Source organism: Octopus bimaculoides, chromosome 1 (assembly GCF_046866305.1).
Source record: "Octopus bimaculoides isolate indiv1 chromosome 1, ASM4686630v1, whole genome shotgun sequence".
Taxonomy (NCBI): domain Eukaryota; kingdom Metazoa; phylum Mollusca; class Cephalopoda; order Octopoda; family Octopodidae; genus Octopus; species Octopus bimaculoides.
In genome coordinates, this window is record NC_142928.1 from 34,266,211 (window position 1) to 34,338,299 (window position 72,089).

Genomic DNA, 72,089 nt, shown 5'->3' on the forward strand with positions numbered 1-72,089 from the left:
AGGTGGTGAGCTAGCATCGACCAACAGTAGAGGGCCAGTATTGGAACTCAATCAAGGGAGTGAGTTAGCAGAGGAGGTAGGGTAAGCAGCATTGGTTCCAAAGGTGGGGCTAGAACGGAGTAAGTTAGATGTGGTCAGTTTGAATATAAAACAAGTAGAATATTTGGGCTGGATATAACTGGATTAAATGTTGATGGGTTGAAATATAAGTCCATGCATTAGTCTGTGTTTCTGAAGCAAAAGTTGAATTCTAGTTTTGAAGTTTTTATTTGTTTATTTCTTTGTAGATAATCATTGGCCATGATGGAGTTAGTGGTTTAAATTATGAACATACATCAGCGGAAGGCGTTGTTCTTGTGTCGCTTATAGATCATGCCCTTGATTTCTGGTATGTATGAGGAGTTTGGTTTCTTTTTTTTTCAATCCTTTTATTGGTTTCAGTCATTGGGCTTCAGCTGTGTTGAGGTGCCATTTTCAAGAGCTTAACCAATCATGTTGATGCCATTTCCTATTTCATTCTGGTTCTTATTTTATTGATCTCTTATTTTTTTGAACTGCTAAGTTATGGGATGTAGACAACAGCAGTTTTGTAGGCTGCTATAAACAAAACACACATACACTCACAAAATGGGCTTCTGCACAGTTCCTCAATCACCTCTAATGTGTCCATAGCTTACACTGGGTACGTCTTATGGAGTTTCTACCTACACCATTTCTACAGATCGAGCAGGGCCACCTACCTGAAGGGGTGTGTGATGTGATCGCCTTCCTAGTTACTAGAACTTTGGTCTTTGCAACATTGACTCTAAGGCCCTTCGATTCTAAACCTTGCTTCCACACCTGAAATTTCTTCTCTAGTTGTGGTAGTGATTCTGCTATGAGGGCTAGGTCATCAGCATAGAGGAGCTCCCAGTGGCATCCTGTCTTGAATTGCTCTGTTATTGCCTGCAGGACTATGATGAATAAGAGGGGGCTGAAATCTGGTCCTTGGTAGACCTCCACTTCTACCCGGAATTCTTCACTATACTCATTGCCAACCCTAACCTTACTAATAGCATCTCTGTATAGGGCCTGTACAGCCCTTATTAACCATTCATCAGTCCGCAGTTTCCACATCGCCCACCAGATAAGGGATCTGGGAACCCCGTTGTAGGCTTTCTCCAAGTCCACAAAAGCCAAGTATAGGAGTTTATCTTTGGCTAGTTGCCATACCAGGAATATTGCATCAGTGGTGCTTCTACCTGGCACAAAACCAAACTGCATCTCATCTAAGCAGACTCTCTCCCTAATTTGTTGGGCTATGACCCTCTCCGTGACTTTCATCACCTGATCCAGCAGTTTGATACCCCTGTAGTTATTTCTATCTGAAGCATCACTTTTACCCTTGTAGCAGTTGACTATGGTGCTGCTACGCCAGTCATTGGGTATGACTCCATCATGAACTACCTGTTTTACAATATGGGTGACTAGGCCATAGCCCACACCACCAGATGTTTTAAGCATCTCAGCAGTAATTCCTGATGGGCTGGGAGCTTTTCCTGGCTTCATACCCTTAATTGCTTTGTCTACCAGGGTACTGTCTATTCAGATAGCTGGTCCCTCTACTGGGTCAACATTTGGCAGGCTTTCATAAGGGCTTCTCCAAGCCTCTTTCTTTTCTGAATCATTAAATGCAAGTGCACCATCATCCATGCGGACACATTTCTCTCCTATGACATCACAATTTTCTCTCACACACTGTCTTGCAATCTGAAATACTTCAGTTCTTTGGTCCTCACGTCGCTAGACATTGGCAAACCTCTTCTTTTCTGCACCCGGAACGATGTGGTTGGGAAGCAAACTTCTTACCACATAGCTATGCTTGAAAATAAAAAAATAAAAAAACTGATTAAAAATACATATAAAAACAAAATGTAATGTCAGAAAAATTATGTTGTTTTGTTTTCTTATGTCATAATATTTTATAAAATTTCTTTTTATTTTAGTTTGCAAAACAAAAATGCTGTGCTTCCTGCTGCAGGAGTTCAAGAGCCTGTTAAATTGAAATTTAATATTCGGCATGATATCCAGTCAGCCATTGAAACCGCTAAAGAAAATATCGATTCGTAAGGAAATACAGCTTTGTTTTTCATTTCTTTTTTTTTTTTTTGACACTTTAATCATCCACCCCACTGCTATGTGAAGAAATTTAACTGTTTCTTAATTACTCAGTACACAGGACTGGCCTTCGTAGGATTTTCGAACGAGATTGTTGCCAGTGCCCCTGGACTGGCTCTTGTGCGGGTGGCACATAAAATACACCATTTTGAGCATGGCCGTTGCCAGTACTGCCTGACTGGCCTTCGTGCGGGTGACACGTAAAAGCACCCACTACACTCTCTGAGTGGTTGGCGTTAGGAAGGGCATCCAGCTGTAGAAACTCTGCCAAATCAGATTGGAGCCTGGTGTTGCCATCCGGTTTCACCAGTCCTCAGTTAAATCGTCCAACCCATGCTAGCATGGAAAGCGGACGTTAAACGATGATGATGATGATGATGACAGGTGTGTGTGGAAAAATTCCATTCTTCCCAAATTTTGGTGCCATTAATTCTGATATGTCTGATAACTTTTCCTCTATGCAGCTCTGTCTTTTTTTGCTTTATTCTGTATTCTCTGCATGCACTTTGGGCTTTCATCACTGTCTCTCTTTAAAGCATCAAGCTGTCAGAATAGTTTTACATTTCTTCTGTTTTCACATTCTGTGTTCAAATTCCACTGAGGTCAAGCACTAGGGTTGAAGTGATCGACTAACTTCCTTCACCAAAATTTCAGGCCTTAGTACAAGGAATTACTATCTTTCTTTACTGATTGCTGCTTTCTATCCCCATCTCTTACCCTTTTCTGATGAATTGTAAGGCATCTAGGTGCTGTATACAATAAGCTTATTATTATTATTATCAGTATTGTATATAGTACCCAGATGCGAGCTGGCAAAATCGTTAGCACACTGGCCGAAATGCTTAGTGGCATTTTGTCTGTACTTACATTCTGTGTTCAAATTCTACCAAGGTTGACTTCACCTTTCATCCTTTCAGGGTTGATAAATTAAGTACCAGTAATTGACTAGTCTCCTCCCATCAAATTTCAGGCCTTGTGCTTATAGTAGAAAGGATTATTATTATTATCATGGAGTACTTGTCATGAATGCAAATCTTCTGGTGGTATCTTGCTATGTGGTTAGAACAGAACGTTTTATTGCTGAAGATTTTCAAGTTGGATATCAGCCACATCTTATTTGTCTAGAAGCATTTTTTTCATGTTGAATCTAAAGGAAATGGCAAAGAATAGGGACAAATGCTGCAAGGCATCTGATCTGACATTCTTACAGGCAGTAAGCTGGCACAAACGTTAACACGTCAGGCGAAAAGCTTAGCAGTATTTCGTCTGCCACTACGTTCTGAGTTCAAATTCCGCCGAGGTCGACTTTGCCTTTCATCCTTTTGGGGTCGATAAATTAAGTACCAGCTATGCACTGGAGTCGATGTAATTGACGTAATCTCTTTGTCTGTCCTTGTTTGTCCCCTCTATGTTTAGCTCCTTGTGGGCAATAAAGAAATAAGAAACGTTAGCATGCTAGATGAAATGCTTAGCAGTATTTTGTCTGTCTTTACGTCGGTCGACTTTGCTTTTCATCCTTTCAGGGTCGATAAATTAAGTACCAGTTATATACTGGTGTCAATGTAATTGACTGGCCCCCTCCCCCAAAATTTTGGGCATTGTGCCTGGAATAGAAAAGATTCTTACAGTCTGCCAATCCACCATTTGGATTGATACTAAATGTTTTTGACCTATTCAAGAAGATGAAAGCAAGGTTGCCCTCACTGGAATTTGAATACAGAATACTGGGTTTCAAAAGAAATACTGTGAGGCGCTCTATCTGATGCCAATCCCATCAGCAATAATTAAAGCAGTGATCAGTTTGTTTTATACAGATACATCATCATTTAATATCCGCTTTCCATGCTAGCATGGGTTGGACGATTTGACTGAGGACTGGTGAACTGGATGGCTGCACCGGGCTCCATTCTGATCTGGCAGAGTTTCTACAGCTGGATGCCCTTCCTAACGCCAACCACTCCGAGAGTGTAGTGGGTGCTCTTACATGCCACCAGCATGAGGGCCAGTCAGGTAGTACTGGCAACGGCCACGCACAAAATGGTGTTTTTTACATGCCACCTACACAGGAGCCAGTCCAGCGGCTCTGGCAACGACCTCACTCGAATGATTTTCTAAGGTAAAACCATAAATTTCAAGTTAGGATGAAGTCAGTTAAATTGGTTCCAATACTTGTCTGGTATTTATGATGAAAGGCAAAGTTGACCTCAGCAGAATCTGAACACAAAAAGATAGAACTAAATACTACAGGGCATTTTTTTCTTTTGATGCTCTACTACTAATTCTACCACCTACCAATTTGTAAATATTCATACAAGTATCTAGATTTGAAGAACTATCCAACCCATCCTATTCAGAAAAGAGATATGACTATTGAAACCATCCTAGCATCATTCAAATCATGTCAGAATTCTCAAATTGTGCCAACAACATCCAAACCATGATTTCTTGTCTACATTATTTTATTTCTATTTATTTTACCCATTGTTTTACTTTATGGATTTGTATTCTTATGAAAAACAAAAAAATTCATAGATTGCAATATTAATTTAAAATCTGATTCTTTGTTTTAATTTAGCCTGATAAATGATGTTGATTTGACCATCACAGATTACACAATGTTTGGTAAAGATTTTGCAAAATCTATGAAGCTAAGTCCAGACGCACTTATTCAAATAGCATTGCAATTAGCTTATTACCGGTGAGTAATTTTTGTGTATTTGCTCAAGTTCATATATGTGCATTCTGCAATTTCAACGTAAACTTTGAGATAGACTGTGTACAAGCAAGTTGACAAATAAACATTAGTCAGTGTGAAAAGAGAAAAAAAAAAATAATGAATGTGTATAATATGATGCATATTATAGAAAGAATGGGCTGTAAATTCAACAGCAGTTCAGTAGGTGGAAGGCAGTGTTTGTTAGAAAAAAACTTGAGAAGTAGTTTGATTAGATCTTAAAATACAAGACTTCTTCAGATAAAATGGCATAACAAAATAACTGCTAGGAACTCACAGGTATATCATCATCATCGTCGTTTAACATCCGCTTTCCATGCTAGCATGGGTTGGACGATTTGACTGAGGACTGGTGGACCAGGAGGCGACACCAGGCTCCAATCTGATTTGGCAGAGTTTCTACAGCTGGATGCTCTTCCTAACGCCAACCACTCTAAGAGTGTAGGAATATATATATATATATATATATATATATATGTATATATATATATATGTATATATATATATGTATATATATATATATATATGTATATATATATATGTATATATATATATGTATATATATATATGTATATATATATATGTATATATATATATGTATATATATATATGTATATATATGTATATATATATATATATATATATATATATATATATATATATATATGTATATATATATATGTATATATATATATATGTATATATATATAAAAGCATCTGAAAAAACTCGTGGTGATCCACATTTGTCAAAAATTAGTGAAGAAAATGAATTCAGTTTTGAGCAGCTTTTCTCTGAAGAAGTGCTCTGCATGAAGCATTAGAATTCACAATTCCATCAGAGCATACACACTTATTCATGCCAAAACAGACAGTGAAGCCTTATACAGTTTTCTGCCAAGCCAGCTCCTGTTAAATCATCCAACGCATATCAACATGGAAAGCAGCTGTTAGATAATGATCATCATCATTATCATCATCGTTTAATATTCGTTTTCTATGCTGGCATGGGTTGGACGGTTTGACAGGAGCTGACCAGCTGAAGGGCTGTTCAGGCTCCATGTCCGTTTTGGCATGGTTTCTATGGCTGGATGCCCTTCCTAATGCCAACCACTTTACAGAGTGTACCAGGTGCTTTTTATGTGGTACCAGCACTTATGAGCCTACAAGATTAGGGATGGTCAGCTGGACTGGGTTGCAAGGACAACCACACTTCTACCTAGCTTGATGTGTCTTTTCAAGCATTGCAAACCACCAGGAGTCTTAGTCCTTTGTTATCTCCTCTGTGCGTTCCAATGTCTGTTGATTCTTTCTCACCACTTTGTTTCATATCTTCCTAGGTCTACCCCTTCCACATGTTCCCTTTACAATTAGAGATCGGCATCATATATATATATATATGAATACATATATATATATATATATATATATATATATATATATTAAACAAATAAAAAAGGGGGTTTGTATGATAGTGTATAGAGGAATATATTATTTAAAAGAGTTCCAACTCTGTCTGTTTTTTGTTTTATTTATATTCTTATAAAATTAATGTGGGATATAGAATATGGAATATATAATATAAATAGTAAAATGAAATGAAGTATTGAATGTCTTATTGAATATATGAAATATTGAGTATTAAATATATAAGGGCTAGTATACTTTCCTGCTTTATAGCAATCATCAAGGTCCCGTCTGACAGATGCACTGTATATATCTTTAGATTTTGATGTAATGTTGCTTGGTTATTATATATCATCCAGCAATCTTGTTTTCATTAGGGTATACTCTGAACCATGTGCCACATATGAAAGCGGGTCAACACGTCGTTTCAAATTAGGTCGAACTGACACAATACGTTCCTGTACTGTCCCTTCCTACTTGTTCACTCGTGCCATGGATGACACTGGGGTGCCAGTCATTGAAAAACTACAGTTCCTCCATCAAGCTATTCAAACTCACAAAAACCTTATAAATGATGTAAGTTCAACTTTGTTATCTGTTTAACGATTAAGTTTATATTGTTTTACATATCGTATAGGAAAGATTTAAATTTGAGATGCAAATAATTGTTTACCATTTTGTTGCTGTAGAAAATCTGCTTCAATAAACTCCATCTTCCCCATGGAAAAGTGGACATGAAAATAATGATGATATTTATATATATATATATATATATATATATATATATATATATATATATACACACACACACACGGTGGCCTAAGAATCTCTGGGGTCTAAAATTTTTTTTAGTTACATTTTTTTATTTGTAATTCACAAAATATGACTCTTCACTACTGATGTACATATATTTCCTGTGCACACATCTACAAAATGACTTTCTAAAATGAAATTCCATTATGCAGCTGAGGAGTACATTTTCATTGCACATTTTATGTAGTGTTCTCACTACATTAATAAATGAAGTTTGTACGAAACATACGTACTGCTATGACCTATTGAATTTTTGTTGCTTTACTTCAAATTTTATTCACCAAATCTCTTGATTTTGTTTTTGGTTTTTACCCTACCAAATTCTGGTGCCTCAAACATTTTAAGTACCACATTTAATCTTTTGATTAAATCTATATTATTATATATATATATATATATATATATATATATATATATATATATATATATATATATGCTGTATGTGGTGCTAAGTTATAAATTTTAAGCAGCATGAATGAATTAACACCTTTGTGACTTTTGGGCCACCCTGTATATGTGTATATATGTATATATATATATATATACACATACACAGTTGTTAATATATTTACAAGCATATGTTTACTAAACACAGATTTAGACTCACTGTACAAATAAACCATAGTTAAACCACAAAATTCTCTCTGTAGTATATTTCAGAGCTCATCTGTGCCATGTCATTTCATGCTTACTAACATTATACATCAAGTGGAGTACATTTGCTTTATTTCTCTCTAGCTTTTGCATGTCCTCTACATTCAGTACCCCTCTCTCACTACCATGCAGCATCCCACTTTTTACACAGTCTACTCTTTGGTCAAAGAGAGAATTCCCTTGTTGCTAGCACAGGCAATAGCTCCTTGTTTTTGTTCTGGTCACTATATTTTTAGAGTATTCTCCTCCACTGCTGATTAATTTGTGATGCAAACAGTAGCTATCAACTATCTTTACAGAACCTTCCAAATGTTGAAAAGAATTTATTGTATTACTGCTGTACGTCTGCCACATACACAAGTCTTTATTCATCATCTGCTTGTGTGTGATCCCAGTACACCTCTTGTGCACCCATAGTTCACACTGTTTACACCTTATGGAATTCTTGCCTACACCTTTTCAGTATATCAAACACGGCCCACTGTTATGAAGGCTGACTGTTGCTAAACAACATAAAGCTGATTATTCTAAAAAATAAAAAAAAAAAAAGTTCCATTTCCAACAATAATGACATCTCTATATTGTTGAAGTAATTTTTAAAAAAACCCTATTGCCCTTTCTATCACTAAACACTCAACAGAGTTGTAGAAGTTGAATCTTATCAGCCAGGGAAGCCGGGACATGAATGCTTCATTCAGTTTTTATTTATTTTCAAATGAAGACAAATCCTTGTCGAATCTCTGTGTAACTGAATTACTAAACAAATAGCATAACACTATCTTTTAGTGCCACAAGGAAGCTCTACATGTTTACTTGACCTGCAAGAAATAGTAGTCAAATTTCCTTCATATTGCATGCTACAGTTCTTTGCTGATGAGTATCACAGTTTAATGGTAATATGTCCTGAACTCATGTGCATGTGGTTAGTAGTCCAGTCCCCCTAGCCTCACAACTATTGTGTTTATAACGTATTCACTGTAAGGATGAAAGCTGTTGGCCAACTACAGAAGAGGAGTGGTACTTACTTTTATCCATGTTAAGAACCAAGTTATGTAACCAGTCTCATTTGTTTCCATTATCAACTACACAAAACTTCTATTCAGTCAGCACACCTAATAACAATCATATTTTATAGAATTTTCAAATGTCTATTGCCATTGTTTTACTCTCATTTGAAGGCTATAAGTGGTCAAGGAATTGACAGACATCTTCTTGGATTAAAGCTTATAGCTATTGAGAAAGGAATGAACATACCAAATCTGTTCATGGACACTGCTTATGTAACAAGTGTACATCACAAGATCTCAAGTAGCCAAGTAAGCTTTCCTGTATTTTTCATTGAATCTTTTCCATCATTTCTTTTTTATTTTTGTATATTTTCCATGGTAATACAGTAAAGGCCTTTTCATAACTTCTGTCAAGATGGTCTTAATGCTCACAGGTCAATACTAGATAAGACACTACCTATTTATTGTGGAATTAATATATGCACATGCCACTAATCGGATGTTCCCATGAACTTCTGTTTGACAGTCTGTCAGAATATGTTTGTCAGAAGAGGAAGATATGTGCCCATAGCCTTTGAAGTCCTTATCAGACTGGTGAGACTGATGTTTTGTGAATCAATGTTTTGCTGAAAAACATAAGCATAAAAGAAATTCCAGAGGATTGCAGTCCTGAGAAAATAAAACTTTATTGTGTGTTATCTTCCTAGGACTGCTGAGAAGAAAAACATGGGTTAGGTGCTTAATGTGGAGGCTTGGGAATTGACAGGTGGAGGAAAGGCAAGTGAGCCTATGTTTAGAGGGTGTGTAAGAATTGCACTGATTTTATCTTGCTTTAGAGATGCAAAGTTAATGGAAACAGAGATTAGAATAGTTTAATTTTCTTCCTCACTACTCTGGTTCAAAATCATTCTTGGATTGACATGATTTTAAGTGGAATGGTAATTAAACTAACAGTGGGTTCAACATCTTTCAATTATTCTTGGTATGATTGGTGGCAAAAAATTGGTAGAGTTGCTTTTTCAATTTTGATTTATTAATAAAGCTTTAAAAAAACTATTTCATATAAGAGAAATATTCCCTTACTAAATGTTTGTTATATATATATATTTTTATTTAATTCCCAGGTTTCAAGCAAATATAGCTGTTCTATGAACTTTGGTCCTACAGCACCAGATGGCTTTGGTATATGCTATAACTGCCAAAAATCTCATATTCTAATTGCTGTATCAGCACTCAATACAAGTCCAGATACATGTTCAAAGAAAATGACAAATTCAATCCATCAGAGCCTTACTGACATATATCACCTTTTACAGCAAGAATCTCCTGTCTCTAAACTTTGAACTACAGCGAACAAGAATCCTAAGCAGTAAAAATTGTCAATTACTTCAAAGATAAAAAAAAGCAAAATTTAAAAACAAAATCAATTTTTACATCTATCATTAGCGAAGATATTGTAGAACACACAGAGTATATAACTTCACTTAGACAATATCTAGGTATTCAACATTAACAATTCTATGAATATATTTCGGAATACTTTATCGCACGAGAAAAGTAATAAATATTAGTGTTAGATTTATTCTAAAACTCCTATTAGAGAACTTAAAAACCAGGAAATCAAAATGACTTTCTGTTTAATGTAATTTCAATATAAGATAATAAGATTAAATATTTATCACTTTATTAGTTTCAAGAGAATTCTTTACTTGTAGAAATTAGTGCCTTTTAGCCAGAACTACATATTATCAGTAGTTGGCTATAAACATGTCCACTTTTATTATTTCAAGTAATAACACTAAATGGTGAGTACCACAAAGTAGACAAATGCTTTCAGCAGCAAGCCAAACTTCTAATTTAGTTTCAGTTATCTGCTTGAAGCTGTTTTACTGCATTTATGCTGTTATTGGCTTTAAGAAAGCCTGAACATGCAAAGTAGTTGTATTCTCTTTTTATCAAACAAATACAACTCACAAATAAAATGTTATCAATAACTCCAGATTGAAAACAGAAAGCTTTTTTCTACACCTCTCACCACTTTTAAAAGATAATTTGCCATATTGCTGTAATGGATTAAAAAAAATCTTATTTCCATCAATATCCTGACATAACACTTAGTATTTGTTTTCCTTCTAAATAAACTCCATATGGTTCCTCAAAATATAATTCCATGCGAATTTCCATAGCAAAAAAGTATGCGTGTACACCTGCTTATACGCACAAGACTGGTGATAATATAATTGTCTTAATAACTGACATTTCTCTTAGATATTTATTCCTTCGTTAGACTAATAGCAATGTTATATTTGCTTCATTATTCTCTGAAAAACCAGAGGTTTTAAATCTGAGTGTTTAATCATAATTTTTTTAATGCATTTTACACTTAATGTCAGCTAAGGCCGTTTGCCCAGTTATTATTCAAAAATAGGTAAATTAAATCAACATTAAAGCAACAACAAGACTAAGATAAAGTTAGTTTCAATGCTAAAAAAATCTGCCATTTAACTAATTGGAAATTCAGACCAATATTAATTGTAAAAATCTGCTTATTTTTTTCAATATTTCATTTCATTTCATCATTTCATTTGGCAGTGCCAAACAAGGCATTGGGTTCCAGCATCAAAGAAAAGATGAATACTACACAATAAGTGAAAGAAAAAAATTTTCCATTTACTTTTATTTAAGACATTCAGATTCTCCTTTGCATACATTTGGTGAAGAAACAATTCAGTTTTCTTCAATTTCATAATTTATATTAAATGGAATTAAATAACCATATAAGGTTCTTTCTCATCAAAAAAAAAAAAAAAAAAATTTCCCATATTTTCCTTTATTTACTACAAAAAATTTTTTTTCCACCTGAAGAGTTGAAGAATAAAAGAATTAAAGAAAAAAAAAACAACTACTTATTGGTTGATATGTGTTCCTGTATTTCTTGAGCATTGGATGACCCAAAATATTGATTCCATTTCATGAAATGCAATATATATATATACCATACACACACATACATACATATATGTGAGTAAAAATAAATACAAAAAAAGGGGTTTTGTATGATTGTGAGGAATATATTATTTTGTTTAAAAGAGTTCCAACTCTGTCTGTTTTTTATGTTTTATTTATATTCTTGTAAAATTAATGTGGGATATAGAATATGGAATATACAATATATAATATAAAAATGGATGGTACAATGAAATAAAGTATTGAATGTCTTATTGAATATATGAAATACTGAGTGTTCAATATAAAGGATTAAATATATAAAGGCGAATACGTATTTTCTATACCTTGTGGTATTTCATCATGGCCGGTATGACAGACTTTAACAGACTGTTAAAGTCTGTCATACCGGCCACGATGAAATACCACAAGGTATAGAAAATACGTATTCGCCTTTATATATTTAATCCTTTATATTGAACACTCAATATTTCATATATTCAATAAGACATTCAATACTTTATTTCATTGTACCATCCATTTTTATATTATATATTGTATATTCCATATTCTATATCCCACATTAATTTTACAAGAATATAAATAAAACATAAAAAACAGACAGAGTTGGAACTCTTTCAAACAAAATAATATAAATATATATATATGTATACACACATATATATAATTCTCTTTTGTTGGTGCTGAAATAGGTGTTAAAAGGCAGCTAATGTCCTAGAAAAAATATAAACTTCATCTGTTCTGTGATATCTCAAAGAAAAAAAAATCTTTGAAGAAAAGAAAAAACAAATAACTGAATTCTTGATTTTGACTTTGTTTTTTTGGGGTGGGAAAGAAACTCAATATAACCAAACTTGTTTTAAATTTTGTTGTTTATAACTTTTTTTTTAATGTAAAATCAAATGAATAAATTTTAACATGTTACTGATATTTATTATTTCATGTGTGACTGAGTAGTAAATAAATGATTTGTTATATATTTAAGGCCATGAAATTGGTTTCAGTTGAAACAACTTAAAAATTAATATCTTTATTATTTACATTCATATTATGTTATTTATATCCATATATAATACATGTTTTGAGCAAGTGCTTGGATGAGGGGTGTACTGATAAAACAGATTGATCCTTTACATAAACGAAGAAGGCCAAGATAAATGGTAGATTTGATAGAGGGGAACCTAACTTAAAATGCTGTTACATCATTAAACTATACAATTAAAAAGAATGGTAAAAATGGATAAGGTAGTATTCTTAGAGGAACTATTGCTGTATAAATCTTAAATTATCCAATTTAAAGAAGGTTCTGGATGGAAGATAAAATGGAAAGAAAAGCAAACCAAGGCTTTTGAAATCTAAAAGTTATCTTTTAGTTATTAGAATTGAAACTCATAGATTTAATGAGTATTTTATGTCATCAGTTTAGATACTTTGTTCAGCCTCAACACACAGCCCAAATTAAAAGGGGGGAAACTTGATATAAAGAGGCTAGCCATGAATACATATAAACCAGCTGTTCTTATCTAACCAGCTAATGACCATAAGATATCATATGCTAATTAGAAAGAAATCTATCATGTTGCCAGTGAAGAGTACAGCTATAATGAAATTAAATATTACTGCAATAAAATATTGCCTGTATCAACGTAGGGAAGAGTAAAATGATAAGTATTATAGCTAAGTACAGACTCCTTATTTTATTTTTCGTGTATAGTCGAACTAACCTTAGTAGGCAGCAAAAGTCACAGAATTGTAAGAACATAGGACAAAATACTTTGTAGTATTTGTTCCAGGTAACTCTGAAGTTTAAATTCTGCGAAGGTCAACTTTGCTTCTCATCTTGTCAGGGTCACTAACATAAAGTATCAGTCTAGGGTAATGAGTTGTTAGAGCATCGACTGAAATGACTTGTATTATTTGTTTCTGTTCTTGGATGTTAAGACTTCATCCATTTTCCCAGGTTATCACCACCTGCTCCTTCTTAACAAGAATTCAGTTCAGCCCTCCAATTTGAGGATAACTTCTTCCTACCAGCCACATAAGACCTGGGGATGAGTGGAGTATTGGGTATTGTTGAAATTTTAAACTTAAACTGAATTTATCCTTTTCTATAAATTCCTGCCTTTATTCTATGAAAAAGGAATTAAATTTATAAATTATTGAATAATGTTAGTAAAATTCTAGCAGGCTATATGATAAAAATTAACAAAGGGCTGATGCACTTTTGGATATATAATACTTATCATTTCTTTACAATGCTGGGAAGTTTATTTTTCAGAAAGCATTTTTAATTGTAATTATCCAGTGTGGCTTCTATTTACCTAACATGTCACCCATCTGATTACTGCTTTAACAGATCTTATTAAAAAAAAATTATAGAGTGTAAAGTAAAGTTATTTCATATGTTCTGTTTGAGAATAAACTATAAAATTTGAAAAAAAAAAAAAAAATTGATTTCTACTTAAAAATATATATTTAAACACCTTTAATATTTATTTGTAAAAATATACACTTATGGAAATTAAATACTCATAAAAGTCCATTCTTGCTCCACCATCATTTTCTTTTTGCTGTTTGTAGCTCATGGGATATGCACATTTTTAATTTCTTCATGGCCAAATTTCTAAGAAGAGGTTGTGTAAGTAATCCAATTAATTTTACTAAACCCACCCAAATTCCTGAATAACAGAAATTTTTTTATTCAGTGAAATGTTAAGGGTAATTAGAATAAAATTTAAGAAAGACTCTTTCAACTACTGTAATTTTGTATATAATAATGAGTTAATTTAAATACAGACAGTCGTGGGAGGATTTATATTAAGAGTTAAAGAAAATATGAAAATATGTAGTTTGCTTCTTCCAACAGAAAGCATCTTTTATTTGGTCAGTTTGTATTGTAGAGTTGCAGTTACCTGAGTCATGTTGGACTACAGATTGATTTTGTTTCATATGTCATCACTTGTTCTATGTCTGTTGTCAAGACACATAACTCTTCCAACTCATTCCATTTTTTAACCATAAATACCCATATATAATAAAATTTGTAGAATAACATAGTTCGCCTGCTGTGAGATAATATGAGGTTAGATATTTCAAACAGGAGGACTATAATTAATGTTAACTTGGCTGGTAACATTTTAGTTCAAGGTTAGCTACTGACCTAAAGAAGACAGCAGTAAGTCTTTCTCTTCAGTACTCAGTCAAACCTTTATCTCCAATCATCATTGCAAATGAATCTGACCATCAGTTTTTAATTGCATGCTGCAGTGTTACAGTTCATTCCACATGAAATTTGTCAGACACATCAGGAAGATATCTTTCCCAACCACAGATTATTTTATGATAAAACTCTATACCTACTTCTTCTCACAGGTGTCCTACCCTAAATGTTGAAAGTTCAGGATATACATTTAAACAGAATAATAAAACCAAAATGTTACCTGTTTATTATCCTATCCAGCTGATTTTGTTACTGGAACAGTAAAACCTGCCAAATGTCTACTAGTTTATTTTACTAACCTTGTTTATGAAAATGATTTATATTTAATTCCAACACTGATATGCAGAATAAAGAATAGCAAACTTTTAAAATTACCTATAAAACAGCAATCATTTTTATGTATCTTTGTATCTCCATTTTTTTTTTTTGAAAGATTCTTATTACTTTTTAATGCCATCAACTTTATCACAATCATCTACAAAACAATAACTTTTCATCTATTTTTTAAAAATGCGATGGGAATGAGCTAACAAGTGATCTTGATTTACTCAATTCAATAGCCAAATCTCCTTCCATTATTTTTAAAAAATAGGATCATGTTTTATGCCCTAAATCTTAGGACAACATATCAACAATAATAATAATTAATGCATTGTTCAACCAGCTACCTCTGAATCATAGGGTCTGCTTGCTCAAGCAGGACTGACCAGGGCTATTCAACAACAACTGTAATGAGAATGTAAGAGCGACACAAAACAGATATAAAAACAGATAATTTATCACAAATAATAAAGAAATGCAATAAAATTATTAACATACATCACTGAAAGAGAATTGGAAGAAAAAGACAGTGTTGTTCACTGTATTCCTCTTCTTGTGTAAGAGCTGTCATATTCTAAACTGAAGCACAAATGCACTCACAATATCAGTTGTGGTATCAGTGATAATAATAAAGATTTCTGCTGATAGAAATATGATTTCTTCCAGATTTCTCTTATATTCAGTCTTAATATTTATTCATTTTATTTATGTATTTGTAAGTCATAATTTTTTCATTGTCCTTGCATTGAAATTTCTATATCTTCCAGTATAATTCTCGTTAGTTACATTGTTGATTTGTGTCAATCAATCACTCAGTCTATTGACAGTTGAGTTGTGAAGCAGTCTTGTGTGCTAAGCCATATTCGCTAGCCACATGTCCCAGCCTTTCCTCAGCTAACGGTGAACTGACTGCTAGAAGAAGTAGGCAAAGTTATTTGCAGTTGTGCAACTAACTTATCACTGTGACTTGCGACCAGTTACTTTTCTCTGCCTGTTCCTGAAATAAAAGAAACATTAGAAATTATATTTTTCAGCTTTATGAGGCAAAACTTTTTTTAGTTATCAAATTATCAACATAAATCAAATGATAAAATTATACAATATATATTGAAAAAAAAGAACAAAAAACAAGTGGGATTTTAAAATAAACAAAGACTTAAAGACATAGCTTTACAACCATGTGGTTCCAGGTGTTATAATAATACATTGAAACCTGAAGTCTTATACAATATATATACATGGGAATGTGTGTCATTCACTGATGTATATTGGCAAAGGAGATAAATGTTGAGAAAACTAAAACCAGTGCTTTATGAAAGAAGTCCTCTTAGACATTTGATCTTTATTGAATTAGACTCTCCCCTGTCAGAAATACAGTTAACTATTGATTGGCTCATTGGAAACCTGAAATCAATGGTGATATTGTTCACAAATTGCAATATAATTTAAAATTCCATGAGATGATGAATTTTCTATTAAATGAAGAGTGCACAGATAATCTAACTAAATACCTTACAAAAACCAGGAATTATTTTGTTTGGTTTCATTTTATGCTACTTTTACTAAGCTACAGTTTGATAATAAACAAACTCGACCAATCTTCTCAAATTTGTGTTCATCAAGCGTTGCTACAGGATTGAATTGTAAGTTATTTTTAATGTGGTAAAGAAAGAAATCTGTATCTGTCATAGTGATTATCAAATTTCTCCATATCAGTTTAATTAATAGAAAATGTACTCATTTTGTTGTATCTAGGGAGGGTCATTATTCCATAATAAGCACACACACTGGTTCTATTTCATTTCTTCATTGTTAATTTGTCAATTGGTTAACTCATCAATAGATGCAAATCTAGAGCATGTCACTGATGAGGTCATAATGGTAATGAAAAGACTTTGACAAACTGAATCGATAGACTAAGTTGCTGAGACCCCTTTCGGTCATGACTGACCATGGGATTGCACCTAGAAAGTTACCCTTCCAGGCACAAGTCCGGGCAAGGTTGTTTATGGAAGACCAGCAGTCACCCATGCGACAGACTAAGTAATCAAATGATTAATCAATCAATTAATTAATTGGTTAAATAGTTAACCGTTGTCAAATTATAAAGTAGTGAAATAGAACCAGGGCATGTCTTTATTATTGGCATAATGACCGTCCCAAGACAACACAAAATATGTTTCAACATATGAGTTCATATCAAGAATCTTGCAAACTAAATGCAAAAACAAAATGTATTGATGTAATTAGGATAAATACCATTTGAGAAACAACTGAAGAGAGAGTTGCAAAGAATATAGTATATTGCAATAACTTAAAAAGTATCTCAATGATTTTCAACAAGATCTTCATATAAATCTATATTTTCTAATCTAAGCAAGCAAATCAGCAGTAATCAAATGCACTCTTACCTAAGTTAGTCTGACAATCAAGAAGTTAATCAGCCATTTGACCAGTAGTTCTTCAATACTTCCAGGACAGGACATATTCCTTTGAATTGAAACCTGATAACAAGACAATCCTAGCTGAGTGACAGACTGGGCATTAATCTTTCCCCTCCAATGTTTTTAGGTTCGAAGGACCTAATCTTTTTAAATACAGTTTCATTGAGAAAATCAACTTGGTATTTACTAATATCTGTTTAACATACTATTATCCCTGAACTCACATTTCACTAACAATCTACGAGTCTTGACTCTTTTCTGAGTAGCTTGAATGGGAAAATCAACAGAAAATATATATCCCTTCAAGCTATTTTCAGCATCTTCAATGCCTCTTTCCCCATCTGGGGTATATGGAATAAGAACCAGCAGATTAACATGCAGGAAGGTTAATCTTATGGATATTTTGGCTTTTAACATAATGAACTATCAATAAATAATGGAAATGGATCCTTTACCTGGCTTCACTTCTGGAAGATTTGTATTCAAACCACATAACATGAGGAATTAGAGTTGAGTCCCTTACCATTAAAAATTCACCTATTAAACTGAAATCAAAATAAAACAGTAAAATTAGCAGGAAATTAAAGTAATGATTCAAGCAACAAACAACAATATCATTTGTTTAGTTTACAAACATTAATTCACAACAGATTGAGGCTTTTTTTCAAATATGATAGAAACAAAAGCACTATTTACTCAACATCAACATAACACCATTTTAAAAGCAAGTATAGCTGAAGGGATCTACAATCCTTTCTACTAAAGGTACAAGGGCTGAAATTTTAAGAGAGGGGACTAGCTGATTACATAGACCTCAGTGCTTGACTGGTATTTATTTCAATGATCCCAAAAGGATGAAAGGCAATGTCAACCCTCGCAGAATTCTGAATGTGAAGATGAATGGAATTTCACTTAGTATTATGCCCAGTGTGGTAATGATTTTGCTAGCCCACTGCCTTTGGAGAGATCTACAATACAAATACATATATACACACACACACACACACACACATATATATATATATATATGATGAGCTTCTTTCAGTTTCTGTCTACCAAATCCACTCACAAGGCTTTGGTCAGACAGAGGCTACGGTGGAAGACAATTGCCCAAGGTGCAATGCAGTGGGACTGAACTGAAGAATACAAGGTTGTGAAGTTAGCCTCTCAATCACACACCTGCACCAAGAGATGAAAAATGATTGTGAGATCCCTTTTGGGCCTCTTTCCGTCTAATCTAAGTTAGCTACCACATGAGAACAAGAAAGAAAGAAATTCATACTTAATTTGGCATTTGATTCAGACTAAATAAACTCTTATAAACACAAGAAAGTAATTTTTAATTATAAAGAGTTAGTAGACAACACTTCCAACCATTTTTTACCAATGGACTCCTTTGATTCCAATTTTATTCAGGTGGGCCCTCATATGTATATATATATATATAAGAAATTATATAAAAATATTAGAAATTATATAAAAAAAAATTGTTAGAATAGTTGGTGAATTGTAGAAGTATATAACCAATTTCTTACACATAAATTTTAGCAAAAAAAAATCTAATATAGACACCAGTTGAGGACCACTGCTCCAACATTACAATGCAACCACACAGAAGAATAGCTATTTAGTACATACTACACAAATGGCATGATCTAACAAGGTTTACTAATTCAAAAGGAATATATCTAATCATCAAATAGTCAATGTATAATGTATCTAAAATTATATATGATATACATATATATATGATATATATTGCATTTATATATCATATAAATGGGCATTGGCGTTAGGAAGGGCATTGGCGTTAGGAAGGGCATCCAGCTGTAGAAACTCTGCCAAATCAGACTGGAGCCTGGTGTTGCCATCCGGTTTCACCAGTCCTCAGTCAAATCGTCCAACCCATGCTAGCATGGAAAGCAGACGTTAAACGATGATGATGATGATGATAAATGCAAATGTATAATTGTGTAAGACTTGCAGTATTTAGTTGTTATATTCCTTTATGTTCTGTGTTCTGATCCCACTGAGATAGACTTTGCCTTTCATTGTAGCAGAATGAGTAAAATAATGTACAAATGAAGGACTGAAGGTTGATTTAATCGACTGTACTCACTGCCAAATTTTCTAGCTTTGAACGTATGTAAGAAATCATCACTTTATGTTTGCATGTTTATTTTTACTGTAAAAGTAGTTGACTGCTCATCTTAAGTGAACTCACTCAAGGGAAGGACACATTAGACAACAAAGTCATAGAATAAAGAGATTGATCACAGCTGCAATATCTTTGATCATATATCCATGAAATCAAGGCTGACCTTAGATACAAACAATTTAATTCCAATTCATGAGATCAATTCTAACTGTTCTGTTTTCTGTTTGGACATATCTTTTACTTTGATTGTCTAAAAATTAATAAAGGATAGCAGGTCTAGTACTCCACCTGGTATTTGGGTACCTTTGCAGGAATGAAATTCTATCTATTGCAAGAATTTCGACCAAAGTTTCCATGTCCCTAGTTTCTGGGTTTACAATAGGTATTTTGTATCTCTATGTATCATAAGAGGCAACTTAAAAGTCTCTGCAAGAGGAAGGGTCTCCAGCCTTAAATAACTGTCTAAGGAAGGCCATTCAACCAATACATACTAAACCCTTTAACATATAGACTGGCTATATTTGGTGCAAATATTCTACCAGTTTCATAGTGAAACTGGCCAGATCCCGCCTCTAACACTCACCCTGTAATGTCATTCTAAAAATATACAATTACATCATCGAAATCTGATAGCTATGAAATAATGCTTGAATAATTCAAAACAATGTGAATAAATAAGACATTTATCAGAGTAATTTGAATGCTGAAGGGTTAATCTCTTCTCTCCCTAGGGAACATAGAAAGGAAAGGAATCCCTTTGGTCATGAATGACCATGGGATTGCACCTAAAAAGTTACCCCTCCTAGGTACAAGTCTGGGCAAAATTTTTTCATGGAAGACCAGCAGTTTGCCCATGCATACCACCCTCCTCTCTCTACACCACTAATGTTATTCAAGGGAAAGGCAAAGGCCGATACAGCTTGGCACCAGTGATGTTGCAAATCATTTCTACAGCTGAGTGAACTGGAGTAACATGAAATAAACTGTCTTGCTCAAGAACACAACACAGCCCAGGCTTGAATTCGAACTCACTACGTCTTGATTGTGAACCATCAACAACTTTTCTCCCCTGTTCTCAACTCTGGGTTGTCACTTTTATTTCTCTCCAGCTTGATCCTTGCTCTTTCAGCTCTGTGACTTTGCAGCATCCTTTCAGATTCTGAAGCACCACATCATGTTTTTCTGAGGGTAGGCCTTCCTCTCCGAGATGGAAGGCCCTACCAGGAGCCTGTACTCCACTGACAAAGCTCTCAGGGTCATTGAGGCACACAAGCCACTACATCACAACAAAAACTAGACCATGTGGTAGCATCCAACTCATGCTAGCATGTGAGAGTGGACATAAAAAAATGATGGCATTGGTCACTTGGAGTATCTGGAGACGCCATAAAATCTACCCCCACTTCTGACTAATGTATTAAAATCAAAAAGTACATGGTAGTAGAAGTCAGTTATGTCTACTCTTAGTCTCTCTCTACACCATCAGCGACACAAAAGTAATCTTATAATATTTCTTGATGTCTAGAAAGACAAAGAATCCTTTTGTTTTCGATGGGCTTTGATATAATTCTATAAATAACTTTCAGCTCTAAGAAAAGACAATACATTCAACAAAGAATACCAACATACCAACAACCTGCCTATAGACTACTACTACTACTACTACTACTACTACTATTACTACTACTACTACTACTACCACAACCACAACCACTACAACTACTACTACTACTACTACTACTACTACTACTACTACTGCTGCTGCTGCTGCTGCTGCTGCTAAATGCTTCATGGAAATAGAGAAAAAAAAAATGTGTTAATTCATTTCAGGTAAGAGCATTTCATTAATAGGATACAAAGACAGAAAGAAGGTACTTGCCTTGCTGCAATGACTGGAAAGAATGGTGTCAAAATTAGATGTACTGTACAAAACCATGCTGCACCTAGAATCATTCCCAGAAGAGCACCACATAGCACTTGACTAACAAAGTGATATCCTAAGTAAACTCTGTATTATAAAAGAAAAATATATTCTTGATATTAATTACATATAATTTTTGCCTTCATTTATAATTAGGTTTTACAAGCTTCAGTACATGTTTTAAGTTGTATGTTTTTATTCAATTAAATTTCAACAAATATCATTATGCACATACAAATGTGTGTTTGTGTATGTATGTATATATGTGTACACACACACAAATTTTTTTTCCTATGATCTGTTGAGCTCATCATCTTTTGACATCTATGTTCTATGCTGGCATGGGTTGGATGGATGGATGAATGGACAAGATCTGACTGATGCAAGGCCTGCAGCACGTGCCATTGTCTATTTTGGCATGGTTTCTACAGCCGGATGCCCTTTCTTATACCAAGCATTTTAGAACATGTACTGGGCGCTATTTTCATGCCAGTAGCACTTGTCAGGCTGTCATGCAGCTTACAAAGCTACAAAACCCTGTGCTTGAGGATGAGGGGTTAAAGTGTGAGAGAAGGAGGCAGAGCAGAAACGGGTTTCTTGCTGTAAGAGGGTTTCATGGCTACATACATTTTAGAAGAGAAGGTAAAGGACAAGCAGGGAAGAGTGAAAATAGTGATGAGGCATCTATGTGGACCCTTAAAGTTATGGGGTGAGTAGAAGTGAATAGGGTCAGGAGTGCGGATGGGTGGGTGGGTGGGTAAATGCTGCAAGAGGATAAGAGAGCGAGAGATGGGGAATGGGTGAAACAGTGAATATAATGAAGAATAAAGGGGAGGTAGGGAAGAGCAGGTGACAACTGTAGAGATTGGATAGGGTTGAGGGGTGGATATAATGAATGGAGGGAGTGACCAATGGTGCAATGGGGGAGAATAGCAGAACAGTAATGATGATACAGTAGACAAGGGAAGAATCAGAGAGAGAGAGAGAGGCAACCATAGGGCATGAGAAGAGTGAGAAATGTATGGTGGTGCAGCAGGTGAGATGATTTGGATTGAGATAAAAAATACTTGCAATATCTATGCTTGTAGATTAACTAAATGTAATTTACCAATGTATTTCAATGCTCATTAATGATGTTATAGGTTTAGTAATGATGCCAGCAAGATAAAGAATAAAGACAAAGAAAAGAGAAAGAAAGAATCAAAAACAAAGACTACTATACTACTCTAGTTAACATGCAAGTACACGGCATTAAAAAGTTAAATGATTATAAAGATAGACAACAGTTAAATCTCAGTTTATTTGCTCACTTCATTTTTAACACGCACATTCTTCCACTCTGTCCATATTTTTATTGTTGCAAATATTTATCCTTTTTGTGACTATATTTCAAAAAAGAAAATGTTCTGTTATTGTTTTTATTTTCAAAACAATATTTACAAGAGGTTTGCTGAAATAACTAAACTTAATAAAAGAACATCTTTTGATGTTGAAATCCTATATAAAAATTTTAATCTAAGATTTGAATATAAATTTCAGCACTTAGATAAAGGTGCAATTATTTTATTTTACATCCCAATCCATGAACAACAGAGTCATGGTCACATGTTTTTAAAGGAGTAATTGTTGATTCATTGCATTTCTGATGGTGAGAATCGGTGGTGGCTTGTAGATAAAATTAGTGGGGATGCTGCTTCAGAAAATGTTTAGCCGTTGTTTTAATATTGTGTAAAAGGAAGCAAACATATAAAAAGAAAATTTATACATAAACGCATTTCAGCCACTGCCGGGTAGTGTGTTTAATTTGTTCACTGAACACCGCCGTGAATTCTCCTTTGTTTTTCAAAAATCCCCCCTAATCATTTATAGTTGCATTTCCATGTTCCTTTCTCTTTGAGTTAATGACAACAAGAGTACCATTATTATTATTTTCACCTTATCAATCTTCACTTAACTCAATTGTTCTCAAAATATGAAGAATATAGATGTTTGATAGACTTGGATGTAAGGAAGAAGTGAAGTTGTTAAATGAATAAATCATTTTACACAGAAATAAAACAATAATCAGGCCAAGTTAAAATCACAAAATTACTGATGTTAAATTCCCTTTGCTCCAGAACTGTCCTGAAATTGGACTTAGTGGGGTAAAAAAACCTTTACTTTGTTTGTTTATTCATTTTTGCATGTTATTTTTTTTTCCTATGCTAGCATAGATTAGACAAACACGTAATTAAGACATTGCTTTACAGTTACCATTACCTGTTTTTCAAGTAAGGGATCTTTTATTTTATACATCTTTGAAGGTGCAAAACCAGCAGACAATTTCTTGAAAGGAGAAACGGCAACATCACTGCTTGTAGCTTGCAACTTTCAGAGAAGCACAACTGGAAGCAAACACACACACACACACACACATTCTCTGAGTTTAGCAGTAGGCTTCAAAATAAACTGAATGAACACAAAATACATGCAGTCCAGAAATGCAGCACAAGACTGACCCATAGTGGGAAGTGATGAAATTGAGAAGGTGAAAGTCTACATCTACTTTGAACAGACAGTAAATATATGCTGAGATAAGAATGCAGAAATTTGCACAGAGTAAGAAGAAGATGGAAAGCATTTGCCTTGATTAGAAATGTGCCCAAAGTACAGCTGGACGAGACTGTGTGCAAATCACTTCAAATGCACTGTCCTACGTACAAGGGCTACCATGGAGAAAGAACTCATAACTATCTACAATACAGAGGGCCATGGAAAAATTCATGTTAAGAATATTGTCGCTGGAGCGTATCTAAAATGAGGTGATTCAAGAATGGAGTTGAGTGAATGATGTGGTCATGGAATACTGAAAGCCCAAGTTCCTCTGAGCCAGACATGTTACAAGGTTCACAGACAACAGGTGGACAGATGCAGTTGTGAAGTGGTATCCAAGAAATTGGAAGAGACCAACTGAAAGCTTTTCAAAATGATAGGAAGATAACATATTCAAAAACTTTGGGCCCAAATGGAAGAGAAGGGTGCACTCAAGAGAAGCATGGATACACATTATGATCAGTGGTAAATGGTAAGGATATCCAACTGACTGGTCGCTAGAGCAATACACATATATGCATGCTTGCACCCACACACACAATGGGTTTCCTCCATTTTCTGTCTACCAAATCCACTAATAAGGCTTTTGTCAGTCTGGAGTTATAGAATAAACTTGCCCAAGATGCCGTGCAGTGGAGTTGCAGAAAATAAAATTTTTTTCTAGTAGCTAACTAGGTTGTGGTTAATTGTAATTTTTTAAAATTCATTTAATAATATAAAAATTTGAAGTTGGAAAAATTATGAAATTTAATATTTTTATTTGAGAAACAAAAATATGTAGAGTTTTAAAATTACAAATATACTTACCGACTAATACATACTAACACTGTTACTATACATGTTAAGCAACTGACTACAATTTTCCATGAGTCATCTATCCAATTGTAGTTTCTATAAAGCCTGAAAAATAGAAACAAATATAAATAACATTCTAAAATAACAAGAAAAATTTGTTGGTCACAAATCAGACTAATTTAAATTGGAGAAAATGTGAAATATATGAAATACAATTCAATTACAAGTGAAATTATATATTTTGAACACATCAGGCAAAAAGTAAAAGAGCAAAATATAAATATTAGTCAAAAGAAAGCAAAAAGTTTAAAGTGGTGTAACAAAGAAGTAAATTTTATGGATAAGGGGAGATAATCAACTGAAACTATTGGTCCCAGCATGACTGCCGCCCAATGACTGGCATCAATTAAAATATTAAAAGAATGGATGTTCCTGGCAAGCTTTGCTTAAAGTCTCGAAAGACAGGTTTTCCAAATTATTGGCTGCTTTGCAACCAGGTGGTTTCACATTCACTCCCAAAGCATGGCACCTTGGGCAAATAATCTTCTACTATAACCCTAGGCCAACCAATGCCTTGTGAGTGAATTTGATAGATAGAAACTGTGAAGAAGCCTGTCATGTGTGTGTGTGTGTTTGTATTACATTTGTCTCCTGCTACCACTTGATGACCAGTGTTGGTTTGTCATCAAAAGAGACTGACAGAATAAGTACCAGGCTTAAAAAAAAAAAAAATGGAGGAGTTGATTTGTTGAACTAAACCCTTTGAGATAGTGCCCCAGTATGACTGCAGTCTAATGACGGAAACAAGTAAAAGACAAAAGAATGCATTCCGTTCACTGAGGGTGGAAACAAGGATATTGGCTGAAGGAAGCCCCGATTAAAAGGAAAAGTTCTTTTGGTGTTAGAGTCATGATAAACACACCATAGTTGGAGGCAGCAAACCATAACATTCCAACAACAATGGCAACAAAGAACAGTGTACCAAAAAGTAAATAATATTTAAATAAAGCACCAACAATACTACAGTGGAGAGATACTGCAAGAAAAACTGAAAGTAGTGGGTGATGAACTGGTTCCGCTAATGAATCTGAGTATTGAAATAATCAGAGCGTAACACTACTATGGTTTTCACATATCTTCATAATATCAGTAGGATAAATAAATTGTTAATTTTTAAACAATTCTTAGATATTTCGGTATTCAGCCATTAAAAATAGACTGAGATTGAAGGACAACTCAGAATCCTAGTAAAAAAAGATTCATTTGTTTCTTTAATATCTTGGGTTTGGATGGGGGAGTTATTTCAGGCAGGAGTTTTATAGCTGGATGCTCTTCCTGTTGCCAAACCTTACACGATTTTTCAAGAGATTTTCATTTCTTCATTCTGGTTTTCAAAAATGCGGAGCAACTGGTCATTATACAAGGAATGTCAGCATCACTGCTGTTTTGCTTAACCAGTGACAAGCATGGAATATCAACAAACATACAAATTTGTGCAGGTATGCATACATACATGCACACATACACGCAATCAGACATGTTTTATTCTTTTATGTATTTCATTCGAGTGTGACCATGCTGGGTTTAGTCAAATAAATTGACCACAGTACATGTTTTAAGCTTATTGTTCTATTGATTATCTTTTTGTTGAACCACTAAGTTACAGGGGCATAAACCAACATTGATTGTCAAGTGAGGGTGAGGTGGCAAACATAAAGATGCACATACACACGCACACACATGTGCATGCAGATGATGGGCTGTGTTCAATTTCAGTCTACCAAATTCATTCACAAGGTATTAGTCAGCCTAGGGTTATAGTAGAAGACACTTGCCCAAGGTGCCACACAGGTAACTGAAGCCAAAACCATACCGGTGCCTAACAATAGATAAATCTTAACAGAACCACTTTCTCAGGCAATAAACTCACCTTAATTTCACCTAACATTTTATTTTGTTGAAAACCATAGGATTGTTGTGTAAAATATGAATTTATATTGTACTATTGATTTGATATAAATAGCTGGTAATCAATAAAGAATATAGTAAGGACAAATATAATTTTCTCTCCATATGAAAACAAGACTTAATGAAGCATGTGTAAGAAGTATGAAGCTATATGGTACTGAAATATGAACAATGAGAGCAGAGTGTCTGCATCAATTGAAAAATTAGTTTTGTATTATTTATTGGATGTGCAATATTGACTTGGAAGAAAGACAAAGTGTAAGGGAATTGAGAAAGTAACTATACAGTAATAGTGTTAGCTAATGTATGCATGCATGGACATGTAGTGTATAGCCACAATGCATTGTGGAGGAAGAGTTTGCTATGAAATTGAGGAAGATGAATATACATACTTTTGTAAAGGTAAATCAAAATAAACATTAATAATACATGTCGGGTATAACCAGAAAATACAAAACTATCAGATAAGAAAGTCAAGGGGTATGTCATTCAGTCTGTTAGAAAAAGTAACCAAATTTCACTAAAACTACATTCTACAGGGTGTCCACAAAGTCTGGATACATGTGGATTAACACATACTTTAAGAAATTATTATTTCTTATATTTAATTGTTTATGTTATGATTTTATTTACTCTATGTACCCAGACCTTGTGGACACCCTGTACAATGTTGAAAATAAAGGAATACGTTAAATAGCCTGGGACACACTATACCTGAGAAGCAAAAAGACAGGAGAATCCTGGTTGGAATGTCTTTGATTATAGTCTATTTGGGCCTCACGGAGGCAAGGTGGCTGAGTTCCTTTTGAATAGGACTCACGGAGACAAGATAGTTGAGTTCCTTTTGAGCGTTGGGCCTCACGGAGGCAAAGACCAAGACCTTTGGCATTATGTCGTGCTTGATAAGAAGACTCATCAAGCTGAGCAAAATTGCAGTTGTGGCAAATGATGATGATGATGATAATCATGCTTGATCAGGGATTAAACAACAGTAGCAGCAATACAGTTAAGATGCACGGAAGTGTAAAAACATATCTCTACACAAGCATGTGTGTGCAGGGGGTAGTGGGTAAATGCTTTTTGAGTGAGTTTATATTTGCTGGCAACTAAAACTGTCTGGAATGTTTTCACATATTGGCAACAAGATCACATGCATTTAGTGGGGAAAGAAAGCCTTTACATCGTTGCCCAGTCTGCTATAAATCTCCCTAAAACCATATTCTGCCATGTTAAAAACGAAAGGATATATTAAATAGTTTGTCTAGAATCTTTTGGCAATCAGATCTCAAGCATTTAAGGGAAGAGTTTAGTTGATTTAATTAACTCCAAAACTTCTATTATTTTACCACCACCTTCACTTTTCATCTCCATTGAGGAAAGGCAAAGTGGTCCAAGTGGGATTTGAACTCACAACATAGAAAGATGAAACTGAATACTGTAAAGTATTCAGTCTGATACTAGTTACTATATCAATTGCTCCACTAGTCCAAGATCTTATGCGGAGTTGCCAACCAGTCTTGATAAATTTTACGAAAACTAGGTCGATGAACATAAACCTAGTTTATCTTACTTGTCCTTAAAACAGCTACTAAAATCTTTGGGTTACATTGAGCGCCAAACTGCTCCTAGTCATTGCATGACTGTATGAAGTATCGTGGCAGAAGTAGGACAATAAGCTAGGGAGTTGTTAGACATGCTGGTTGTTTCATGGTTTGAAATGTTTCAGTTGATTAACTCCATGCAAATAGATCTACAGAAGCAGAACTGTTGGAAATTATCGAACAACAATAATAACTTGTTTAGGAGCTGTACTTGTTTGACAAGTGACTTGATCTGAGAGCATGTGTGGCGAAACTGAAACAATTACATTATGAAGAGTTGTTTTAACCATTGAAAAAACACACAGAAAAATTGTTACATTCACTTTTTGTTTATCTCTTAATAACAGCCCAATAATTTGAGAACAAAAAGAACATAGGCCTTATTCTCTGGACATACGCAATGTTTGTTGTGAAAGTGTACCCATGGTAAATATGCTAGCATTTTAACATAATGTAGTCATAGTTAACAATTTCATTGTGTTATACACAATAAAACATTTACATAGTTTTGTATCACACTGCTTTGATGTTTCCTTTTTGCATCTGCTTAGATTGGCAGCTATGTGCATGCATTTAACTATGTCTGTCTTCAGATCTTTCCAGTGCAAAAGTTCATGGCTAGCACTTATATTTTAACGCTTTAGTTTACAGATTACCCTTTCAGATGTAGGGCTTATTTTTTTCATACTGTTTAGAATTAACCATGCATTATCTCAAAGCTTCAAGATTGTGATAATGCAATTGTTTATTTTTAGAATGACATTGCAAGGTAGGTGTGAAAAACCAGATCTGACTCGTGCCAGTGGCACATGTAAAGACATTTGAGTGAGATCGTTGCCAGTGCCGATAGACTGGCTCCTGTGCAGGTGGCACGTAAAATACACCATGTCGAGTGTGGCCGTCGCCAATACTGCCTGACTGGCCCTTGTGCCAGTGGCACGTAAAAGCACCCACTACACTCTTGGAGTGGTTGGTGTTAGGAAGGGCATCCAGCTGCAGAAACTCTGCCAAATCAGATTGGAGCCTGGTGCAGCCATCTGGTTCGCCAGTCCTCAGTCAAATCGTCCAACCCATGCTACCAGTTTAAATGATAAAGGTTTAAATCCCTGGTACTTGTGTTCCCTGATGTTGAGTTATTATCCAACATTCTGTCATACATTAATCACTTGCTGTTCCTTTGCAACCACATATACACCTATACAAATGATATCACTCTTCACTCCACCTTGCGTATTACCGTCATCCCCCTGCACCCTAGACAACTAACACCAGACATACCCCTCTCCTATGAACTTTGATTTCGAAGACATCCTGTGGCAGGGACATGCTAACCTAGTCTCCTTCAACAACACCAACATACACGTCCACAATACATATTAAGAAAACAGAATAGCATTATATATTCTCTTTAACACCCAAATGGATATGACAAGTATCGACAAAATTCAGAGGATAGAATATAATTTCTTCACAGTGTGATCTTTAATCCAGTGTCATCTATATATAAAGGAAGCGTCATCAAGTGACACGGTTAAGATCGAGATTATCAAAATAGACACAGGCATGGCTGTGTGATTAAGAAGCTTACTTTGCGATCGCATGGTTTCAGGTTCAATCTCACTTTGTGACACCTTGGGCTGTGAGCTGACCAATGCTTTGTGAGTGAATATGGTAGATGGAAACTGTGTGGAAGCTTGTTGCATATATGTCTGTGTGTCTCCCACCCCATCCACTGTTTGACAACTAATGTTGGCTTGCTTACATTCCTGCAACTTAGTGGTTTGGCAAAAGGGACTGATAAAATAAGTAATAGACTTAGGAAATGCATACTGGGATTGATTTGTTCAACTGAACCCTTAATAGCACTGCTCCAGCATAGCCACAGTCTAAGGACTGAAACAAGTAAGGCATAAAGAAAAAAAAAGACAACTTCAGTCTTTTGTTTTTTGTTATATTAAATGCTAGCTACAAGTAGCATTTTGGAATAGAGAAAGCAAACTGGCTCACTGATGGGATTTTGAACCAAAAACCCTGGATTGCCTGCATTTTGGCATTATTCAATTATCACATAAGGTGGTGAGCTGGCAGAAACGTTAGCACACCAGGCGAAATGCTTAGTGGTATTTCGTCTATCTTTATGTTCTGAGTTCAAATTCTTATTTCTTTATTGCCCACAAGGGGCTAAACATAGAGGGAACAAACAAGGACAGACGAACGGATTAAGTCGATTACATCGACCCCCCCAGTGCCTAACTGGTACTTAATTTATCGACCCCGAAAGGATGAAAGGCAAAGTCGACCTCGGTGGAATTTGAACTCGGAATGTAACGGCAGACGAAATACCGCTAAGCCTTTCGCCCAGCATGCTAATGATTCTGCCAGCTCGCCGCCTTCAAATTCTGCCAAGGTCAACTTTGCCTTTCATCCTTTCAGGGTTGATAAATTAAGTACCAGTTGCGTACTAGGTTGATCTATTCAACTGGCCCCCCCCTCCCCAAAAATTTCAGGCCTTGTGCCTGGAGTAGAAAAGATTATTCATTTATTATATACAGCACACCATTCTATTTCTCAGACTAGTGCTTAACAATTCATTAACTCTTGACAGTTTATTCATGAACATCAAAACATCAGTGCAAGAAAAAAAAATTGCAAATAAACTGAGAATGACATGCTCTTTTTGTTAATTATAAACATAATTGTGAATACAATTTTGTAAAAAAATAAAAAGATCTATTTTCGGCAAAATTATATTCACAATATAATATTTTCTATGAAATAAGTTGGTTGGCACGTTTAAATTGAAAAGTTGCTGACTACAGGATCTTTGTAAGGTTAAATCATTAACATGATGAGGATGATGATAATGATGATTATGATTGAATAAATAAAGAACTTACCTAAATAACAAAAATAAGATAAGATATGTATTAAAAAAACCCATGAACTGAGAGTGACTTGAAGGCATTCCATAAATACCAATATGAATTTGATCTGAATAAAATTTCAAAGAAAAAAAAAAATTATTAGAATTTCAATAAAAAATTTAGTTTAAAAATATATAGAAAATTTTTAAAAAACATCAAGAAAGAAGAGAAAGTATGAAATTGTTTCTGAAAATAATCTTTCAAAACAAATGATTTTTATGTACGTATTTGTATAGTTCAGTAAACTTGATAATTTTAAAAAGATAGATTTTCTATTTGAGGAAATACAAACAGATTGAATTCAAGAAATAATAGAGGTGAGTTCCTGATCAATTACCACAAAAATAGCTAACCAAATATATTCTTGATCATACACTGCAGATAAAAAGAGGAAGAAAAAGAACTTTTGTCTAATGTGCTTACAGTGGTGAGGATATGCACTAGAGAATAAGTGCTTAAGCATAATCTAAATTTAGTTGCTATCATAACAAATCTAACTTACTATTACAATTTATGATCAAAATTTTGTGCTTTTAATTTGAATAAAGGAATCTAAGTCATGAAATTTTCACAATGAAATAAATTAATGTCTTGTGATGATAATTAAACTAGTCTACAATAGTTATATTAATAGGTTTAATACAGGGAATATTAAAAAAAACCTGTGAAGTAATTGTGCAATGAAGTAAAGATAATATTAGTTACTGGTCATCATAATTTTTCTAGAAAATATGGAAGACAAATCTGGAGGACATGTTTCAGTCTTATTTTGACATCATCAGCACTATCTTTTTTTTTTGTTATCCATCTGGCCTTAGTTACTGCCTTGACTAGAGTGAGGATATATTTGTAACCCGACTGAGAGGGATGGGGCATGTTTCCAGCTCAGCTGAGAACAGGGACATGATTATAGACTCGCTGAGAGCAGGAACATGTTTGCTACCCAAACCATAAATGGGAGCAACAGATATCCAACTGTGTATGGAAACATAGTTGTTGTTAGATAACAATGCCATCTTAGCAAGCCAATTGTTTGTCATCACAAAATTGAAATCATCATCATTTAATGCCCGTTGTCCATGCTGGCATGAGTTGAATGGTTTGACCAGAGCCAGCAAGCTGGAGAGCTGATCTGGCATGATTTCTATGGCTAGATGCCCTTCCTAATGCTAACCATTTTACAGAGTGTGCTGGGTGCTTTTATGTGGCACAGCATAAGTGCTTCTGCATGGTACCAGCACAAGTGCTTCTTACAAGGTACTGGTACTTATTCTATTGGTACCTTTTGCCAACCCACTAAGTTATTGGGACGTAAACAAACCAATACTGTACATTATATGCATTATTTACATTTTTACAGATATTTGTCCTCATCTTGCTTGTTGTTAACACGTTTCGGCTGATATACCCTTCAGCCTTCATCAGGTGTCTTGAGGAAATTTTGAACCTGGGTTCTCTTTCCTAAGGTATCTTTCGATATTATTATTATTTATTTATTATTATTATTATTATTGTTATTATTATTCAGGTCACTGCCTGGAATTGAACTCGGAATCTTGGGGTTAAGAGCGCGGGCTACTAACCCCAAGATTCCGAGTTCGATTCCAGGCAGTGCCATTAATAATAATAATAACATCGAAAAATACCTTAGGAATGAGAACCTGGGTTCGAAATTTCTCCAAGACACCTGATGAAGGGTGGAGGGTATATCAGCTGAAACGTTGTGTTAACAACAAACAAGATGAGGACAAATATCCGTAAAAATGTAAATAATGCAAATAATGTACATAATTCTTCATCTCTTAAATATAGAACTGTAGAAACCAATACTGGTTGTCAAGCGACACAAAAACACACACACACACGCACACACACACACACGCACACGCACACACACATATACAACCCATGCTAGCATGGAAAGCGGACGTTAAACGATGATGATGATATATATATATTACACATACACACACACACAATAAGCTTTTTTTAGTTTCTGTCAACTAAATCCACTCAAAAGATTTTGGCCCAAGGCCATAATAGATGACACTTGCCCAAGGTGCCATGCGCATTGAAATTGAATCTGGAACCATGTGGTTCAGAAGCTAACTTCTTATCCACACAGCCACGTCTGAGACACACTCACACATATACAGTTGATCAATCATGGAATAGACTCAGAGAAACAATGTAATATCAATATGAGCCTAAAAATGAATGCATTAATTAATAAGCTCTTGGGTATTGTGAAAAACGTCAGTAGTTAAAGTATTGGGCTCATGATCAGTACAGTGTATGTTCATTTTCGAACTGGGTGGTACATTGTGCCCTTGAGTGAGATATTTGTTTATGTTTTGAATTGAACCATATTCGATGACTGGCACCTGTGCCAGTGGAGCACTAACAGCACCGTCCGAGCGTGATTATTGCCAGAGCAGCTGCCTGGCTTCCGTGCCAGTGGCACGTAAATAACACCATTTGAGCGTGATCGTTACCAGCGTCGCCTTACTGGCACTTATGCCGGTGGCACGTGAAAAAACATTCAAGCGAGGTCGTTGCCAGTGCCCCTGGACTGGCTCCTGTGCAGGTGGCACGAAAAAAAACACCATTTTGCATGTGGGCGTTGCCAGTACTGCCTGACTGGCCCTCATGCCGGTGGTACATAAAAACACCCACTACATTCTCAGAGTGGTTAGTATTAGGAAGGGCATCTAGCTGTAGAAACTCTGCCAGATCAGATTGGAGCCTGGTGCAGCCATCTGGTTCACCAGTCCTCAGTCAAATCATCCAACCCATGCCAGCATGGAAAGCAGACGTTAAACGATGATGATGATGATGCATAATCTTGTAGCTTTGAGATTTCAATGATGTGATAATTTACTTTTAGAATAACATTGTAAGGAAGGTGTGAAAGGCTGAATCTGGTTAGTTTAAACATAAAACAGGTAGAATATTTTGGCTGGATATGGTCAGCTGAAATGCTAAAGGGTTAACTCTGTGACCTATGACAGACTGGCTCAATCCTTTCATGGTGGAGTCTTATGCTCTCAGCTGTCTTTAAGACTTGGATTAGCTTCAGCCTCGTGAGCCTGTAGATTTGAGGCAGGCTTGGATATTATTACATCCCATGTTTTAGTTTTAGTGAGCAGATATACTATAGTGTGACTCATAAAGAATTTAAAGACATTACATTTGTTAATTAACCTACTTAATATGTCGTAACCTACAAAATAGTTTATTTCCCAAAGTGCCACAAGGATATGGAACAACAATAATCAGCCAATCTAAATAACATAATTAAATTTTGGAACGATTATTGTCATTCACCAGCAGATATTTAGTTCAAACATACTTTAATGGAGAGTCATGACTGCATGGGCCAATAGAAAGAGGGTTTCTTATTTAATCACTAGTACTGTGATATGTCTAAGAAAAATACAAGCAGCAAGAGTATTGTGTAAGTGGTGAGTCTTTAACCAGTTTGTAATACCAAAATTAACTCTCTCTATGATTATTATTTGGTAAAGAATAAATTTGACCATCATCATTTAACATCTGATTTTCATGCTGGCATGGATTGGAAGGATTGAGAGGAAATGGTGAACTAAAGGACTGTGCCAAGCTCTACTGTCTGCTTTGGCATGACCTTTATAGCTGGATGCATTTCCTAACACCAACCACTTTTACAGAATGTACTGGATGCTTTTCGCATGGCACCAGCACCAGTAATATGAAACAGCACTTGACAGGAAGATAAAATCTTTTGTGGTAACCCAGTGACCCAATATTATGTGGTACACAACCTCAACAAATAATATTTTATTGCAAGGATCATAGAATATGGTTAAGCAGTAGCCAAGCTGAGTCAATTCACATTTGAGTTTTTTATACTTCATCATAACCTGGAGATTTATGAGATACACCGAGTTGATAACCTTTGAAGCTTCTAGTGTTGACCCATAACAAACCTACTAATTAATTTCCACACCCAGATAGTTATAGAACAGTGCAGTAGATTGTTACGAAACAACTCCTCTTCTGTATGGAGAATAAAAAAAATTAAGATGCACTGAAGAAAATAGATGGGCTTTTGTTGTTTTATTAATATTTATTTTAAATGGTTTGGTATACAACATTGCACAAGTCCTGTGCAGTACAGAAGAAACTGACAGAGTTAATGTTCCTCTCAAAAGCTTTTAAATAAATGGTTATCAGATAAATAAGTGCAGAGAAGGAATTTTAGTTGACTGACATTCTGAGGAGGAAGTACTGGATCTAGCAGCTAGTGCAGGACCCAAGGTAGAAGAGACACCATATGGGTGAGGGGAGGAGGGGAGATGAGTGAGTTGGGAGTTCCTGGATAGAGGTGGCATGAAACTAGCCAGTTGTGAAGAACTTAGAGGCTGGAGTTTCTGGAAGAGTGTCAAGGGGAGCACCAGAGAGTCTGAGAGACTCCACTCCTTAAATTGCCATTGATGTTAACTCCTCTAGCCTCTCCCTTTCCCAAGGTACTCACAAAGCAATGAGAGTTTGTGCTCGGCGTTTTTTCCATAACATACTAAATAAACCATAACTGGGACACTGATAGGTGCTACAACTCTATGCAGAGTAAATCTTGGAATAACAGTTGCTAAGAGAAAGCTCCACACTCTTCAAAACCACGGAGCACCAGAGCCAGGGCCTCACAACCAGATACATTTTCAAGCCATATCCAGGAGGTTCTATATATAGAAACGTAACTAAACTATATTTAATTTAGTAGCAATTAAAAAAAAATTTTTATTTCAAGGTCATATTGAATACAGCTCAGCATGAAAATAATCTGATGTGATTATGAAGGCTCAACCCATATGTCATTGTTGATGTCTTTAATGTAAATTATACATATCAGAGATGGAAGACTGCAAAAAGAAATCAAAGAAATAGGCTAAGGTTTAGATAGTAAGAATTATGATCATCTAAAAGTCACCAAAAATAACTGTGTGGATGTTTCTATTAAAAAAAAATATATCCCAAGGAAATCAGGAAGAAAGTGATCTCATGAAATTAGAGTTTTACATTTAGCCATACAAAGAAAAAAGTAAGTATGTTCATACATTTAAATAGAAGATTTTCAGAAGTTATATCATAATTATATGATTGTTTCCCATACTAGCATGGGTTGGACAGGTCCATGTAAAAGGCCTCATCACTTGTTTCACTTATCTGTCATCTTAGTTATGAGATTCAGCATCATGAACCCAACCTTCTCCACCTCTTCCACTTCTACAGGGTAATACTAACTCATTTTCTGAGTGTTTAGTATCTAATTTTATGCCTACTCCTTATGTCGTCTATAGTAAGGTAACCTTTATGTCTACATATATGTTGAGCATAGAACCGTTCTGTTCTCATGTAATAATAATGGTTTAAGAAAGTTGTCATAAAGTACTTACTTGGTGATGGTGGTGGCCGCCGATCCTTGATGATGTGTTTAAGAGCTATACTGATTGCTCCATTTAGCACAATTCCCCCAAAATAAGATGCCTTTAATAAGAGAAAGAATTAAAGATTAAAATAATACCAATAGTGATATTATCATAAAACGATGATGATGATTATGATGATTTAAAATGGTGATGATAGTGAAGGTATTGAGGACGTAAAATAGTGGTGAGGGCTATGATGATAGCAGCATTCAAGAAAACTGGTAAATGATCATTATGTAGGATACAATACAATATTTTAAAAACAGAAAGAGATGTAACAAACACTCGAAGCAGAAGTCTGATTCTTCTCATATTTAAAAACTTTATTATTAAGATCTTTCAAACAATAATGAACCCTTTTTACTACTCTTTGCATGTGTAAGGTTAAGAGCCTTGCTTAAGAAATCAATGCAATGCATACAGAGAAACACAAAGTTAAAATCTATAGATTGACAACCACATCTTGTCAGTAAATCCCTGATATCTTCTAATAAAGACTAAATGTACATCCCTCTTTCTTTTCTTTTTTTTTTTTTTTGATAGGGCATAATCAATTAAATCAATCCTAATATATTAAATGGTCAGACCCATATAAGAATGGACAAGTGGACATTAAAACAATAATGGAAAAATGATGATGTTCCTTAATTTTAGAGTTGAAAGATAAAATTCATTAGAAATATCCACTTCTTTGCCCTAAATGACCTTTTATATATATAAAAAAAAAATAAGGCCATCAATAATGATTCCTTACATAAATACAAGTCCAAAAATCAAGAGATATATAACCAAACAAAATAGAACAGATGAGGGAGCCCATAGTTATGGTTCTGGAAGATAAGTGGTACAACAACAGTTGATATCCTGTCAGTGATGTTCTATTCTGTATCTGCATTTGGCTAAGAAACTTGGTTTCCCTACTATATTCAGTTCAAAATAACTCATAAAACCATGATTGTTCTTGTTAGGGCAAGTGCCCTCTAAACAGTATTTTCTTTCAATTTACCGGTACATACTTAAAACAGGCCTGTTCACTCGGATCATTCTTGCCACATTCTCCCACCTTTTAATGAAACTACTGGGTGGCAGCACTTCCTTTTCTACCCTCACTTTCCTTTTCAAGGGAAACTTTAAAAAAATTGACGAGTGCTTGGCCAAAGATAATAATAACAGTTTCAAATTTTGGCATAAGACCAACAATTTTGGGAGAGGGGGTAAGTTGATTACATCAACCTCAGTGCTTAACTGGTATGGTTTTATTGCCCCCAAAAAGATGAAAGGCAAAGTCAACCCCAATGGAATCAGAACTAAGAATGTAAAGATGGACAAAATGTTGCTAAGTGTTTTGTCTGGCATGCTAACAATTCTGCCAGCCTGCTGTCTTAAAAATAATAATCCTTTCTATTAAAGGCACAAAACCTGAAATTGTGGAGGAGGCGAGTAGCCAATTACATCAACCCCAGTGCACCACTAGTACTTAATTTAACAACTCCAAAAGGATGAAAGGCAAAGTCGACCTTGGCAGAATTTGAACTCAGCATGTAGAGCTGAACAAAATGCTGCTAAGCATTTTGTCCAACGTGCTAATGATTCTGACTTTGGCACAAGGCCAGCAATTTTAAGGGGTGGGGTTTAGTTGATTCCATTGACTCCAGTACTTGATTGGTACTTTATTTTATCAATAATGATAAGCAAAGTGGCCTCAGCAGGATTTGAACTCAGAACAGAGTGCGCGAACAAATACACAAGATATAATAATAATCAAAAAAGGCCATTACCATAGTTGATTGAATAGTTTGTTATGGAAAGTAAATTTTTTCAACCTCTAAACTGTAAATCCATTGGTACAGTACAATATATAAGTTGGCTCATACTTTCAGAAAGAGGAGTTTACAAAAGTAGTTTGATACAAGAGCCTAGCAGCCTTCGATATGTTTTATCCAAAATGTTTTTAGCCCAATATTTACATGCTGCTATTTATAGCTGTATTTACTTTACTGAGTTCAACCATTAAAAACAAATTATTTCATATACATATATTACACACACACACACACACACTCTCTCTCTCCCTTTCTCTCTTTGACCTAGTCAAATGGGTGTTTTTCTTTCTTTGTCTTGCAAGTTATTTGGTGGCCTCACTAGTGGCATGAAAAAAAAGCACCTACTGTGACAAAGTTGGTGTTAGGAGGACATCCAGCCATGGAAACCAGGCCAAAGCTAACATTGGAGCTTGATGAAGCTCTGTGGCTCATCAGATCCTATCAAATCATTCAACCCATACCAGCATGGAGAACTGACATTAAATGATGATGATGATATACGTAAGCAAATAACTAAAAGTACTTGAAGTGTATGAAACTAAAAACAAGTCAGTATTCTAATCTCTGTCCAAATGCTTGGGAACAGAGAAGCATTCTCTGTAACTGTTCTTTTACAAGCTCATTTTCACTTGAATGCAATGCTCTAGATTATCATCCACTTATATTGTAAACTACAGAGTATCTAAAATTCAAAAGGTTAAATTTAAGTTGTGATAATTTATATGTAACTAAGTGTATTCTAACGAAAGCCTGCTGTCATAACATTAACTCTAACAAGTCTGTGTCTGTTAGGAGACCTTAAATGGTAACACCGCAGAATCTGTTTTAATGGCATATGTGTCATTAACTTGTTTTCTTTTTTTTAATAACAGGGTAGTTGTTTCAGACATTCACAATTTCATTACATAAGGTTTTGAGAAAAATATGGTACCCATTCTCCTTGATTAAATAAACTGAGGCACACATATAAGGAACAACAATTCTTTTTAATCACTTTCTCTATTAGATTGGTTTTGAAGGAGAGGCTTGTACTCTTGCCCTTTGCAGGCATTTCAAGACTGGAACAATTCATAGCAGATACAAATTGTTCATCTATGACATTACTTACATGGCTAGCTACTTCCTCTATTAATGCTACTAAATACAACTTCTTAATTTCAAAATTAAATATATCATCAATGAGGTCATCCATTCAAAATGTAAGTTTTAACCATCTGTAATTCTTTTATTGTTATAGCATATTCAAAGAAGATAGTTTTGTTATGAGAAATTCAGGTGGTCAATGTCAGCAGTTTGATAGAATTTCTCTTGTTAATAAACCATCATTAATGATGTCACCCTTGCCTCCATCCTCTATCTCAACCACAAATTGCAAAAAATTACAAAACCCTGCACTATAATAAACAGGAAGATTAATTCAAACATGAATTTCACAATCCAAGGCCATCTGTTCTGATTTATGTAGTTATTGAAACCAGATATTCACAACGAGAGAGAGGGGAGAGAGAGAGAGAGAGAGAGAGAGAGAGAGAGAGAGAGAGAGAGAGAGAGAGAGAGAGAGAGAGAGAGTCCTTGGTACAGTATTATATATTTGAAAAAATGAATAGAAATAGCTTTTCTGATAATGTAGCTATTTTAATAATTAGCTGTTCATAAAAACACCTAATAATTTATAAATATCTAATTATTAAAGTGGATAAATTATCAGAAAAGCCATTTCAATTCATTTTTTCAAACATACATACATTTATTATCTTCTCTTCCTATTCCTCCTTTCTGACCATCTATTCCCTTCACTTCCCCCAAACTAATTTATATTCACTGTATCCACTTCAATCCCCATCTCTAATCAACTGTTGCACTGTCACAAACTTACCCATTCTTACTCTTTCTTTTTCCCCATTATCTTTCTTATATCAACTTTTACCTAGAGGGTATAGTCACACCATCTCTCTCTTTGCAGCTGGAGCAGCCATGTGTTTCTTCTTCAGCAAGACACTGTCTCTCTATCACATCTTCAACTCCTGCAATATTGTATCCCACCCAGTTGAGAGGTTTGTCTTGTTAGTATCTCAAGATCTGACTAGTGCTGGTGCCATGAAAAAAGTACATTCTGTAAAGTGGTTGGTATTAGAAAGGATGGGCATCCAGATGCAGAAATCAAGTCAAAGCAGACACTGGAGCTTGGTATACTGGCACAGGCCTCTGGCTTATTGGTTCTTATCGAACTGTCCAACCCATGCCACCATGGAAAGTGAGCACTAACTTATGACCACACACATACACACAAACTGTAACATTAGTGTATCGTCATCATCATCATCGTCGTTTAACGTCCGCTTTCCATGCTAGCATGGGTTGGACGATTTGACTGAGGACTGGTGAAACTAGATGGCTACACCAGGCTCCAATCTGATTTGGCAGCGTTTCTACAGCTGGATGCCCTTCCTAACGCCAACCACTCCGAGAGTGTAGTGGGTGCTTTTACGTGCCACTGGCACGAAGGCCAGTCAGGCGGTACTGGCAACGGCCATGCTCAAAATGGTGTATTTTACGTGCCACCTGCACAAGAGCCAGTTCGGCAGCACTGGCAACGATTAAAATTTAAAAAAACTTTATTATCTGAACCAGACAAATTTTAAAAACAAAACTCTAAAGTTAGCATGTTGATTAATTTTGTCTCATCAAAGTTAAATGAAAAAAAAATCACCACTCTATAAAACAATAGAGTTTATTTTACCTATCCCTGTTGTGGCCATTACAAAAGCCTTTAAACATATGAAGTGAAAATAAAATGGGAGGAGGGAGTTAACCATTTACTGACAGGGGTGTCTGTCAATAGGTGATTAGCTCTATTAATTTCAGGTTAGAATAAAGCTGGTTTTGTGATGTCTATATCCTATAAGTCATGTCTATACCTATAAGCCAAATGATGTTTCCAATTGTTTTCTATTGTACAGCGTCTACGTTATCTGCAAGATTAAGGTGCCAGATTAGTACAAAAGCACTTTTATGACAACTTACAATGATATGATTGGTTTTATTGGCTAACAGCAGATGCATTCCTGTTATTAGATTTTATGTTGACACTACTTGCAGTGAGGAATCCAGTTTAGTAAATCAGAACAAATTGGACAATACTATAACTTGTAGCAAGCTAATAATAAATAGTAACACAAATGTATTAACAGTAAATGTAAATAATAAAGTTTATCTCATTAAGTGGTAATTTCTAAGGAATGCTATCATCTTGATCATCATCATCATCAACCCTATCGAAACCATCATAAAACTCAGTTAATAACTGACTGTGACAGTAATGAATATAGAACAGAAGAAAATTAATAAAATAAAAAAAAAACAGGTAATTAAGAAGACGATAACTGAGGAGCTAAACTGTTAGAATGTAAAAAAAAAAAAATCAAAATTTTTTAGTTCATTACTAGTACTTTACTGAAATGAACCAAAAAAGTTCTCCTGGAAGTTAAATATGGAGTACTAAATTAATTGCTAAAGTTAAAAAAGTTGAAATAGTCCTATTGTTAAAAGAGTCATCAATGCAGAGGGCTGTTAACAACAAAGAATAGACAGCAATTGAGATAATTCATTGATAGTGTGCCAATTGTTTTATGATATGGTATTGTTGAGGAGGTCTAATAAAACCAAAACCTGTCTGTAGTTATCATTGTATTTACCAAGCAGCAAATCCATTCTACACTGCAGGTCTCTATTTACTTTTCAACCAATTTAAATTTACAGTTTTCTCCCTTTACTTCTTTGACAAGAATTATCATCAACATTCATGATTTTTATTCCCCTCATGAGTTTAATTTCAATTGGATGAAACTTTTTTTGTCTTACAACATTAAGTATTGTTAGTGCACATTTAACTAGAAACTGAACTGTTAAATAGCAGAGGAGTTTGTCATGTATTGTAGTTTGACATTGTTTAAAGATCTACATATCCTCTTTTATTACAATTTCCCCACCATTAAAATATGTAGAACAGAATGCCTCACCAAAATATGCTTGGATACTTTCATTATTTTATTCTACCTGTCTCAGTCAATCTTGCTCAAAATTACTGCACGACACAGAATTCTTTAAGCTCTAATTTGTATTTTATTTATTTTTAGCTATCAACAAATTTCTCATAATGAAAGCTAACCTTAAACAAGGTAAACAGTGGTAAAGATTCTGCTCCAATGTTTTATATAAAAACCCAAAATCAGATCAACAGAAGAAGAAAAAAAAATTATCTTTCAAAAACTAAGAAACAAAAAACAAGACTGAGTAAAATTGAAAAAATATTTTGCTCATTTTCCCACACAAACAACAAAAATTATAAATATAGGCATAGGAGTGGCTGTGTGGTAAGTAGCTTGCTTACCAACCACATCGTTCCAGGTTCAGTCCCACTATGTGGCACCTTGGGCAAGTGTCTTCTACTATTGCCTCGGGCCGACCAAAGCTTTGTGAGTGGATTTGGTAGACGGAAACTGAAAGAAGCCCGTCGTATACATGTATATGTATATATATATATGTGTGTTTGTCCCCCCCAACATCGCTTGACAACTGATGCTGGTGTGTTTACGTCCCCGTAACTTAGCAGTTCGGCAAAAGAGACCGATAGAATAAGTACTAGGCTTACAAAGAATAAGTCCTGGGGTCGATTTGCTCGACTAAAGGCAGCGCTCCAGCATGGCCACAGTCAAATGACTGAAACAAGTAAAAGAGAGTAAAAGAGAATAGATTTTTAAGTTGGAGTTTTTTTGATACCTGATAAAATCACTAGGATCATGAAAGTGAGGTGCTGGATGTGAAATAAAATATTTGGTGATATAGCTTGCAGCAGTCCTTGTTCAGTATGCAGCTGACCCACAAACTAACAACACACACACCTTGTGTGTGTGTGTGTATATGTATGTATGTGTGTGTGTGTGTGTATGTATATATATATATATATATATATATATATATCCTGATTCATTCTCACTCTCCCATCTAAATGTGAGTAGCTATGTAGCACTTCATTACAACAAGAACCTGCTCTGCTGCACTCCTCACACACCTTAACCCTTATCTCCTGGCATAATCCACCTACCCTCAGCTTCCATAGCCTTGTGAGCTGTGTGGTAGCCTCATGAGTGCTGGCGGCATGCAAATAGCATCCAGTGTGTTGTAAAGTGGTTGGCATAGAAACCATACCAAAGCAGACACGGGAACATGATGCAGTCCTTGGACCCATTGGATCGTGTCAAACTGTCCAACCCATGCCAGCATGGAGCATGGATGTTAAATGATAACGACGACCATATATATAATCTCATACAATGAATTTTCTTTTCCCTGTAAGCTTGCCCGTTTTAATACCACCACCAACTTGCTCAGTCCACTATGTAACAGACATTTGGAGCAGGCCCCTAGTCTGAGGAAAACCTGATATCTTGAAATACTGCTTTTTAATACAGCAACACATAAATTGTGGTTTCACCCACTCTTGCTCTCCCTCACCAGTCTCAGAGGCCCTGCTCTTTCTTCTCTGGCTAAGCCATAAAAAAATAAGACAGCTAATTAATTAGTATATATGCAAATCATTAAATATTTAATAATTCTTTCAACTGTTATACAATTGGTATTTTATTTCCTTGCACACATGACTCTTTCCTTGTCTGCATCCTTCACAAAGATAGTTGGACTAAAGCCGAGTGCTCTTTGATGATGAACACATGCTGTAAAGGTTACATGCAAATACACAAGTTCTGCAGTTAAATTCATAAAAATAAGATAAGTTTGTGTGCTACAAACAAAAGTGGGTTCTGATGTCATGAGCAAACTCCTTTCTTAAGAGAGAGAGAAAGAGAGACACATAATTGTTTGCTCAAAAATAGCAAGGAGTGGAACTTGATACAAAACAGGTTTTGCCCCTACTTCCAGTTGAGTAGTTAGTAGTAGACAGGCAATGTATCTAGAAACAAACAACTCCACCCATGCAAGCATGGAAAAATGAATATAAATAAGTAAATAAAATTCCTATAACCAGTTTCATCCTTCACTGCTTCTACCCTAATCTCCCTCAAACCTTTACCCTCAAACCTTTACCTTTCCCTTGAGAATATTTTGGCAGTGACATTGACTAAATAACAATTTCAATATATAAAGAAATGAAAGCAAAAGACAAAATAAAAAAAAAATGTCTTTAAATATTGCATGACTTTCTCACAAGACCCCAAAAAATTAATAGAGGTAATAAATTGCAACATGATACAAAAGCAGTTAAAAGCAAAAAAAAAAAAAACATGATACAAAGGCAGTTAAAAGAAGAAATTTAAATGTCCAACCAGCTGTTAAAATAAAACATGAAAAATATGTTTATTTAAGTTTACTATAACCCAGCAAATTTTACATACTGAAAAGATTAAAATTTATGAAGAAAGTGGATATTGTCAGGGTAAAAAAAAAACACCTTCATAGAACGTTCTAATTCGTTCTCGTTTCATTTTTTAACTGCCTTTCATGAATTTACCCATATTGACAAATCTCACTCAACATGATACAACCTATCGCCCACAATGGTTTCTGCTTCACTAAACTAACAAGCCTCGTATCATTTTCCAGACCTATTTGTTATACTCATTCCTATCATTACCTTCTCAATTGTATTGTAGTAATAGTGTACAACTAGAATGGTACTAAACAACTCTGACAACCCTTCTTCATACCAAACTGCCTCCTTTATTGTCAAAGCAGAAGTTTTAAGTTGAATATGAATGCCATCACCCTCATAGGTCTGGGAAGGATTGCATGACCTACTATGACTGCCACTTTTCCTTAGACAATTCACCCTGAAATAAAGCCACATACAAATATGTGTGCGCAAACACACGTGCGCGCGCGCACACACACACACACACACACACACAGTACATGCTGCTGAATACATACCAAAACGTTGAAAGTAGTACTTACAGTATGGAGGTCTCTCCGAATAATTATAAGAGTGATAAATCCCACTGAGATGAACATGGGCACCATACTAAACCATGCTAAAATATAACCAATTAAATCTCCTGAAACAAATAAAAAATTAAAAAATTACATTAGAGACATCAACATCTTAATTGAATTTATTTATCTTAATTGGAATTATATAGTGGTTCAACAACATAGGGACTAAAAGAAACAGTGCTGCTATTAGGATTGATTTGATTGTCTAAAATACCCTTCAAGGTAATGCCCTAGAATCAAGCTGCAGCTTGATGATCAGAGTGGCTGTGTGGTAAGTAGCTTGCTTACCAACCACATGGTTCCGGGTTCAGTCCCACTGCGTGGCACCTTGGGCAAGTGTCTTCTACTAAAGCCTTGTGAGTGAATTTGGTAGACGAAAACTGAAAGAAGCCCATCGTATATATGTATATGTATATATATGTGTGTGTTTGTCCCCTCCAACATTGCTTGACAACCGATGCTGGTGTGTTTACGTCCCCGTAACTTAGCGGTTCAGCAAAAGACCGATAGAATAAGTACTAGGCTTACAAAGATTAAGCCCTGGGGTCGATTTGCTCGACTAAAGGTGGTGCTCCAGCATGGCTGCAGTCAAATGACTGAAACAAGTAAAAGAGTATATATATATATATATATATATATATATATATATATATATATATATATATCTCAGGTCACGGTCTCAAAGCGACGAAAATATTTTGACAAATTAAATTTAAATGTTGAAGTGAATCTAATGGGTTTTGTGTGTTATTTTAAATGGTTTATAAACACCTTCCACGCTGCAATTGTTTTCGTTCCAGCACACAATCTCAGATCAGGTTACTTGCTATGCAAGTACATCTCCGTAATATATATATATATATGTATATGTATTCTTTTATTTAATTACATCTAATCACCAAATTACATAATTTTGTGATGGTTATACATTTGAGAGCAGAAACTGAATCAAGTGAAAAGACGCCAGAGTTATGGTTGAAAGACTGATTGATGATCCCTATCATGTTCCCAGTACTGTGATGTGTTCCAGGTAAAGAGATGACATTCTTAAAGGTTCAGTCCCCCAGTTATTTCAGTTCCATCGAGACCTCTATTTGCAACAAAAAGGGGTTTTATAGACCAATGGGGGAGCTTCTACATGGTTGCCCAATCTGGAAGAAACAGCAGCCAATTCTTCTTCAAACCACACACTACTGTTTAAATATGAACAGACACATTGGGCAATGCAGTCCCTAACCAAAGATTTGTTCAATCAGGGTTCACCTGAGACTAAACAACAAAATGTTTCTCTCTCCAAGTGAAAAGGCAAACTGTTTGAAGCAGGTGTAATGAGTGCAATACTGCATGATAGCAAAATAGTGACACTAAATGCAAAAGATCTTCAGTTTGGAGAGCAAGGAATTGAATACGATACACTGGACACATAATATCAATTTGTATGAAAGGCAGAACACAAATGTATTGAGACAACTGGGCATTAAAGGTATTAGCCAATATGTTGAAGAATAGAAGTGGCATTGATATAAATGTGCGATGCTATTTAAATGCTATCTGCTGGAAAGGGTGGAGGCGCAATGGCCCAGTGGTTAGGGCAGCCGACTCGCGGTCATAGGATCGCGGTTTCGATTCCCAGACCGAGCGTTGTGAGTGTTTATTGAGCGAAAACACCTAAAGCTCCACGAGGCTCCGGCAGGGGATGGTGGTGAACCTTACTGTACTCTTCCACCACAACTTTCTCTCACTCTTACTTCCTGTTTCTGTTGTGCCTGTAATTCAAAGGGTCAGCCTTGTCACACTGTGTCACGCTGAATATCCCCGAGAACTATGTTAAGGGTACACGTGTCTGTGGAGTGCTCAGCCACTTGCATGTTAATTTCACAAGCAAGTTGTTCTGTTGATCGGATCAACTGGAACCCTCGATGTCATAAGCGACGGAGTGCCAACGACAATAGCTGGAAAGGAAAATGTTGTATGCTGATAGTTGATGATGAAAAGTACACATGGCAAAGTAAGGTTGAGAAAAATGAGGAAAAAATTGACAAGATACATCTCAGAATATTAGGCCTTACTCATTGAATGACATAGCAAAACCAAGAGGAGTAGTGATAGGATGTACTGCAGACTCTCATACAACTTGTACCAGCATGGAAAAACACATTTTAAAATAATAATAATAAAGATGATGATAATGAAGTGAAGTGTAGTATAAGAAGAAACAGATATCAACATACAAAAGACAGAGTATGGTCAGAGCAGATCTAGCAGATACAATAATTTGGTCTAATTAATGTAGCTAATGTTTACTTTTGAATTGTAATCTGTCTGTGACTGCAAGGAAAACAGTAGCAAAGAATGTTGTTATGAAGGAGAAGGATTGGAAAATTAACAACAGCATTGTCATCGTCATTTTGAGGTCTATTTTTCCATGTTGAAAATAACAAATAAACAGTCATCATTTACTTCCAGATAAACTCAAATTCAACAAATCTAATGATCAAAAGCATTCTAGCCCTAATTATCCCATCATATTTCCAGGCATAGTGTATCAAAGAATACACTAACCAACATCACCATCATCATCATAATGTCCACTTGTCCATGCTTGCATGAGTTGCATGAAGGTTAATGAGGTAGATTCTTTTTACAGCCAGATGCCCTTCCTCTTGCCAACCCTAACCTGTTCTGAAGCAAGGTAATATTTCCCCACAGCTAGACATGTTTCTGCAGAATGTTGAAAATGAATGATATTCATTTACAGCAATCATGCAAAGTCAGGACTAAATGATACAAACACTCTCTCTTTCTCTTTCTCTTTCTCTTTCTCTCTTTCACTCACTCTTTCACTCACTCTTTCACTCACTCTTTCACTCACTCTTTCACTCACTCTTTCACTCACTCTTTCACTCACTCTTTCACTCACTCTTTCACTCACTCTTTCACTCACTCTTTCACTCACACACACACACACACACACACACACACACACACACACACACACACACACACACACACACACACACACACACACACACACACACACACACACACACACACACACACACACACACACACACACACACCATGCCAACATGGAATATGGACATCAGATGATGATGCTGATGATTATACCATGAACTTATTTCAGTTTCTTATTTCTTTATTGCCCACAAGGGGCTAAACATAGAGGGGACAAACAAGGACAGACAAAGGGATTAAGTCAATTACATCGACCCCCAGTGTGTAACTGGTACTTAATTTATCGACCCTGAAAGGATGAAAGGCAAAGTCGACCTCGGCGGAATTTGAACTCAGAAAGACAGACAAAACACCGCTAAGCATTTCGCCCGGCGTGCTAACGTTTCTGCCAGCTCACCGCCTTCTTTCAGTTTCTGCCTACCAAATCCACTCACAAGGCTTTCGTCAGTCTGGAGTGGAACTGAATCTGAAACCATGTGGTTGGGAAGCAAATTTCTTAACCATAGTCACACTTGCACTTACCAATATGACTTTAATTTTTTTTTTTTTAATTATAGAAAATATGATCTTAGAGAGACTTAGCTATTATTTCTAGTAGACTCAGAGACCACATAGAGGCTACCTCCCTGGTTCATATGACAAATAAGATTAGCTGGTAGCAGTGATGTTGGATGGAGGATTGCTGATGATGGAAGTGCCAATGGCTAATGACAATGATGATGATGGTTCTTAAATACATTTTTGCAAATAGATTTTTAAGTTTATAAATGATGTATTTAAAACAACTGGCTATCAATCAATCAACAATAAGAGGATTTTTTTTAGACAATTTCAATTGCATGTGGAAACAATAAACAAAAAATAATCTTTCACATGCAACTGTCAACAGAGAATATTTCAGTCTTTTCTGAGTATTCAATTTTTAGACCATTATTCAGATAATACACTTAACAACCATCACCTATGTCTGTATAATTATACCCATAAACAGCTATATTATACACGTGTGTGTGTATATATGTCAATTTACGAGACAAAAAATAGGCATTTCATAACCTGAAGTGCAGTTTCATTCATTCATTTGATCAATCATGCCAATGGATTTGAAAAATGAGAGAGAGAGAGTGTGTGTGTGTGTAGAGAGGGAAAGATAGAGAGATAGAGAGAGTGAAAGAGAGAGTGAAAGTGTGTGTGTGTGGAGAGAGAGAGAATGAAAGGGAGAGTGTGGTAACAAACAACATGTGTGCAAGGTTATATATATATATATGAGAATATGTGTACACTGACAATTACGTATTGGCCAGTATGTGTTCCTTTGTACAGGGTTGTCTGAGCATGACCTTTCCCGTAGAACTTATTTTCCCAGGTACATAGTTCAAGCCCATCAACTTGTTCTGTTTGATGCATACTTCTGTAACCTTTTAACATGCCTTTAATATGGTGTCTATCACTTCAATTTTCAAAGTGTCAGTTACCATGATGGTGATGTTGTGCATACATACAAATATGATTACTGTGTTAGAGAACATGAAGTGCAGGTTGCCCCTTAAAAACAGCAAACCTCAAGCATCAACACATACAGGAAAGAGAAGCGGGTACAAACTGAGCATGGAATGCAAAATGGTTCCACAAGGCAGCTGTTTAGTTGGACCACATTGCCGTACATTATACTGATCCAATCTCTGAAGATGAGATTGATACTGAGAGCACTTAAGACAACTATCATGTAGTGATGCTTAACTGTATCAAAAGCTTTAGTTTCATCACAGTTTATCAGTGCCCCATTGAAGCCAGATCTTTTTTTCCAACCCACTCTATACTGTACTGCATGAGGAAGTTGGCATGGATAGGTCAGTCGGGGATCACACAAGGTTGCATATCTGACTATATTACTGATAACAAACACTAATCTTTTGGCAAGTGTTTTAAAGGAGCTTGCTGAGCAGAACTATGTAACTGAAGTTGTTTATCATGTTCCCTTTGTTCAGGTCTTTCCTTAGTAGTGTCATCACTTCTCAGCTCATACTACAGGTAATGCTCCCGGTCTGTTGCCAAAAAGGTAATGATAAATTTTGTAGGGTATTCCATCCAGTCTTGACTTGCTCTTCATACAATAGCTCAACTTGTCTGTCATTTTGCCTGTTGAAACTGACTTTTTACAGCACTCTGCATTATCAGTCAACTACACCAGTGAATGGCACATGGCTCAGCAGTTAGAGCATTGGGCTCACAATCATGAGGCTGTAGGTTTGATTTCCAGACTGGGCTGTGTTGTGTTCTTGAGCAAGACACCTTATTTCACATTGCTCCAGTTCACTCAGCTGTAGAAATGAGTTGCAGTGTCACGGGTGTGAAGCTGCATCAGACTTTGCCTTTCCTTCAGATAACATCAGTGGCATGGAGAAGGGAGGCTGGTATACATGGGTGACTGCTGGTCTTCCATAAACAACCTTGCCTGGACTTGTGCCTAGGAGGAGAATTTTCTAGGTGCAATCCCATGGTCATTCATGACCGAAGGGGGCCTTTACACCAGTATTAGTGTCACAATTAGAAATAGATCATGGAAAACAAGATGCACTTCTCAGAAGCTAAAAGACAGAAGGAAAGTAACTGACTCCCAATAGAAGTCAAGTACATTTAATATAATAAAAGAAGACAGACTTCTAGCAATTCAAGATTTCAGTCTGATATATTTTAATCCCCCAGTTTAAGCTATTTGATTTGTCCCCAAAGCTCTTTCTATTTCAAACTCAATAAGAACTAATCATCAATTGAGGTATACATCTATTTACAATATTTGTATGAGACATAATGAAAATAGTGAAAATAACAAATACCTAATACAGCCATTTATTAGAACTATTGATTTCATATAACCATATATGTAGGAGATGGTTATAGGAAACTGATTTGACTGCAGTAAATTCTGGTACTCATCATCATTGTACATCTGTTTTCCCATTTTGGCAGGAGTTGATAAGTCTCACAGCGTTTTGTCACTTTGTTGCAGTTTTTGTTATATAACATACACAACAGAGAAAAGCCTGTTGCTGCAAATGTCATGTTATTTTGGCACAGATTTTAAAACTGGACATCCTACGTATCACTAACTGCTTTACATCATGAATTGGGTGCATTTTGTCACGTCACTGACACCAGAGAGATTGTCACTAACAGAACTAAAGATGCTTGTCTACCCATTGTTGTTTCTGCTCATTCCTTCCTTTCTGGTGAGGTTTCAACAACTGGACGCCTTTCTTGATGCCAACCATTTTACAGTGTGGACTTTGTGTATACAACCATGCTGCTAGCAATAAAAAGATTGTCACCAGTATAACTAAAATGTCCTCTCTATCCTATGTTGTTTCTGCTTCTTCCTTCCATTTTGGTGAGGTTTCAATAACTAAATGCCTTTTCTGACACCATCTATTTTTCAGGATGGACTGGGTATATTTTACAGTGTCCACTGGTTCTGTAACTGAGAATGAAGCAAAGTTGACCCGTGAGAGTTAAACTCAGATCAATGAACAAACTAAATCAATTGCAGAATATTATTCACGAAGGGATACATTTAATCAATCCTAGAGTCAGACAAAAAAAGGAAGTTACTTCACTTGCACAGCCACCAAATGGCATTTAAATCCAGAACAATGAGATACCAAACTAGATATAGCTCTGTTGTCTCGAGCTTGAGCAAATCCCATTGGCCTTCCATTCAACAGAAAACTGAAGCTTTGTATCTCTCTTGTCAGATTACACAGTAGCATCTTTTACTAGTATTTGTGTCCAATGAATGCATACTGTTCTATAATAGCATGCATTCAATGTCTTTATTATTATTTTTACCTAAATCTTAATTCAAACATATCTTTTTAATGAAAGTGTTAAACATTTCAGCTAATTGTAGCTTCTCTTTTAAAACTTACTGCTACATATAGAACATCGTCAAGAGTCATGTGACTTCAATAGTAAAAAAAAGTGAGAGAGATGAAGGAGCGGGGATAGCCTTTTACCATGGGTTTCATGGATGACCCAGGCCAAGCAGCAGCAACCATAACTAAATCACTCTTTTACTTGTTTCAGTCATATGAATGTGGCCATACTGGAGCACCGCCTTTAGTCGAGCAAATCGACCCCAGGACTTATTCTTTGTAAGCCTAGTACTTATTCTATTGATCTCTTTTACCGAACTGCTAAGTTACAGGGATGTAAATACACCAGCATCGGTTGTCAAGCTATGTTGGGGGACAAACACAGACACACAAACATACACACACACACACACATATATATATATATATATATATATACGATGGGCTTCTTTCAGTTTCCGTCTACCAAATCCACTCACATGGTTTTGGTCGGCCCGAGGCTATAGTAGAAGACACTTGCCCAAGGTGCCACACACTGGGGCTGAACCCGGAACCATGTGGTTCGTTAGCAAGCTACTTACCACACAGCCACTCTCCTACGCCTACTGATTATAATCCAATGAATAGCATTTGAATAAAATACTTTTCTAAATTCTTATAGTTTCTACTTACTATTATAAAACATAATTCAATGAAACTGATTGCTGAACTAAAAGTATATTTATTTTTTTACAAGGAACACCCACTCTACTATCATACAAGATTGCAAAGACAATGAAAAGGATTATTGTTATAAATAATCAATACTTCAATATATTACTGGTACTTATTTTACAAATCCTCGAGAGACAAATGGAATACACAACAAACAGATCTAAATTTAAAAAAGAAGAAAATGAACACAGAAAACTGTAAAACATCCAAACTAGAGTTTCAATGCCTTGGGATACTACACCACCCTCTGTTAATTCAATTAAGTGTCCCTGTGCTTATCATTCAAGTAGAGCAAGTGTTTCTAATTATTATTTTTTTTTTTACATTTGCAATGGTGGAGACAATCTAAAGTTGATTTTCTGCTGTAAAGGCAATAAAGATTTATATATCATTTGATTTTTATTAATTAGATATATTTTCCAATATATTTACATTTTTTCCCATTAGTGTATATGCATGTATGTTATAGGATGGGACAACTAGAGCTTTCAGATTCATATCATCACAAACATATATACCACTCAACCACTTATTATTACTGGCATGACACAATCATGTTTTTCATGAAAACATTACACACACACACACTAACATATCACATGTACTCTCACTCATACATGTTCCCCATGAACGTATGCATGTTGCCACCCAACTAATGCTTTTCTTTTCTTTTCTTTTTATTATATTATTAAATTTGCGATATGATTGGTTAATATGTTTTATATTCTAATATTGTACAAGGCTTAAAGCATCCAATCCAAAGATTTCAGAAATATCGATAATCCAAAACTGGATCAGGTCCAGAGAAGCTATAACAACATTTCCACACCACCCCTCTCTCTCTCTCTCTCTCTCTCTCTCTCTCACTCTCTAACTGCCGTTATACTGAAACACAACCAGCCACATGCATTTAAAAGCAAACATGCTTAATGCTGGATATTGAAAGTCGCTGCTAAAGCATCTTACTGCTGAAACTGAGTTTATTGGTGGTTAAGAAGAAGAAGATGAAGAAGAAGAACAGCAAATAAGTGGTACACAGTCAGTTTTTAAGGTTGCTGTAGTCAGAAGTGCAATAATCGACAGACAGTGTGCAATAGAAATTGATTGCTATCGCACTCTATCTTGTCAATTCCTTTCATGGGTCTTTGAGTTAGATGAGCTGAAGGCTCCAATAGAAAATGAGTAATAGTTAATCATTAAATGGCTTTGATATGGCACAGATATTCTTTTTTAGCCTGTTTGATGATGTATATGAGCGATGATGGTGAACGTGGATGTAAATCAATGTACTAAGAGGAATGTTGCTGTTCAAATGCTTTCTTTCTTTTTCTCTTATTCTTATTCTTTTTTTTTTGTCTTTTATATTAATGTTGTTGATTGTGTTGGATTTCTTTGCTTTGTTTTTTTTTCCTAACTGAAACTTGGCATCTCTACAGAGTCAACTTGCAGGGGAGGGGAAAAAAAAAATTTTTTTTAATAAAAAGATTCAAGTATCATCTTATCTTTCTTTTTTTTTTTAAGGAGATGAAAATGAATAGAGGGTGGGGAGGGGGGAATAGAAAGAAAATTGAAGTGAAGAGATAGAATAGAATGAATGATTGTTGTTAATAGTTAAAATGAAAGATGGGGAGAGAGGGGGGGGGAGGATATATATTTAAAAAGAAGAAAATAGGACAGAAGAAAACGTAGAAGAGAAAGGAGTATCAATAAATAAATAAAATACAGATAAGTGAAGTAAAAAAAAAAAATGAGATAGAAAGAGGAAAAAAGAGATAACTGAGAGAAAGGAGGATATTAAAAGAGAATAAAAACTGAAGGGAGAGGAAGAATAGAAAAAAGAAAGGGAGTGTGGGAGAAGAGATAGGGGGAGAATGGGAAGGAAAGACCATTCCAGACAAAGTTAAACAACAAATATGGCAATTATTTTCTCTTTGTGAAGTCATTAACTTGGCCATACATACACATACATTTACATATTCATACACAGCTGGATTAATGGTGGGTGTGTGTGTATATATATATATATATATATACATATATATATATATATATATATATACATATATGTATATATATATATGTATATATATATATATATATATATGTATATATATATATATATATATATGTATATATATATATATATATATATATATATATATATATATATATATATATATATATATATATATATATATATATATATATATATATATATATATATATATATATATATATACATACACACACACACACATTCACCCACACATATGGCCACATATACATATATGTATATAGACATACATATATGCACAGACATGTTTATAAAGACATACGATGTGTGTGTGTGTGCCTGTGTGCACACAATGTAGGTAGCCATGTGGCTGCTCTAGAGCAAGAAACCTGTTCTGCTTTGGCCCCTTCTATCGTACTTTAACTCAGTACATGATGTAAAGCGGTTGGCGTTAAGAAAGGCATCCATCTAAAGAAACCACGCAAAAGCCAGCACTGAAGCATGACAGTCTTCAAATGTGTCAAACTGTCTTTTCCATACTAGTATGGATCATGACTGTTAAATGATAATAATGGAATACATGCACACACACACATAGATAAAGAATGACACACAAACACTATAGGTACATACTTACAGGTGTTTATGTATAGACATACTCTCTTTACTTGTTTTCAGTCATTTGACTGCAGCCATGCTGGAGCACCGCCTTTAGTCGAACAAATCAACCCCAGGACTTATTCTTTGGAAGACTAGTACTTACTCTATCGGTCTCTTTTGCCGAACCGCTACATTACGGGGACATAAACACACCAGAATCAGTTGTCAAGCGATGGTGGGGGGACAAACACAGACACACATACATATATATATAAATATATACATATATACGACGGGCTTCTTTCAGTTTCCGTCTACCAAATCCACTCACAAGGCTTTGGTTGGTCCAAGGCTATAGTAGAAGACACTTGCCCAAGGTGCCACACAGTGGGACTGAACCCGGAACCATGTGGTTGGTAAGTAAGCTATTTACCACACAGCCACTCCTGTGCATATATGTATGTACATAGATACATGTAGACACATACTGAAATACTCACAGACGTTGGTGTGGTATGAATGAAAAGTGAAGAAGTGTGCATATGGCAACAACAATGACCAGGGTTTGGTTCTGGTGCACATCATCTTGGGCAAATGTCATTTCCTATAGTCTTGGGTTGACCCATACCTTGTAAGTGAAATTGGATGGATGGGAGTTTATAGAAGCCCATCAAATTCAAGAATACAGCCTTGTCACACTGTGTCACACAGATCATCATCATCATCACCATCATTCTGCCTGAGAATTACATTATGCATACAAATGTCTGCAATACCATCTGCCACTTACATACAAATTCAATAAGCAGGTAATGTGGTTAACCAAATGACTGAATCCTCATTGTCAAAACAGATAAATATCTTTCTATATATCCATTTGTTTTGCCATATATTCGCCAGCTTTTCCATGCTTGCATGAGTTAAACAAATATATCATTGAGGTATTGTTTTACAGCTGGATGCCCTTCTAGTTGCTAACCATTACCCATTTTTCAAGCAAGGAATATTATTATATCCCACATCTTCAAAAAGGCACAAAGCTGGGCAACAATGCATTGACAGACAAATGACAGCAATGTGAGTACAAATAGTTTGGTTATTTTTGGAGGAACACAAGTGTGAATGAAAAGATAGACAAACATGCACACACACATCCAATATATCCAGTGGGATTCTTTCAAACCCACTCATAAGACGCTGCTTGGTTATAGAAGTAAGTTGTCCATGGTGTCATACAATGGGACTGATTCCAAAGCCATAAGGTTAAGAAGTGAACTTCATAACCACACAGCCAAGCTTGCATCCAGATCCATACACACATATATCCAAAGCTACATGTACATAAACAGCTGGTTGTTGTTGTTGTTGTTGTTGTTGGCACTCCGTCGCTTATGACGTCGAGGGTTCTAGTTGATCCGATCAACGGAACAGCCTGCTCATGAAATTAACGTGCAAGTGGCTGAGCACTCCACAGACACATGTACCCTTAACGTAGTTCTTGGGGATATTCAGCGTGACACAGAGCGTGACAAGGCTGACCCTTTGAATTACAGGCACAACAGAAACAGGAAGAAAGAGTGAAAGAAAGTTGTGGTGAAAGAGTACAGCAGGGTTCGCCACCATCCCCTGCCGGAGCCTCGTGGAGCTTTAGGTGTTTTCGCTCAATAAACACTCACAACGCCTGGTCTGGGAATCGAAACCGCGATCCTATGACCGCGAGTCTGCTGCCCTAACCACTGGGCCATTGCACCTCCCAACAGCTGGTTATTACAAAAATACTATTGTTTCACTTATGAGTTCATGTGGCAAATATGTACACTACTTTTGTAACAATCAACTATTATTTTTAAAATATTTACACAGATATGTTGCCTTTAAGGTATTGAGTTGTTTAGAGATATTCTTATAAATAGCAATGTACATATTACAATCTCCTCAACATACATATACAATCATGCTAAACACACACACACACACATACATATATGTAGGTATGTAGGGAGGTAGGTAGAAAAATAGATGGACAAATAGATAGATATCACTTTCTAAAATACAATTGACATAATAAACAAAAAAATGTAAAAATTTAAACAAAACATGTACAATAATATAACATGACAAGTAAAAATGCTTAATTTTTCTTTCATTTCTTAATCTTTAAGGAATGGTTTTTATCATGAGGCTTTTAACAACACAAATGTAGTTGTAATTATGTAAAGATAGACAGACACAGGAAGGGAGAGAGGGTAAGTGGTGTGCGTGCACGTGTGTGTATATATGTATGAGAGAGAGAGAGAGAGAAATCAACAGCAATCAACTTTATAGCATAACATGGAATCTGAATAGGTAAAGGTTTAAAAGCTAGCAAAGATCTTAATGGAAATATTGCTGTTAAATTATGTTCCTGATTTCTTTTTTTTTTTTTATATATATATATAAAAAGAAAGATATAGAGACAGAGTGAGAGAAAAAGAGAGAGAACAGGTTGAGGTGGTCTAGTAGCTCAAAGGTTAAAGTTAAAAAACAAATCAACTGAATGTTCATGGATTTATCTCTGACATAGGAAACACATTCTTTTATATAGTTTGCTCATCCATGAGTGCATGTATACGTGTATGTGTGTGTATGTGTGTACGTATGTGTGTGTGTGTGTGTGTGTGTGTGTGTGTGTATATATATATATATATATATATATATATATATATATATATACACACACAGGATGTGTATGAAGTGTATGCATGTGTGCTTTTGTCTATATAAATACGTATACATGAAGGCAGATGTTTGGGCAAATGTGTTTACGAACACATATACATACACACAATATCCATGCATAAATGCTGATGTGATCAATGATAATGTTGATACGGGTTTTCAATTTATTTCTACAATAAATAATGTCTACAGAAATCATTTCTCTCTAACTGTCCATCCCTCACAATAGCTGGTGGGTATCGAAATTAAACCAGTTACAAAAGAGTTTACTATCTATAACAAACAACTGTATGTGTAATGTGAGAAGCAGAAATACTTTTAGGCTATTAGACATAGTTAAAATAACACACAGTGCAATAAATAAATAAAAAATACAAACAAATAAAAAAAGTATCGGCAGTTGATGAGGGTATGGAGAGAGAGAGAGAGAGAGAGAGGAGGAGGGAGAGATGAAAGAAATTGATAGGTTTGATAGAAATAAAACAGCAGCATTGCTTATTTGTGACTTTATCGATACTCCATATTGTATGTAACTGAAAGTTAAGGAACCTTTAGAAAATAAACTGGTTATCCTGTAAGAGAAAATGATGGATAGGTGCCATGTAAATGTTCTGCAGCAGGCATGACAATGAAGACAATGAGTACTACTACAACAATGACAATGATGTTGATAATGATGATGATGATTGATTGACTGACTGATTGCAGTGAAGTTAATGCTGGGGCACCAGACTTGTATTGCACAAAAAGATCTATTACTGAAAAAAAAAAAAAAGGTGGGGGAAATAAAAATGATTGTAAGCTGCAGCAGATTTTTCAAATAAAGTCAATGAATTTCTTTGAAGCATTTCAATTTCCAAATTATGAATCATTGATACAAGGCAAAAACAAGATTTAGATTCTGTATTTGATTTTATTCAAAACATGTCTATTAAACATATCTTTCCTAATAATTTTTAAAGGATTACACTGAGCAACATGATTTTTGCAGAGATAAACAAAAACTTGTTTTTGAATAATTTGAGGTCACTGAACCCTAAAATTACATTGGTTTTTGCTATCACATCACTATTTTGCACTGTGACATAAGCCATTTTTGATAACTGCCTTGATTCCAATGACATTGGCCAGTATACACTGAAAGTATAGTTAATGTATCGACTCATGCACCTTATATTTTGGGCTCAAGTTGCACCTTACAGTTATGTTCATTATTAGTTCTATTCTAAAATATATTTAGGACACTTGAGTCTAAAGATATCAGTTTTGGCCTCTCAGCACAAATTAGTTAATGATGTATTTTTGATACAAAAATAATGCTATTATCTTTAGATTGCTGAATTCTAGCTAAAATTAGATAATTTCAGCACAAAACCTTAGTAAATGCATTGAACAAAGAAGCCAATTTGTTTAGCAAATTCCCTAGACTAAGCATGAAAAAACTTAAAGCAGCAATATGTTTTTTTATGTTTACCATATAAGACATTCTTGGCAATTATTAAGCTAACAACTACTTTGAATTGGCAGGGGACATGATTTTCCGTTTTAATGAATATTATCTACACAGTCACTGAGCTTTCCAGAAAGGTTTGGTACATAGAATGGTAGATTACATTGGGAACCTTTAGTGGACTAACCTGGTAAACCTTACACTAGGAAGTTTTATAAGAAAAACATGTTGAATGAATGATGATTTATAAAAGAAGAGCATTGTAGTTTGTTTGAAGCATTGTAGTACATAAGTAGAATAATGAATGACATGAGAAATAAGGAAAGCTTCTTCTAACAATGCAAAAATAATTTATAGAGTTTATTTTTGAGTTACAATAACTATAGATTCTAATGTAGGGAACTCTGTATTTTTGTGATGAAATAAACTTATTTAGTAATAAGTGGTTATCTTAATAACATTAATATTGTTATATTTGTATCAACATATCAGATTATTAATTAATTAGAGTTGACAAGGCTGAGACTATTCTTGAAATTGGTAATCCAAAAATACTCCCAAATAGGTCTAACTTCTAAGGTTCCTAAATACAAGGTGCAATTGGAGTCAATCTATTGCATGTGTTAAGTTAATGTACAATGGATTATACTGTATTCTTTGAAACGAGAGGTGATAGGGCATAACTGGTGGTATATTTGGAAGCAATGTTCCAAATATACATGAGAATAGGTCTAACATTCAAAGAAACAAATAAAAAAATAAAAATTTTACTGCCCAATGATGCTCACTATAATCCTGAACTCTCAAATCAAAATCTTGTATTTCACATACGAACCAAGCTTCACCTGATCCAACATTTACTCTCCAATAGCATGTCCAAAATTCCTGACACTTCAACCTGCTATGTTTTTCTGTCTACTGAGACTCAAAATGGAGTCATTGGTGCCTGGGATATGAATTTAAAACAAATGTGATGGAACAAGTAAAGAAGGCTCATGAGATTTAAGTGTTTTTTTTTTTGGAATGGGCATCTAAAATGTTCAGGACATACAGTTAACACTGACTGAAATGAACATCTTGTCTTTTTTGGATTTGGCAAATGGTTGGCAAAGAATACAGAAGTATCCATCTGGTTCTGTTGAGAATGTGTTATTTCAAGAGATTCTAACACTTTTCAGTTATTGCTGTACTCAACCAAAGAGTTTCTAGTTAATAGCATTGACAGTGTTAGTCAATAAAATGTGGTATTCTTGACTATTTAAATATCATGAAGGAGGAAAATTCTAAATTGAAACAATTATTCAGGATTGGATGTATTACTTTGTGGTATTCTGAAGACTATTTGAAACAAGGGAATAACATATTGAGCAGTTACACCCTATCATCCTGAGATAAAACAAATAGTTTTACAATAAGTATGGTTAACTTTTATGTCAAGCACAGCTGGCTTCAAGAGCAACTGATTTTACAAACATATTTTATAACATTCCTACTGAGAGAAGTTTTGACATACTTGCAGTGTCATGTGATCCAGCCTGATGGTCATGTGAGCCATGCTATTTAGCGCAGCTAGAAATTCAATGAAAGGACTAAATGAGGCAGCTGAACAGAGTCCTTGAACGAGTTCATATCAAACTCATTACAAACTTGTCTTTGTAGATGAAATCAAAAGAAATTTTTTCCAATATATTCTTGGTTATCTTTTCATTTCAGCTCTTCACAGTGGCAGTGAGAAGCCAGGCTCAACAAGCATGTGAGCGGGTATTCAGCATTGATTCATTTATTGAAGTAGATATCATGCCACTTATCAAGGATATAGAAAAAACCCCAGAAAGACTAAATGTTTAAAGTGCCAATGAATGTTCTTATGTGTTACTTCCAGTTCAAATGCATAAACTGAAGCCTAGCAGACAGCCATTTGCAATACATAAGGACATGTACTATTTGTACTTGGTCATTCTGAAGTTGAATATTTTAACTTAGGACATCCAGCTAAACAATGTCTTCTCTCTCCAAAGAAAGAAAAACAATTCAAAACAGAAATTAATATACTAATTTCACCTTGTTATTTTTATATTGCAGTTGGGTCAAGCTTAAAAACGTCTGTGAGCATTGTTACACACTATTTCTTTGAAAAAATAAATAAATAAATAAATAAATAAAGGCCTTGAACAGGCTTCTTAGATGTGCTTCCAATTTATACAAAGAACTAATCTTCATCACTTCAGATCCACAGTCAAATCTACATTAAATTTAGTCAGCTTAGTTCACCTGAGAACATTAATAACTTATGAACAAAAGCTCTACCACTTTGTATAAAATAAAATGATAAAACTGAAAAGGTTTACAGAAATTAATGATCGATATGAAAGTTGGAAGATTTTACTTCAAATAAAAGAGAGAAATGTGAAAGGTAGATTAGACAGACAGACTACAAAAAGCTATGGGTAATAACAAAGCAAAATGAAAATGACACTGAACACAGTTTATGACATTTCAGAAGCTGTTTGACAAGTTTAATCAGAAAGCTGTTCAGGCACTAAATCCACTGTTATTCTACTTTTCAACATAACAGAAGAATTTTCAGCTTTATATGAAAGAATAAAACCCAAGAAAATATATAATAAAATAAAATTATTGAAATACTTTTTATGATGATGATGTTTGCAATAAAGCTGATGATTTTGTTGTTAAGTAATTTCCATTCAGACCTGTAGCACAGTACATGTACTATACTTCCTTCAATCTGATATGGAATCACACTGCATGCTGTCATGCAGAGTTTATTTTGGGTGAACAGAATGCACGGTGCAATAAAGTATCTCCAGTTCTGACTGCTTTTTCTAAAGTGTTGTTGCTGTTGTTGTCATCATCATTGTCATTTTAATGTCCACTTTTTCATTCTTGCATGGGTCATATGAATTTGTCAAGACAGATTTTCTACAGCTGGATGCTCTCCCTGTCACCAACACTCACTGGTTTCCAAACAAGGTAGCATTTCCTCTCATCCTTCAAACATAAACACCACTATGGCTGGACATGTTTCTATGGAAGATTGTTTATAATTTACATGCAATGACAATGAAGCACAAACACACACACACTCATACACATGCACGGGGAGTGGTTTCTGTAAGTTTCCGCCTGTTCAAATCCACTAACAAGGCTTTGGTCAGCTCATTTTACTAGAATAATCCGCACAATAGAGGAACAACCATTAAAGGAAAACATTCAGCAATTAAAAATCTCATCCAAACATTTACTGTCATTATTTCATTTTAGAAAAAAATACTGAACTCATCTGAAACAGCAGAGAAATGAAATAGCATGTTTTATGGTATCTAGTGGGAATTGAACAAAATAGGCAACAGCAATACATAAAAATCTAATGAATTAACTAAGTTCCCTGTACAACATACAAAATAGCTACTGAATTCAGTTAATATCAGCTTTTATTTATCTTTTTTCTTCCCAGTCTTGTATGAACTTGTTTCATTGTATTGATGATGAATAGTAAAAGTGAGTAGTGTGTGTGCATATGTGCTCCTTCTAATAATGGAGCTTTTGATGGCTTGAAATTTGTTTACGACAGCAGGTTTAAGGCTCGGATGGAGATGATACAGTCTATGGGAAGATGAGAGGTACCAGAACAACTGTACACTCAGTTGGCCAGTTGATGAAGTAGCCAAATTGTCTTTAGCCCTTTAACATTTAAATTGACCATATGCAGCCAAAATCTTCCAGTTGTTTCCTTTTCAAACCAATCAGATCCTTCTTCTCACATCTACCCTACATTGTCATTTTAAAAATTAACCATCACATCATCAAAATCTCAAAGCTACAAGATAATACATGACTAATTCGAAACAGTATGGCTATATAAACATTACATTTGATGGAATAACCTGAGAACTAAATGGTTGAATGTATTACTGTCTTTAGAAGTGGGACTGAACACTTTAGTTCCAAATCTTATGACAGAAAATATATTATATCAAAATGATGTTGGGAAGAAAAGGAGAGAAAAAGTAGAGAGCGGAGTAGTTCAGTTATTTCCTAAGTGCAACTGTTGAGATAGAGGCACAAACAATTACATCACTCTATGTGTGTTGTTTAACCCAAGGTCAGTCCTGGTTGAGAAGGCTTATAGTGAAAGATATTCCGGCTATGACCATCATATCTCTTATCAAGACAGAGTATCTAGAACTGTATTATCTCATGAGTGCTTTAAAGTAGATATGGCTGCTATTTCTAACAGGGAGAGTGATGGCAAAGAGGATCTCTTAATTTTTATGCATGTCTATATAAAAGGTTTACCACAAGGTCTAGTGTTTGTTACAGTGTGGTCGTTCGTGTGCCTCAGAGCTATGCCAGTAGACAACAAGCTCTTGGTATGCTTCTCATGCTGGATAGATCAAAGGATAAAGACCAGACTATTATGGACCAATTCTTCCCAAATGTAAAAGTAGGTTTTTCACTCCTACCTAGAGAAAAAAAAACAAAGTTACAGAAGCACTGATGACAATTCAAAACCAATAAGACCTGGGAGAGAAAGACCTTCTGGCAGGGAAACATATGACATTGTGTTGCAAGATCCAAAGAGAAGCTGCAGAGACAAACGGATTGAATTGGGGGAGAATCAGAAATGACAGCTCATAGTCGAGAATAGTGGAGGAAAGCTGTTGATGGCTGATGCTTCATAGAAAGCTGAGGGCTTAAAGGGAAAGGATATAAAAAGGTACAGTGGATGAAAAAGATCAGTCAAGGGAGACAGATTTTATCCTGCCACAACACAGGTGCATAAAAATATAGTGGAATATTTGAGGCTAAAATAGTTTTAAATGCATTGAGATAGTCAACAAGTGTTAATGGTCCATGACGACAAACATGAGAAATATAGATCAATTTGAGTTCAAATCCTACCAGGATCAAATTTACCTTTTTTTTTTTATCGCTCCTGAATTGATAAAATACCAGTCATGTACTGAGGAATGATAGTATGACCTAATCACTTCCTTTCAAAATTACTGGCCTTGTGCTTTAATCAGAAACCATTATTTAGATTTAATGTGAAGATGAGTACACTTTGTAAAGTGGTTGGCAAGCAAATAAAAGAAAAACAGAGAGTGAAAAAGATTCTTTTATCTTCTCAAGGATATGACAACTTCTCTTGTGTTAGTACCATGATAAAATGTACCTAGTAGTCTTTGTAAAGTGGCTGGTAATAGGAAGGGCATCTATCCATAGAAACACCATAAAAAATGGAATGCATGAGCAAGACATGCTTCACTCATAGATTCCATGTAGGTGGGCAGTAATTACAAATAGGATCTGACTCAGATGATGACAACTTGTCCAACCCATGTCAGCCTGGAAAGTGGATTTAAAATATGATGATGGTGAAAGCATGATTAATGATATGAAAGTAGAGAAAGCATTAAGACTATCAGAGATAGTTGCAGAGAAGCTTAACATATCTTTTAGGAAGAGAATTAGCAATATGAGGTGCTGTTCAGGTTTATGCCAAATGGAGTTACTATCTATACCCTCTTCCTACTTCAGTATGGACAATAACAATAATAATAAATAATAATAATAACATCGAAAAATACCTTAAGAATGAGAACCCAGATTCGAAATTTTCCCAAGACATCTGATGAAGGCTGGAGGGTATATCAGCCAAAACGATGAGGACAAATATCTGTCAAATGTAAATAATGTACTAAGGAATAAGCTGCTGTACCTAGCCTTTAAAAATCTTGAGAAGGTTTTGACAAGGTTCTATGCACTGTTAAAGGAGCTTGAGGTAGATGAATAGCTTGTTGGATGTGTAATGATGATGTATTCATTAAAGATGGAGCACAAATGAATTAAGAGAAAAATTTAATAAAAGTGAAATCAGAAATAATGGGCAAGAGAGAAGACTGTACTGGTATGGGCATGTGATGTATATGAAGGATGAGAGTTACATAAAGAAGTACTGAATGCTCAGAGTAGATGGAAACTCTGGCTGAGGGACAAAGTGGTGAAGACTGATGTTAAGAGGCCAAAATTCATGACAGACATAACAAGAGACTGTAACTTGTGAAGCATGGGGAAATGGATATAAAAAATGATAATGGTGGCTGTGATGTTGACTTAGATGCATGATATCAACATTTGAATCTCACCTAAATAATATGTTCACATTAAGTCTTCATGTACTATTCTCTCCCTTCCTTTGTTACTTTTCAATCCATTAATCATCAACTCTTCTATTAACGAGTTTCCCACTATCACTACCTCTCTGCCATGATATAGTTTATGTAATGAGAGATTGGATCATACTGGATCAATTTGTATTCAATCGTTTCCGTATTGCATTTACCTTTTCTTTATTGCTGGCTATCATTCACACACACACACTCTCTCTCTCTCTCTCTTTCCTTGTTATAACTGACATCCATCACTTCTACTCTCTTACCAATACCTATCTTCACTACTGTCCATTACTTACTCTCTCATACACATAACTCCCTCCTCTATATCACTCTGGCTCCCTTTTATCATACTGGTGCAGGTGAAGAAAGCGACAATATATAGAGAGGACTCTATAGTCCTATCAAAGAAAAAACATCTCCAGAGCTTGAGCCACAAAAAAAAAAAAAAAAAAGCTCTCCCCCACCCTTTGTAGACTTGATAAAGTGGTTGGAAAGACGAAAGACATCCAGTCAAAGGAACCATGCCAAATATGGAACATACAAGAGAGACATGGTCTCTGATTCATTTAGGTACGCTGTAACTTTGAAGAAGAACTGGCTTGGTCCATGGTAATGCATCCAATCCATGCCAACATAGAAAACTGAATGATGATGACGATGGTGACGGTGATGATAAAAAGTAGTATTTTGAAAAAAAAATGTTTTCCCTCTGAGTGAGAAAAAGTGCTTTAAAAGAAATGTCTCTGGTGTGTGAAAATGAAAAGAAGTTCACTGTAACCAGCTATAACTATTTGTAATAGATTAGAATCACTTAAATAACTTGATGATGAGTGATAAGAATATATGATAACATTTAGTGAGAGATATGTATGGAACCTTTAGGCCTCTATTATCATCTGTAAGCCTCAAGGAACTCTATAATGGTGTTTAAGACATTAAATATCTCCCTCCAGACAGAATTCTGGTTCTAACAAATAGCATTCCCAGATAAACTGGTACTTAATGTTGATAGTGAGATGAAATGGAGCATGAAAAATTGAATGTATTGCCCAAAGACACAAAGAACAGCTCGCTTTGGATTTGAACTTATGAACTCTGAGCTGATTATCTATATCATATCAACTATCAACTCAACTGTTAAAAACCAAAAAAAGAAAAACAAAAGAAAAAAAGCTTTACAGTGTTTTGTAATGCTACAGGCAGAGAAATATGTTTAATAAAAGTAAAAATACTTGTAGCAGGTAGAAAGCCATAGAGATGAGAGTGATAAGTTGGATGTGCTAAGTAAACATGGGAGAAGTGCAAATGAGCTGAGAAATGTGTTTGGAAATTGAAGATATTTGTTGATGCATGCAAGAGAAAAGTCTGCATTTATATCACTAAATGATGAGAGTGATGTTAGTGAGATGAGAAATATTGATTTTTTTTTTTTACATTGACATGAAGCCGCACATGTGCAGAGGAGGTGGTGGAGGTGGTAGGTGTGTGTGTGTGTGTGTGTGTGTGTGCGCATGCGTGCGTGCGTGTGTGTGTGTGTGTGTGTGCGTGCGTGCGTGTGTGTAGTCAATTGAATTTACATCATTACATGGCATGACTAGTATTGTGTTTATTGATCTTAGAATGAAGAAAAACAAAAGTCAACGTTCTTTAGGAGGATTTGAACCCAGAACACAGAAATAAGCTTATTTTTGGTTAAAACATTTGATTTAGTCGAGAGCTCAACTGTTTCTGTTGTTCGGCAACGGTCTAATAGGATGAGAAATATTGAAAGCTAGAGTCACTAAGTATATGAGCAAACTGAAACAACTTGAGACACGGTATTTCAAATGTGCCCCTATCCTTTAATATTTGATAAAGGAAATGTCAAAGGGTAAGGGAAGAGATAGGGACGGGCTAGGAAAAGCTTTTCTGTAAATCTTACAATACATTTCAGCAAAAGAAAATGACTGTTAAATTACAATAAGGATGACGATCAAAGAAATAATGCCAGCTAAATTTATAAAAGAGTTGATCTTAACATGATGAGAAAACTAACAAAAACTGTCAATGTAAACCACAATGATAAAAGAATAGAAAATCTAAAAGAAAGTGAATAAAAATTGAAGTAATTAATTCCATACTGTGTCTCTGGATATGCAACAAAACTTGGCTTTTCTTCTATTCACATGAAAACAAGAGAGCTCTTTTCATTCATCTTGATAATAATTCCAATCGGAAACAATCAACAACATGAAAGCATCTTTAGAACGTGAGAATAGAAAACCTTGTAATAGGCTTGTGCTAAGTTGTTCAGTAGCATTTCAAAGATTAATCTTACTCAAATAAGCATTAAGGTTAAGAAGGCAAGAAAAATACATAGGAATAAAAAATTAAGATACAAAAAAAAAAAACTATATCAATTTTATAAATTTACACTAGAAAATGAATTTACAGAAAAGCTATTTTACAAAACAAATACATTCACCACACATACACCCTGGAATAATTAAAACAAAGTATATAGTTAATCAATAGTCGTGAAATTAAAATGATTTTTTTGCATAGGCACATGACCTCATATAGAAAGAGAAAATGTGATAGTGAGTTCTTCAATCCTGTCACATGCATTTTCATTTATCACTGTTTGTAGCATGAAACTATTTGCACATAAAATTGTGTGTGTGTGTGTGTTTGTGTATTTTTTGTTTCAGTAATTATACGGCGGCCATACTGGGGCACCGCCCTGAAGAACATTTTAGTCAAATGAATCGTTTCCAGTACTTTTTATTTTAAAGCTTGGTACTTATTCTATTGATCTCTTTTGCTGAACTGCTAGGTTATGGGAATGTAAACACACCAATACTGGTTGTCAAGCAGTGGGGGAGGGGGCAAACATAGATACAAAGACATATATATATACACATACATGCATGCAAGTATGCATACACACACATACTCAGATCAAAAGCTAGAGCCATCACTTGCAAGCAAGTTTGACTTGGTAGTAGGTACCTTGCTTTCACTAATTGCATAAGGTACCTCTGTAGATGTGGACAGACGTAGGCACCTTCTTGGCCCTCTCACTTGACATAGTGGAATGCTGAGAACATGACAATTAGAGAGAGAGAGAGAGAAAGAGAGAAAGTGAGAGAAAGAGGGAGAGTGAGAGAGAGGTGCGGCTGTACCAGCACTTCACTGGTATTCATTTTCAAGTGGAATGTGAAATTAAGTACTTTGTTTAAGGACATAACATTCCACTTGATCCAGGAATTGAACCCATGATACACGAAGATATGTAAAACTTAGTGGTTAGAGTAATGGATTCATAATTAAAAGATCGTGAGTTGGATTCCTTGAATGGGTGGTACATTATATCCTTGAGCAAGGGAGTTAAATTTCATTGCTCCAGTTTACTCAGTTGTAAATAAGTAGCAAGCAAGTGCTGGTGCAGGCCTCTCTCCCTCCAGCTGTCACATCCTCGATACTCAACTGGGTCAAAAGGTGAAATGGCCAAGAGGGTGTCTATGTCCATTTGCAGCTACATGGGAACCTAACATAATTAGTGAAAACATGGTACATGCTACCAAGCTACACTTGAGAATGACGGTTTTAGCTTTTTTGTACACTTGCATGTATGCGTGTATGTATATACTTTTGTGTGTGTGTGTGTGTGTGTGTGTACGTGTGCATGGATGCACATGAAATAAAGAAAGTGACAGTCTACGCAGTTGATACCAAATATATCAAAGTGTAAATAATGAAAGTAATAACAAATCAGAGCGGAATGGAAAGTCAGTTCTAATTTCTGAAACATGCTAAACAACAGAGACATACCAAAGTTAAAGCTTTCAATCTTTATTATTTCATTGAAGGCAATAAAGTGTGATAGAACTGAATTTCCTAAAGCACTAAGTAGATAATTTGGTTTGGAAACCAAGAAAAAAAAAATAATACAGACATAAGGAATTTGATGTCATCCCTTAGGATAGCATCTGCATTATTTATGAGCCAGCAAATGTGCGCACACAAATGTTCATGCATGACTACACACACACACACGCATACATACATACATACAATGCTATATGAGTTACAAATGACAGCCAAACAACCCTGAAATTATACAGCACCATTTAAATAAAAAAGCCATTAACCTTTGGCCTACCTGTGTATCACATGTGATACACAAAGACACATTTCACAGGCATCCATTCAATGTTGACTGTTTACAAATAGGGGACTCCACATAGCCATTCAACCTGCCAGAAATAGCCACCAAATATTCCTCAAATAAGAGCCAGTTGTTTCAAAAAGATGATACTGGATAATTGAGATCCACAGCTACTTTAAAAAAAAAAAAAAAAAAAAAAAAAAAACGTAAATAGGTTATGGTTGGAATGGTTTTGTTCAAAAAATCTATTGACAGTGGTGGTGGTGGTCATGGTGCTATAGTACAGTAGCAACAAAATACAATAGTCACCCTGCGTGGCTACGTGGTAAGAAGTTTGTTTCTCAACCTTATGGTTCCAAGTTCGGTCCTACTGTATGGCACCTAGAGCAAGTGTCTTCTACTATAGAACCAGGCTGACCAAAGCCTTGTAAATGAATTTGGTAGACGGAAACTGAAAGAAGCCCATCATGATATATGCATGTGTGTGTTATTGTCTCCTTGCCTTGACAGCACCTAATAGTCGTAAACAAGTGTCCCCATCATGCATGTGGTGGCCTTTGTTTTCAATCTATTGTGAAAACATGTCTGGTTAAGGGGAAATACTGCCTAACTTAAAAAAAGACAAGAGTTGACAACAGGAAGAGCAACCAGCCATAAAAATCTGTCTCAACAGATTCCATCTGACTCGAGCAAGCACTGAATAGTAAAATGTTAAAGAAATGATGATGATAACGATCCTATTTATTTGTCCAGAATCTATGAAACTGTAAGTGTTAATTAATTACTTCTATCATAGGGAATACAACAATAATCTATAAAAGACCCAACAAATACAAATTGGTCAGCTGGATCTGTGCCATGTTTTCTAAATGACAAACAAAAGAACTTTATCAACAGAATTTCTTTTATTTAATAATTTGTTATCAAAGAGATCAATAGTTTTGACATAAATGCTATCACTATTAAAGGGCAGTAGATTGCAGAATCAGATTAAATGTTTTACAGAATTTAGTTAGATTCTGAGTTCAAAGCCCACTGGAGCCTAATTTGTGCTTTATCTTTCCAGAGTTGATAAAGTAAATAATGCAGTAAATATTAATAATTATTATTGATAATATTGTCATAATAATAATAATAATAATAATAATAATAATAATAATAATAATAATAATAATCATTACCATTTAATGTCCATCTTCCATGCTGGCACCGTGTGTGTGTGTGTGTGTGTGTGTGTGTGAGAATGTATGTATATGTATTTATATATATGTGTGACCAAGTGCGTGTTTATTTATGTGTGTGTGTGTGTGTGTGTGTGTGTGTGTGTGTGTGTGTGTGTGTGTGTGTGTGTGTGTGTGTGTGTGTGTGTGTGTGTGTGTATAAAAAGGTGCAGATGTAGCTGTCTGATAAGAAGTA

The 72,089-nt window shown here is 35.1% G+C and overlaps 2 protein-coding genes across 4 annotated transcripts in view; one reads left to right on the forward strand and one right to left on the reverse strand.

Moving 5' to 3' along the window:
• Nucleotides 1–11,668, forward strand: part of LOC106879638 (carnitine O-acetyltransferase) — a 41,306-nt gene extending 29,638 nt beyond the window's left edge. For all 3 annotated transcript variants that reach the window (XM_089350207.1, XM_089350192.1, XM_089350202.1), the window contains exons 10-15: nt 288–388; nt 1,986–2,105; nt 4,733–4,855; nt 6,673–6,871; nt 8,941–9,078; nt 9,894–11,668. In XM_089350207.1, the coding sequence (XP_089206333.1) occupies nt 288–388; nt 1,986–2,105; nt 4,733–4,855; nt 6,673–6,871; nt 8,941–9,078; nt 9,894–10,112 (900 nt within the window). In that variant the 3' untranslated portion in view covers nt 10,113–11,668. The remainder of the gene's footprint in view (nt 1–287; nt 389–1,985; nt 2,106–4,732; nt 4,856–6,672; nt 6,872–8,940; nt 9,079–9,893) is intronic.
• A 3,704-nt stretch (nt 11,669–15,372) lies between these two features.
• LOC106878687 (dolichyldiphosphatase 1) lies at nt 15,373–46,088 on the reverse strand. Its single transcript, XM_089350210.1, has 7 exons — nt 45,941–46,088; nt 37,116–37,206; nt 31,654–31,747; nt 25,200–25,292; nt 21,759–21,887; nt 18,177–18,266; nt 15,373–16,274 (listed from the first exon to the last, which is right to left on the reverse strand). The coding sequence occupies exons 1-7, from the start codon at nt 46,004–46,006 to the stop codon at nt 16,235–16,237; spliced, it is 603 nt and encodes a 200-aa protein (XP_089206336.1). The 5' UTR covers nt 46,007–46,088; the 3' UTR covers nt 15,373–16,234.
• Nucleotides 46,089–72,089: the final 26,001 nt, after the last annotated feature.

Bases quoted from the DNA above. Each gene is read 5' to 3' on its own strand.
- LOC106878687 (XM_089350210.1), bottom strand. From the start codon at position 46,006: ATGGTGCCCATGTTCATCTCAGTGGGATTTATCACTCTTATAATTATT. The intron at 31,748-37,115 runs GTAAGTACTTTA...AATTTTATTCAG, and splicing joins GCGGCCACCACCATCACCAA to ATCAAATTCATATTGGTATT. The intron at 25,293-31,653 runs GTAAGTTCTTTA...TCTATTTTTCAG, and splicing joins ATCTTATTTTTGTTATTTAG to GCTTTATAGAAACTACAATT.